This window comes from Mus caroli, unplaced genomic scaffold, assembly GCF_978045245.1.
Source record: "Mus caroli unplaced genomic scaffold, Mus_caroli_1 scaffold_20, whole genome shotgun sequence".
Taxonomy (NCBI): Eukaryota; Metazoa; Chordata; class Mammalia; order Rodentia; family Muridae; genus Mus; species Mus caroli.
The window spans coordinates 47,961,657-48,033,745 of record NW_028227275.1 but is presented as its reverse complement, the minus strand read 5'-3'; the positions used below and the strand labels follow the sequence as shown (position 1 = coordinate 48,033,745).

The 72,089-nt window shown below is 36.7% G+C and overlaps 2 protein-coding genes and 1 pseudogene across 2 annotated transcripts; 1 reads left to right on the top strand and 2 right to left on the bottom strand.

The window, feature by feature from the left end:
• Positions 1-22,621: 22,621 nt before the first annotated feature.
• Positions 22,622-23,548, bottom strand: LOC110288041 (olfactory receptor 5B3-like). Its single transcript, XM_021154498.1, has one exon. It carries the CDS (start codon positions 23,543-23,545, stop codon positions 22,622-22,624), a length of 924 nt encoding a protein of 307 aa, XP_021010157.1. The 5' UTR covers positions 23,546-23,548.
• Positions 23,549-55,194: 31,646 nt separating this feature from the next.
• Positions 55,195-56,127, top strand: LOC110285694 (olfactory receptor 5B2-like). Its single transcript, XM_021152032.1, has one exon. It carries the CDS (start codon positions 55,195-55,197, stop codon positions 56,125-56,127), a length of 933 nt encoding a protein of 310 aa, XP_021007691.1.
• Positions 56,128-65,244: 9,117 nt separating this feature from the next.
• LOC110285672 (olfactory receptor 5B3-like) lies at positions 65,245-66,172 on the bottom strand (annotated as a pseudogene).
• Positions 66,173-72,089: the final 5,917 nt, after the last annotated feature.

Sequence of the window (72,089 nt, the reverse complement as noted above, 5' to 3'; positions counted from 1 at the left end):
ATTAGGAAATACACTATATAAACAAATGGATAAAAAACACACAACAATGTCATTACGTGCTCAAAGGGCCTTTGTGAAAATCCAACCATTTTTCTTGATACAATTCTTGGAAATATTAGGAATAAAATGACATATTTCAACAGAATAAAGACAGTTTAGAGCAGGCCAATAGCCTACATCAATGCATATGAAGAGAAATTCAAATTGATTCCAGTAGAAGCTTGGAAATAAGACAAGGTTATTAACTTTTTGGGTATACACACACACACACACACACACACACATACACACACACACACACACACACACACACACACATATATATATATATATAGAGAGAGAGAGAGAGAGAGAGAGATTCAGTACCATAATTAAATTTTCAGTTAAGATTAAAAAATTGAAGCAGATAAAAGGGATAAAATTTGGAAAGAAAGAAGTCAACATTTCTTTGCTTGCAGAATTGATAGTATATTTATGCAACACTAACAGAATACCTACAGGTGGTAAACACAAAAATTAACTTTCAAAAATCAATAGCCTTCCCATATAGAAACATCAAATGGGGTAAGAAATAAATAAGGAACTCAATACCTTTCACAATAGCCTCAAATACTATAAAAAATATCCTTGGTTAATATTGAAAAAGCCAGTCAAATCCTTCTATGATAAAAACTCCCATCTTTAAAAGTAGAAATTACAGAAGGTATCATGAAGACCTTCCATGCTCATAAGTTGGTAGGGTTAACTTCTAAAAAGGCCCATCATACCAAAAGCAATTTCCAGATATAATGCAATAATCACCAACACTCCAAAACAATTCCTTATATTTCTTGTAAGGAAAATTGTTATCTTCATATGGGAATATTCCAGGATAGCTAAAACATTCATGAGTAGTGAAATAACTTATAAACATTTCACTCTTCATGTTTGTATGCTGTAATAATGAAGTATAATGATAAAACTGTATGATATTGGCACAAATACTGACACATGAACAATGGAATCAAATTGAAGACCCAAACTTTAATTTTCATATATAATGGCATCTGATTTTCTATAGAGTGCAGAAAACACAATTGAAAAATCATAGCATTTTCAGCAAGCAGGGCTAGTTAAACTTGATATGTGCATATGGAAGAATGAAATATATATCCATACAAAGACAGCACAAAAGAAGATACACTGAACAAAATAGAAAAGAAAGTGGAGAATATTCTTGATTCATTGGAACAGGAGAATATTCATAAATACACCACTGATAATCCAAGCACAAAGATGAACAATTAGTAAATGGGACCTTGTGAACTCATCATTACAACAAAGTAGCAGTACACAGAATAGCAAGAGATTTTTCCTAAATTGACATCCAGTAGAGGAGTACTATCTCAAATATATGAAGAGCTCAAAATACAAATAATCTAATTAAAAATGGGATACAGATCTAAGTAGAGAATTCTCAATAGAAAGACCCTAATGGGTGAGAAACACTTTTTTTTTTAAATAAAGTTTAATATCCTTACCATCAAAGAACTGTACACCAAAACTATTTTGATATTCAATCTTGCACATTTCAGAATAACTAACATATATACCACAAATGACAGCTTATGCCATTGATAATGTTGAATAAGACTAGCCCATCCATTCCTGGTTGTAGTGTAAGTTTGTACAGCTACAGTGAAAACAAGTCTGCAAAATGATGGAATTGCTCTACATCATGACCTAAATATAACAGCCTTGGGCATATACTCAAAGGAGGCTCCATCCTAAAATAAGAACACTTTATCAACCATATTCAATGATGCTTTATTCATAATAGCCAAACATGGGAAACACCATTGAAATTCATAGAGAGAAGAATGGATAAAGAAAATGTGCTACATTTACCCCATAAGGTATGAGCCAACTGTTTAAAAAAATGACATGACAAATTTTTCAGGCAAATGGATGAACTAGAAAAAACATAATCCTGAGTCAAGTAACCCATATCTATAATGATAAATATGCTAAGCATTTGCTTCTGTGTGGTTATTACTTGGTAAAAAAAACTGATAGATAACCTATTATCTATTAAATATTAACAGAAGAAATAGTGTTCATTTAATTTTATGAGGCCACAGATTCCCTGATACCAAAAATATATAAAGACTCAATGAAAAAGAGATTTAGAATCAATTTCCCTTAGGAATATATATTGAAACATACTGTATTTAATAGTAGCAAACAAATTCAAGGAACACAGCAAAATGATGAGTCACTACCATCATGACAAATAAATAACTTTGTGCAGTTATTAGTTGGGAAGAAAATGATAGACAAGCTATAAGCCTTAGACCCAAAAGGTTAGTTGTATAAAAAGTTTCTGGTGATGGGGTACATATGTACTTCCCGGGAAGGGGGTAAAGAAATACATTTTAAGGGTGATATGGGGTTAATTGCGAACAAAAACTTGAGAATCAAGTCCAGAAAGGAAGAAAAATGGGGTAGATGGAAACAATGCAAGGATCGAAAGCTATAATTGAGGAGTATTTGAAGTATATGGAAACTAGTGCTCTGGAAACGTCCTAAAACTTATAATGATGATCTTAATGAGGTTTCCTAATAATGGGGTATAGAATCTTAACCGGCTATATCTTGTCAGTTAACAAGAGTCCTATTAGCAAAACTAGGTTGAACTCAATTGACTTGTTGACTAAGGTGGTCACATGGTTCCCTCCCTGATGCCCTAGGGGGGAAATCTCCAGCTGTTGACAAGACAATGTGTTGCTCTCTGCAATTTGACAATAGAGCTCCATTGCTGAGAACAACACCCACATAACTCAATGACACTGGAGTAGTTGAGCTGATGTCTATGTGGAGTCTTCATTCACACATCCTAGTCTTATTATTGAGAGAAGTTATTCTATTGACTACTACAGAAAATGGTAAAGAACCCAGACACCAAAACATTGATATACAGTCGTTCCTGCCTGTAAAGTGTGCTAGGTCAATGATAGCACTGAACTGGAACAAGTAGTCAACTTATGTCTGTTTTTATTGAAGGTACTCTCCACTAGATGAAACCCATATCCTATCCTGTTCAGGCAATCAAAATCAAGAGACTAGATAGACAATAAAACTAAGGTAAAATCAAATACTACTGGTATTGAGAAAAGAAAGTAGCAATAAAATGACTCCAAATGATAATCTCCCATACTCATATATATTAGTCATTTTCAGTAATCATCAGGAAAGCTTCTTCCAATAGAAGATGGGAAAAGATAGAGACCCAGAGCCATATAGTATACAGAGAAGCATAACCTAATTGCAATTTTTCAACAAATTCCTTCTCTCAGATTTCAGAAATAACCTCAAATAGGAGAGAAAATGGTGAAGAAGTCAAAGGAAATGGAGGACATTGGAAGAACCAAAAAAATCTCAAACTACTATGCAAGGTTTATGAGAACTCAGAGACTGGAGCAGAGATCATAAGTCTATTACAGGGTTTCACCTGGTCCTACTGACACATGATCAATGGAATCAAATTGAAGACCCAAACTTTAATTTTCATATATAATGGCATCTGATTTTCTATAGAGTGCAGAAAACACAATTGAAAAATCATAGCATTTTCAGCAAGCAGGGCTAGTTAAACTTGATATGTGCATATGGAAGAATGAAATATATATCCATACAAAGACAGCACATACATAAACACAAACACACACACACACACACACACACACACACACGAGTCTTTTAGATTTGTGTTCCAATGGTATGTCCAGATTCTGAGAACTAGTGAATCTCTGATCCTTGTGTCCATACTTGGTACTCTTCCTTTCATTAGTTTGCCTTCTCCAAGTTCACTATGATAAGTTTTGTGTTATCTTGCTACATTTTATTTTCCATGTTATCTCTTACTATCCTGTTCATTACTAATGGGAGATAGTAAGGGAGTAGATTTGGAGGAGAGGCAAGCTGGAGAGGATCAGTAAGGAGTATAGAGGTAAAACTATAATCAGGACATATTTCAAAATGATCAGTGCATTTTGATTTAGGTAGTTAAGGACCTCCAAAATCATGATTGTAGGCTTACTCTGACCAGCCTATATATGTAGGCCACATTTTGTTGTTGGCAACCTGTGAATTTGAATTGATTGTCAGAGCTTCAGCTCAACCAGGCCACAGTACACCAATATCTCTTTTTTGTGACACACATGAGTCTTATGTAATGGTTACTTCTGAGACACTGAAACAAGAATCAAAGCTGTCATAAAAACAAAAAAAAATTATCATCCCTATAGAATAACAAAGACACCAAACATACAAACAAACAAAGTTGAAACAGGATTTGTGCAACCAGGTTGTTGTTGTTCTTCTTCTCTGCCTGATAATGCACTCAGGTTAAGGACTGTGGCATGGTTTACTGGCTAGAAGATGTACAATGATGAGTCATCCCTCTTAACTTTAAAAGTCATGAGGCAACTGAAGGGCTTTCAGGCAGGCCCAGGCATTGCACATAGGTCTTTCACGTCTCTCTTCTCTAATTTTTGTTAATCCATTTGAATGTAGGCATAATGTTTTTGTCCATTGTGCAACTATTATCGTTGTATTATTTATACAATGATTTCTCTGCTGCCATATCTTGCTGCAATCAGGATATGCCATTGTAAGGCTTACTCCAAGTATCTCTTTTTTCAAGTTTCTGTAAGCATTGTTTTCCATTTTGTCCTCTGACATGTCAATAAAAACTATTCATACAATGTCTGGGCAGAAGACAGAATAGGGTGTAACTCCAATTACACTGACTAAGGAGAGAGAGAGAGAGACAGAGAGAGACAGAGAGAGACAGAGACAGAGAGACAGAGACAGAGAGACAGAGACAGAGAGACAGAGACAGAGAGAGAGAGAAGGAGAGAGGGGATTTCCAGCAAGAAAGGGGTCCAGAAAGACATCATGGAAGAACATCTGAAGTCAAGAGAGCTAGGCCTATTGAAAAATTCAAGTATCTCATGCACTGTTCCTCAGAGGTAACCAGATTAACTTAGAGGATAAGAATAGAGCAATGACTACCCAATTATTACATTGTAAGCTAATTAAACCTTAATCTCATTCATTTGGGAGTTAGGTGTGAACAAAGAAATACTGCCACTTTTAAAACTACTTTAAATTTGATTACATTGTTAAAGCTAGGCACCATTGTCTCTTCTCTTCTTTGGCCACTGACTCATTCCTGAAATTAAATACCAGTGTCCTATCCTTCTATCCCTTCAACATTCCCCACCTACCAACACTCAAAACCAACCTGGACTACAGGTTCAATGGCCCCACTGCACAACTCCATGAACTTTCTCTGTCCCATTCCAGTGGTTTTCTCTTCCCAAGCTCTTGTTCTGAAGCCAGATTCTGGGCCTTTGTGCTTTGCAATAAACACTCACTCCATACCCATCCTCTCCTTCCCTGTTCAACACTTTACAGGCTTATCCCTTTCCTTTCTTAGGAAGATACTCCATAAGATCTACCAACAATTCTGGGCAAACGTTCCCTTGTCTGCCAGATATCACTTTCATTTACCCTGCTGGTTGTGGTTACCAATTTACTACAACAGCTTTCTCTTCCTTTGAAGATGCCTGCCCTGTTTAGATCTCTGATTATATTGACTGACCTACCTAAGGTCACACCAGTCCCACACCCCACTCATTTACACCCTCACCCATCGTCAGAACACATGACCAGTCCTTATGACCCCTTCAAATTCCACCCTTAACTTGCTCCTTCCATTATTTTTCCTTTTCCCATCTTTCTACTCATGCAATTATTACACTCTTTTCTAATTATAAAGAAATATCATTTTCAAAACTAACATGCACTTTTCTTCTACATAGTCAACCGGTTGCATGACACTCCTACATACTTTCGTGTCCTTCATCCCCCTATGTTCGAGTACTCACTCACTATCTAAAGTTATTGAACCTTTTATGTCCTGCTTTCATCAACCCCATATTATGGGATATTACCTCTCATTCCCTTCCTACATCACATAAAACTCTATTATACACAAAATTCCCTCTTCCTACATCTCAAAGCCCATATAAACCCTTCCCTTAATCAGCTCAAATGTCTTAACCCATCTTTCAAACTCTTTCACCTAAACTGATTATATACTGCATGTCTTTTCAATAAAATATTCATCTTGTCAGTGAAAACCTAACTGGACTTTCCCCTAGTCCTACATATTTGTGACATTAACACTTTCTTTTCCCTCTCCAGCCTAGGGCCCAACTCTTATACTCTTCTTTTAACTATCCTTGACAACAATACTCCTAAATACCTCTAGAGTATCATTCTCAACATCTTATTGTTTTACTTGGACAAATCCTGATACTCACCAATCATGACAACAAACCTGAACTCCATTTTTTCCAGAGATTAAACGTAGCCCCCATCATTCTAGCTAATGAACTTCTCCAATTTTCATCCTTCATCCCTATGTAGATGATTTTCTCCTTATAGTTCTTGCCTTTCCAATAGCCAATCTGACACTTTACTCACTCCTCAATTTCTGCAGGCCCAGGGTTGCTGTTTTTACCTTCCAATGGTCAACTCTCCTCTCCATAAGTCACCTGGAACTCTCTCTCATCCCAAACCAGCAATACATCACTTTAAACACCTTGCCTGTCTTTGTGCCTTATTCTCTCTCTCTCTCTCTTGCACAAAAAAAGTGCTTTCCTTTTCAGTGATATCCAATTTTCTCCACACATGGTTCCTGTGTAGTCCCATCAAGGATGTTCTCTATGCGAAGTAGTTTCTGCATCTTCTTATGTGCTTCCTGTTCCCAATGAAAAATATTGATCTGCACGTGAAGATTGTTCTTCTTTCATCTCCAGCATTCTCTCTCCCAGATCTTGGCAGAGTTTCACATCTTTACACTTGCAGAAACAAGATTATGTCCTTTGAGTCCTGGAAAATTTTTAGGAACAACATTTCTCCCTATTTCTAACCTTACCAAAACTCTTGACAGTACCATCAATGGACGGCTTCTCTGTCTTGCTCTTTTGCCACAACCTCTCTGATTATCCCTAATTCTATCAATTTAGCTCTGAGATTACAGATCATAATCTATTTCCACTATTCTTAATTCTTATTATCTGTCTCTCTGTCTCTCTGTCTCTCTCTGTCTCTCTCTGACTAACTTAAAACTGTTTTCAACTTCAAAAACAATCTCAGATTCTATCACTCTAAACTTCTCTTATAAAAGCATAACTTAGGCTACTTCCCTTTATCAGACCTGATTAACCAGAACAATTCAGGTTAGATCCCCTCCCTGCACACTTGCTCTGTTCCCCAACACCAAAGCTAGCTGCCCATAGTTGTCTTCTATTTCCTGGAAGTCTGTGGTCCAGAAATATATTCCCCAACCTTCATGAGACCTGTAGATGTATAACCATAGTGTTTAGATTCACTCCCTCTACACTGCCCAATAATACCTCTTGAGAATGTACAGCTATACAGAAGAGGGTACTGACCTCTATAAGTCCATTATAATGAACTCCCTAATATACTGCCTCATATTCCAACACACTGTGTACTTAGTGGCATACCAAACTGCTAGTAGATTTGCCCTGCCACCTGAGTTCAATTTTCCAAATAGAGATTACCTAACAGAGGGATGCAAAACAGGATCATAAAGGATAGGCCCCACACCCAATACATATTGTTTGTAAGTACAAGAACATCCAAGGAAAACACATTCTATAGGCCAGCATATAAACACAATCATCAAAACCCAGAGCAATATCATAACTTCAGAGCACAGGTATCCTACTGTAACAAGCTGCAGATATTTCAACAAAACTAAAGGAAGCAAATGACCTGAAAATAGACCCATGAATTTTGTCAGATCACCACAGAGTATGGCTGGACTTGGTGGTACATTTACACAATGGAGTACTACTCAGGTATTAAAAACAATTTCTTCGGGAATTCACAAGCAAATGTGTGGAACTAGAAAATTTTATCATTAATGAGATAACAAAGAAACAGAATAACTCACATACATGTTATGTACTTACTAATAAGTTGATATTAGCTCCAAAGCTCTGAATACCCATGATACAACTCACAAACCATAAGGAGCTTATGAAGAAGGAAGACTAAAGTGTAGATGTTTCAATCTTACATGGAAGAGGGAACAAAATAATCCCAGGAGATAGAGGGAGGGAGGAGTCTGGGAGTGAGTGAGTAGGAGGAAGAAAAAAAGTTCGGGCAATATCAAGTATTGGTAAGGACAGAAGAGAAGTACAGAGGTCAGGTAAATGAATAGAAATATGTAACACTGCGCAATGGGAATGAGAGAAGCCACCAGAATATCCTGGATGCCAGGGAAACAAGAGGCTCTCAGAACACAATACCATTGCCTTCACCCACAATACCCAACAAAGGGGAGATAGAACCTGCAGTGAACACCTCCAGTAAGTAGGTAAACCCTACTTTGAGTCAAGGAGCCAACCAAACATCTCAAAATTTCTATTCTGTAAATGTTCCTCTTCAGAGGGAAGACAGGGAGAAAAATTGGAACAGAGACTGAAGGAAAGGCCAACCAGAGACCACCCATCTTGAGATAAATCCTATCTGTAGACATAATACACCACCACTATTGCCAATGCCATAAAGAGCTTGCTCACAGGAGCCTGGTATGACTGTTCCCTGGGAGGTTTACTATCACCAGACCAATACAGAGGCAGATATAACCAACCACCAGATTGAGCTCAGGGATCCCACTGGAAGACCTAGGGAAAGTCCTGAAGGAGCTTAAATTGATTCCAACCCTGTAGCAATAACAATATCCACTCATTGATCACCAGAAGGATCCTTGGTCTTAAACTCATGTAGCAGGGGATGGCCTTATCTGACATAAATGGGAGTAGAGGCCCTTGGTCCTGTGAAGGCTTGATTTTTTTCCTTAGGGGATGTCAGAGGAGCAGTGAGGCAGGAATGAGTAGGTGGGTGGAGTAGCAACCTCACAGATGCAAAGTGGAGGGGGAAGAAGGGGCTTGGGTTGGGGGGTTCTTTTGAGGTATACCTGGAAAGGGGATATCATTTGAATGTAAATGCATAAAATAATAAAAAATGCTCATCTTAGTGAAAAATTCTGTAATTACTTCAAGGAAGACCTAATATTAATACTTCTCAACTATAAATAAAAACAGAAGGAATTTAACTTAATTCATTCTATGAAGTCATAGTTTCACAGATACCTAAACCACAAAAGACACATCAAAGAAAGATAACTTAAATCCAATTTCACTTATGAATACAGATGCAAAAATACTCAATAAAATTCTTGCAAATGAGTCTAAAAGATCATTGGACATGAGCAAGCAGGCTTCATCACAGGGATAGAGTGATGATCCAGTATGTGAAAATCCACCAAGTGAATACACTATATAAACAAACTAAGGGAACTGACATGATAATCTCATTAGATGCTAAATAACAACAACCAAAAAAAACCCTTTCAACAAAATACAATTGTACTTTTCGTTTGTATGATCATGAATTCAATACCCCTACCTAAACATAATAAAAACAATATACAGCAAGCTAATAGTCAACATTAAATTAAATGGAAAGAAACTCAAAGCAATCCCACGAAAACCAGGGACAAGAAAGGGATACTCCCTCTTGCCCTTTTTATTCAATATAGTATTCAAAGTTCTAGCTGGAAAATTTAGACAAGAAATGGACTTCAAATGATACAGATTGGAAAGGAAGAAGTCAAAATTTCACTTTTTTTCGGATGATATGACAGAATCAATATGAAGATTTCCACCACAGAACTCCTATACCTGATAAACAAGATCATCAATTTAGCAGGATATAAAGTAACTCAATCTGATCAGTAGCTTTTCTCTACACAAAGGATAAATAGGCTGAGAAAGAAATTAAGCAAACCACAGACATCACAATATTCCCAAAGAGTAAATAGTATCTTCGTGGAGATCTAACAAAGAAAGTGAAAGATATGTATGACAAGAACTTCATGGTTCTTTTTTTTTCTTTTTTTATTGGATATTTTATGCATTTACATTTCAAGTGTTATCCCCTTTTCTGGTTTCCTCTCTGGAACCCACCTCTCCCATTCCCCATCCCCCTGCTTCTCTGAGGATGCTCTTCCTCCAACCAACCCACTCCTACCTTGGAGCCCTGGAAATCCCCTACAATGGGGAATTGAGCCTTCATAGGGCAAAGGGATTTTCTTCCTATTGATGCCAGACAATACCATCCTCTGCTACATAAGCGTTTTGATCTTTGGGTACCTCCATGTGTACTCTTTGGTTGGTGGTTTAATCTTGGGGAACTCTGGGGGTTCTGGTTGGTTGATATTGTTGTTCTTCCTATTAAGTTGCAAACTCTTTCAGCTCCTTCAGTCCATTCTCTAATTCCTCCATTTGGGACCCTGTTCTAATTCCAATTGTTGGCTACAAGTATCTACCTCTATATTTGTCATGTTGTGGCAGAAACTGTTAGAGTCTCCTGTATGCAAGTACTATTATCCTTTAAAGTGGTGGATTTGTGGAAAGATGTGTAAATTTGGTTTTGTCATGGAATATGTTGTTTTCTTCATCTATGGTAATTGAGAGTTTTGATGGGTATAATAGCCTGGGCTGGCTTTGGTATTCTCTTTATACCTGTAGGACATCTGTCCAGGATATTCTGGCTTTCAAAGTCTCTGGCAAGAAGTCTGGTGTAATTCTGGTAGGTCTGCCTTTATATGTTTCTTGACTTTTTACCTTTCTACTTTTAATATTCTTTCTTTGTTTTGTGAATTTGCTGTTGTGATTATTATATGATAGGAGGGATATCTTTTTTGGTTTAATCTATTTGGATTTCTGTAGGTTTCTTGTATGTTCATGGACATCTCTTTCTTTAGGTTAGGATAGTTTTCTTCTATAATGTTATTGAAAATATTTACTGGTCCTTTAAGATGGGAATCTTCACTCTCTGCTATACCTATTATCCTTACATTTTGTATTCTCATTGTGTCCTGCATTTCCTAGTTGTTTTGTATTAGGAGCTTTTTGCATTTTGCATTTCCTTTGCTGTGTCAATATTTTCTATGGTATCTTCTGCATCTGATCTTCTCTTTTCTATGTATTGTATTCTGTTGGTGATGCTCACAGTTATGACTCCTGATCTCTTTCTTAGGTTTTCTACCTCCAGAGTTGTCTCCCTTTGTGATCTTTTTACAGTTTCTATTTCCATTTTTAGATCCTGGAAGTTTTCTTTCTTTCTTTCTTTTTTTTTTTTTTTTCCCAATTCCTTTACTTGTTTGGTTGTGTTTCCTATAATTGTTTAAGGTTTTTTTTTTTTTTATTTCCTCTTTAAAGTCTTCTATCTGTTTACCTGTGTTCTCCTGTATTTCTTTAAGAGACTTATTTATGTCCTTCTTAAAATCCTCTATCAGAATCTTGTGATGTGACTTTAATCCAAATATTGTTTTTCTAGTGTGTTTAGCTATCCAGGACTTGCTGTTGTGGGAGCATTGAGTTGTGATGATTCCATGTAGCCAGGTTCCTGATGGTCAGGTTCTTGCACTTGGCTTTTGTCATCTGGTTAGTGATGTGTTAGTTAGTTTTTATGTCTCTGACTTGAGATTGTACCTTCTGCATGTCTGTATTTCTGTGTCAGCTCTTCTGGGATACCCGTTCTCCCCTGGCATTACCTGTGCAGAAAGCACTGTGGAACAACCCCAGCTGGTAGGTACAGCTTGTCATTGGGAGGACCCTATTTTAGCTGCTCCACTGCTACTGTGCCCTGTGAACTACTTGCTGGCCTTGCCTTAGACAGCCACTGGTGAGAAAAATGTCATTGGTGTTCTGTTCAGGCAAATTGTCTCTGTGTCTAGGTCTTGGAAGCTTTTACCACTTTCTCCACTATTTGTTTCAGTGTGTCTGGTTTTATCTGGAGATCCTTGATCCACTTAGACTTGAACTTTGAACAAGGATACAGGAATGGGTCAATATGCATTCTTCTCCAGGTATTTTATATTATTTTTGACTATTTTGAAGTGTTTCTTTTCCCTAATTCTTTCTCAGACCATTAATGCTTTGAGTAGAGGAAGGGTACTGATTTGTTTGAGTTAATTTTATATCCCACTACTTTGCTGAAGTTATCAGCTGTAGAAATTCTGTGTTGGAACTTTTGGGGTCAGTTAAGTATACTATACCATTGACAATTAGTGTTATCTTAACTTCTCTTTTTGTATTAATATCCCTTTGACTTCTTTTTTTTCTAATAGAACTTCTAGTAATATATTGAAGGCAAATGGAGAGAGTGGGTAGCATTCTCTAGTCCCTGATTTATGTGGGATTACTTCAATTTTCTCTCCATTTAGCTTGACGTTGGCTATTGCTTTGCTGTATATTGTTTTTATTATGTTTAGGTATGGGTCTTGAATTCTTGATATTTTCATGACTCTCAACATGAATTGGTATTGTATTTTGTCAAAGGTTTTTAGCACCTAATGAGATAATCATGTGTTTTCCCCCTTTGGGTTTGTTTATATAGTGGATTATGATGATGGATTTCCATATACAGAACCATCCCTGGATCCCTTCGTTGAAGTTTACTCTATTATGTTGAATGATGGTTTTGGTGTGTTCTTTGATTAGGTTTGCAAGAATTTTCTTGAGTATTTTTGCAGAAATATTATTAAGGGATATTGGTCTGAAATTCTCTTTTTTTGTTGGGTACTCACTTACAATTGGTCATTAGCCATTCTGCAATCCACAAACTTAAGAAACAGGATAATAAGGAAGTCCCAAGTGTAGCCTCCCCCAGCCTGGAAGCAGGCTGATCCAGACTTTGACCTTGCTGCCACTAAGAAGGAGTGGTGGAGCCTTCCTGATTAGATGGCTCTATTGTTCAGCCACTGCCACTGTTCTTCAAGTCGTTGCTACCTCCTGAGAGGCTCCTGAGATATTCTTATCTTAGAAAGTAGAATTAAAGATAAGATTTAAAACAATGTATTTTTAATGGAGCATTAAAATTTGCACTGTCATACATTCATAGGTTTAAATTGGCAGCCAAATTTTGCAACATGATAATGAAGTTTTGATGTTGATTCTAAGGTGATAAATCGCTTTGAAATTGTGTTTTGCTTTCCCAAAGTTGTAGTTATAGTCTAATATTGCAAAAGAAACTTAAAAATTCTAAACTCTGTCCTCATGTCAAGAGGAACAAAGCTCAGAGCAGCCTCAGCAAGGCTTATGTGACTTTCTTTTGTCTTGCAAATGGTTCCTAAGCAAGCTCTTGAAACTTGCCTCTCCTTGCCTTCAGGGAAAAGTCTTTTTAGCTAAAGGAACACTGTTGCAGATCTATCCAGATGTTGTTCTAAATAAAGTTTAAATTCAAAGTTTGTAAAAGGTCAATCAGGCTGTAGAATTTATCAGGACATTGCAAATTGACTTACCTACTTCCTGTAAAGTTATTATAAATTCAAGAGTTTGTTTTTTCCTTTGCATCTGGAAAATTGTAGAGTTTGCTTCTAGTGAGCTTGTAATCATTGGAAAATTTTGCCTCTAGGTATGGCTCATATAGCTTTACCTCATGTATCAAAAATTCTTATTGTCTTTGCTTTAATACAAGAAGGTAAGAGTTTGAATCTTTCAGTATATATTGTTTCCTAAGTTAAAGGTATTTTATTAGCTAATGCCTCTAAGGGGAAGTTTACTTTAAATCTTTGCTCTCACACAAGGAGCTTTTAAGTTCTGGGGAGTAGCTGTTGCTCCAGAAAAGATTCAGAGGCAATATTTTTTTAATACTTAGGGTTTTAGCTATACTAGAGAATTGTGGTACAGAAAATCTAAGAAGGAAACATTTATTTGCTTCAAAACTTTATTTTCAAAAGCTTCCAGGAGATGTTAATTGACTAAGTCCTCACCTTAAACTCACCACAGAACTTAAGCCCTTGTTAGGTGCTATTAAGTGAGATGCATATTTAATGGCAAAGAACAAAAGGCTTTGTAGAAAATAAAGAATCTTTTATAATTGTTATCAATAATAATCAATGGTAATTAAATATTAGCTGTCTCTTTTAGTTATGGTCATTAAATGTGCCCACAGCAATTCTTTGGCATTGATGTAAAATCATCCTTCTTCACCTCAAAGTAAAGTTTTAACATCCTATTAAGGCTGCTGTGGTGCTAATAAGGAATTGTAAGATAAATTCATATATTTTAGAAAAACTATAACAAAAAATGTGTCTTAAGAACCTGACAAAGTGTCTGTTCCTTGTTCCAAACAGCAATTAATTTGGTTATTGCAGAATATTGATATTTGATCTATTGCATACCATCATTTTAAAGTGGATAATTACTATCCTAAAGATAAATTAAAATTGTTTTTATGCATGCTTTTGTACCTTCTATAAATTCATGCATGCATCTCAATTACTGTGTTTAAAAACAACCTTTTTATGGGAGAAAAGTATATGTGAATTGGATCACATGTTTATTCTTTTGAGTTTCCTCCTGTTTCAGCACAGATAATTAAATTATGTGTTGTGGATGGTGTTTTAAATTTGTTGAATAATCAAACTTTAATTTGTATACTAATAGTCAACATTATCTCAGATCTCACAATTGCTTAAAATTGTTCATCCCTCAGATGCTATTAATTCTCAAGTTTGCAATTGCTTATGCTACTCATAAAACAAAATGCTGTTCTTTTAAGAAGACTGATTTTGGACATTTAATAAATTGTTCTGGATTGCCTGGACAAGACCTCTTAAGACAATGCTATGCTGGATTTATATCTCAGGCAGACTAAGATCTCACATAAGAAAGATTTGCTATATAATCTCATTCTTTATATATTTTTATTCAAAACAGTAATGGTTTAAGATAATATTTTGGTATTTTTAGAGAATGTGCATGTCAAATTGTAAAAAACATTGCTCTTTGTGTCCTCAGTTTCTACCTGTTTCCACATAATGGTGTTAATTCGTGAGGACCTATACTTTATCAATAGCTGTAAATGAATGCTTTTATTTCTGATTAATAAATAAATTATGCACATGTGACTATTAATAACTTTTCAAACTTTCTAGTTACAATTGCTCTTCAAGAGAAACAATTGAAAGTGTAATTAGTCACTGCCTTGTTATATTAAAAATGACTATAACAGTCTAGTATTTGAGATGTTTTATCAGCAATTTTATAATTCTCAAAGACAAGGTATTGTGGAATTTTAAAAACTCTGTCTTCTTAAAAAACAAAGAAAGGGGGAAATTATATTCCCGTGCACATTATTTAAATCATACTTTTATTTTAAGAATTTTGAAATTTGGATGTCAAAGAACTTAATAAATGCCTTATAGTATCTTAAAGCCAGACATAATCATGTCTAGGTGAGATGAAAAGGATCTATTTATTGGCATAAGGCTTGATCCTGAACAGCTACTTTATTGGGAAAGAAAAAAGCATAGGTTCTCTTCACAGAACGCTGCAGAAGCATGATGGCTCATTTGTGTGACAAGGTAACAGGTGAGTTCGCTGAGTGCCCTGACTGTAGTGACAAGAAAGCTGAATTTGGTATATGTTTTTGACCCACCTTTGCTTGCCATTTTCCCAGTTTGGACAAGCTAAGCTGCCTTGCTTCAAGTTTTCTAAATCTTATGGGACATAGAACGTTAGAGACCATGTAATCTGACTTAGAAAGATCAGTCACAGAAGGAGTTATAATGATTCTTCTTCCCTCAATGTGACCAGTTATTCTAACTCAATCTTGGACTGGTCTAGCAATACTTCCAGAGTTAGAGATTCCTATTGAAGGTAGCTAAAATCTTAATTACCTAGCAAAGTTAATTTGGAACACAGCCTCCACTCCCAGAGAAGTTACAGCCTTTCTGCAATTCTCAAAGCCACCTCCCCCACACCAGGAGCGCATAGTCTAAACTTGATCACTGCTAATTTGCAATTGAATGGAGTACATAGACTTCTTCGAAGAAGCTTCTTGTACTATTGCTTTTTACTGTCTCAACTTTGTTTTTCAAGCAGGTTAGTCAATGCCCTTCAGCCTGACTGCAGCAGGTGACTCCAACAGAGCAGGTGGCAGTTATTAATCTATAAGAAGAAGCATTTTAAGTACAGAGTGTGGCTTTGGTCTGAATTGGGAATAAGGTGTGCTATGAGGGCCAGACAGTCAAAGAAAGGCACCTATATCTTGGAACCATACCAATCTAAGACAGAGGTACATGCCAAGAGGCTGTGGTTGTTAATAATATACCACAGAGCCATGTTTTGTGTAAAATAAACACAAACAAGCTGCACGTACCATCTATGTTAGAATTTGGATAGTTCGGGAAGATCTAAGATTTCCTAAGTCATGTGGGACCACCAGCCACCATAACTCCCAGGCAGGGCTATGGAGCATAAATTTTATGCCTCAGTCCAGCTATTTTTAATATTATAAACAGGGGTGAAATTGTAGCCTCACCCAGCCTCAAAGCAGGCTGATCCATACTTTGACCTTGCTGCCACTAAGAAGGAGATTACCTGGGGTGGAGCTGTCCGGCCTAGATGGCTCTATAGTTCACCCACTGTCACTGTTCTCCTTCAAGACATTGCTACCTGCTGAGAGGACCCTGAGATATTCCTGAGTCTACACCCTATCCTGCACATCTGTCAACTGCAGCTGGTTCTAGGCTCCAAGAATGGATTAGTGGGGGATGGGCCTCCCCACCTTTATAAGCACAGTTTTCCATTAAACATTTGAGCCTTGATCAGGAACCTTGACTTGGCATCAATTTTTCTCTCGACTGCCTAGTTCCCCTCTCTTTTCAGACCCAGTTTGTCTCCCAGGAGTAACCCCGGTCCATGTGAGCTGCGGGCCAGCTCCCATCACCTAAGGGAGAATGTACAAATCTCACTCAGAAGAGGAAACTAGACAGTAATTGGAGGTAGATGGAGAAATATATCATATTTGGAGAGGAAGTGAGGAAGTAAATCAGGATGGTGATCAGGTCTGGGGATAAGTGGGTATTGCCTGTGAAAATGGAAATCAGCACACTGGCATCTCTGGTGACTAGATGTAGGCCTGGGATGAAAGAGGATACAGGACATCTTTTGGGAGGGGGTAGATGAAATTTCTATCAGAGGAGGGTATCAAGAGTGAAGGAGCCATGTTGTGGGGCAAAGCAAGATTTCCAGTGGAGAGATGGAGGGCCACAAACTACTCACAATACCTTTAACTCAAAACTTGTCTTGCCTACAAAATATGAAGGAATAAAGATGAGAAACTGAGGGAACCTCCAAATGAGGACAGTCACAACTTGCATCTATTCCATGTGAGCCAAGCAATCATACTATAGCAGACTGACACTTTTCTATGATTATGGACAGGAACCTAGTATAACTGTTATCTGAGCAGCTTCACTCAGTAGTGTATGAATCAATCCAACAATCAACCCACAGTCAAACATCAGGAGGAACCAGAGTAGTCTTGTTGAAGAGTAAAGAATGGATTGGATGGAGTCAGATGTGACAATGTCACTAAAATCAGACTCACAGAGTCAATTAACTTATGAGCATGAGGGCCCACAGGTATTGAGTCATCAAACAGAGAGCATTAAGTAGATGGACCTAGAATCTGCACATCTGTGTAGCAAATGTGCAGTTTGTTCTTCATGTGGTTCCCTAACAATTAGAACAGGGTCTCTCAGTCTCTGTTTCTTGCCACTGAATTCCCTTTCCCTTACCTATACTGCCTGGTAGGACATTAGTGGGAAAGGATTTGCCTAGACTTTTAGGATGAGATACCACAGCATGGAGTGGTACCCAAGTTTTCTCTCCTTCTGTAAGGAGAGAGATGTGTCTAATGGGGGAGGGAATGGTAAAGGTTGTACTGGGAAGAGGGGGGGAAGACTATGATGTGATATGAAGTGAATTAGCAAAATTAAACATAATAGAGAAAACAAATAATACACTTGAATTTCTTAACTTTCATCCCATTAATCCATTTACCCTTACTCCTTTACCTCTAAATTCCACATATCCTTTTCACTCCTGCCCAAAATTTTTGAAGGCCTCTTCCTCATTGATCTTACATATAAGCGACTCCTCTAGATATGTTTGCACACATAGTAGAATATAGATGGTAGATTCTTCATGTCGTGTGACTACCATATTGAGGTATATGTAATGTTCTCAGACAATGCTACAATCAAGGTGGCCTTCCTACCTCCACCCACTACAGGCAGAATTAATGACCCTAAGCAGAGTTGTCTAAATTCCCAACAATATATCATTAAAGCTGTACATAGACTCCAAATATGCTTTCAATATTTTGATAACAGATCTGGCCACCTTAAAGAAACAAAGATTGCTATACAGAAAAGGAAACGAATTTCCTAAATCTTGATATATCCTTATCCACCTCAATGCCTCTCTATTACCTTCTCATACTGTCTTAGTTAATTGAAAGGCACATCACAGTGACCTCTCAATTATCAGTAATAATTGTAACATGATTATGACTATCAAGCTACATTTTCATACACTTCAAATTATCCTATGTCCCTCTAAGATACACTTCTACATAGCTTAGATAACAACATTCTTAATCTTCCTCCAACACAGGACATTATTCACTACTTACATCACAATTTCCTTCTTTTTGTTCTTTTTGTTGTTGTTGTTTTGTTTTGTTTTCTTTGTTTTTGGTTTTAAGAGACAGGATTTCTCTGTATAGCCCTGGCTGTCCTGGAACTCATTCTGTAGACCATGCTGACTTTAAACTTGGAAATTGACCTGTCTCTGCCTCCCAAGTATTAAAGACATGTGCCACCACTTCCCTTCCAAATATTTCAGTCTTTATTTATTTGCTGAAGAAAGGTTTACTTTCTTAGTTATTTTTTAATTTTAAACAAGTTTTATTAGATATTTTCTTCATTTACCTTTCAAATGTCATCCTGAATGTCCCCTATACCCTCCCCTCACCATAATTCCCAACCCACCCACTCCCATTTTCTGGCCCTGGCATTCCCAGGTACTGGGGCATATAATCTTTGCAAAACCAAGAGCCTTTCATCCCAATAACGGCTGACTAGACCATCTTCTGCTACATATGCAGCTAGAGACATGAGCTCTGTGGGTACTGGTTAGTTCTTATTGTTGTTCCTTCTATAAGGTTGCAGACACCTTCAGCTCCTTGGGTAATTTCTCTAGCTCCTCCATTGGGGGCCCTGTGTTCCAACCAATACATGGCTATGAACATCCACTTCTGTATTTGCCAGACACTGGTATAGCCTCACAAGAGACAGCTATTTCAGGGCTCTGTCGGCAAAATCTTGTTGGCATATACAGTAGTGTCTGTATTTGGTGGCTGATTATGGGATGGATCCCTGTGTGGGTCAGTCTCTGGATGGTTTTTCCTTTCGTCTCAATTCCTAACTTTGTCCCTGTAACTCCTTCCATGGGTATTTTGTTCCCTATTCTAAGGAGCAATGAATTATCCACCCTTTGGCCTTTTTTCTTCTTGACTTTAATGTGGTTTGCAAATTGTATCTTGGGTATTCTAAGTTTCTGGGCTAATATCCACATATCAGTGAGTGCATATCATATGTGTTCTTTTGTGATTGGGTTACCTCACTCAGGATGATATCCTCCACCTCCATTCATTTGCCTAAGAATTTCATAATCATTGTTTTTAATAGCTGAGTAGTACTCCATTGTGTAAATGTACCACATGGCACAATGCAAATATTTCATTCTAATACTGAATACTTTTTATCCTTTCTACAAATTCACCTGACTCTCACCCGAGAAGACAATATATGATAGAAAGTTAACTCCACTTTCACTATACAACCTGTTCCATTCCTACTCACTAAAAGGTCTTTAATCGTTAAGAGTCTAAGTAATTAGCTTAAAGGATATAAATAAAAATTGTAAATGTCTAAGGATGCAAAATCTAAGTGACAAAAAATTGTTAAATACAAGTTATAAATGTCTAATGAAGTATTTTAAGGTCAGTGTATCTAGAAGCCTATAAGTATAATTAAATTCTGAGGGTGTGAGATACTTATTTATGGTTTATGTCTGTGAATGTGATCTAACATATATGAAAAGTTGTTTCAGATTTCTTCCCTTCTTTGTTTATTATTTGGTTTCTCAAAATATCACTAAGACTCAAAGACAAATCTACTCCCCTTTCTAGAATATAAATTTTAATACACACTACAAACTATGATCTCTACTGGGCATATACCCAAATGTTGTCCTAATATATAACAAGACACATGCTCCACTATTTTCATTGCAACCTCATGTGTAATAGCCTGAAGAAGGAAGCAGGCCAAATGTCCCACAGTAGAAGAATGGATATAGAAAACCTTGGTTCATTTACACAATGGAATAATAATCAGCTTTAAAAAATAAGGATTTGTGAATTTTTCAGGCAAATGGATGGAACTAGCAAGTAAGTGACATAATACAAACCAAAAGGATATACATGATATGTATTCACCGATGCGAGGATATTAGACAAAAAATATTGAATAAAAAAGATACAATCCACAGACCATAAGAACTTCAACAAGAAGTAAGGTCCAAATGTTCATGTTTCAATCCCAAATAGAAGGGGGAAGAAAACAACCACAGGAGACAGAGGGAGGGAGGAACCTGTGTGGGAGAGAGGATTGGAGGAGTGGGACAAGACCAGGTATTGGTAGAGAAAGGAGAGAAGCTCAGAGGGTTAGTACAATGAATGGAAATATTCACCTGATGGAGGTGAGGGCAGGGGGGGGTTTGAATCTGTAGAAAGTCCTAGAGAACTGGAATGTGAAAGGATACCAGGAATCAATGAAAATGACATTAGTGCAAATATCCAACAGTGGGGGGAAGTATTCTGAAGAGATCACCTCAAGTACATAGACAGGGCCCCAAGTGGAGAAATAGGGTCACCAAACTATCTATAAAAATTTTAACCCAGAATTGTTCCTAAGAGAAACAAAGGACAAAAATGGAGCAGAGATTGAAGGAAAGTCCATCTAGTGACCAGCCCAACTTGGAATTTTTTCAAAGGATGCTTACCAAATCCTGACACTGTTGCTGATGCCATGTTTTACCTGCAAGCCTGGCTGTCCTTAGAGAAACTCTATCAACAACTGACTGAGATAGATGCAAATACCTACGGCCAAATATTAGATTGAGGTCAGAGACCACTATGGGATAGTTAGGGGATGTATTGAAGGGGATGGAAACTCCATAGGAATACCAGCAGTGTCAAGTAACCTGGAACATTCAGAGTACCCATAGACTTAACCACAAGCTTAAGAGCATATGTCAGCTGGTCTGTAGCTCCTGGTACCTATGCTGCAAAGGCTGCCTTCTCTGGCCTCAGTGGCAGAGCATACACCTAATACTGTAGAGATTTGATGGCCCTGGATAGGGAATTGTAGGAAGGGGTTAGCTAGAGAGTGGGTGAGGGTGTGAAGGAGATTGGTAATTGGGCCATGGGATAGGGAACATTCTCTCAGAGGAAAAGGGGAGGGGAAATGCGGTGAAGAACTCTTGGAGGAGGGACAAGAAAGGGCGAACATTTGGTATGTAACTAAATGAAACTAGTTCAAGAACGAAAAGTAAATGAATAAACATTAAGGAAATTATTAAGTGTTAGAAAATCAACTTAAACCCACCTCTTACAGGTCCACTGAACAGCACATAATCACTCTGGTCAATGAATATTATATAATTCCCAACTAGTTTCTTCCTGAGGGTGAGATCTCTCCGATTTTCTTGGTCCTCTCCCCTTTATCTGCTCATGGAATTCCCCTTGTCCAAATTCAAGAACCAGAACCACAAAATTTCAAATGTACACCAAAATTAAATTATTTACACCTAACTTTATAACTTTATGTTTGTTCCTAGTCTGTTTATCCCAGCAGAAATTCCAGGTTATATAGTCTAGATAATTTATATCACATAACTTAAAGATTAAACCCTGAATCATCACATTCTAGTAAACAGAGTCTGTTTGCAGGGTAAGAATTAATTGAAAAGTGCCTGGTTTCAATGCATAAGAGGCAGATTATATTACTCTGATCTAAACACTCATAAAAAAAAAAAAAAACATGTAAAAGCCCAGCATTTTTTTATGAGCTATGCTACAGTGTTTTATAACAAAGGCACTAGTTGAATACTCATATCCTTTATTAGGAAAAGCAAGCTCTACAACTTATCACAGAACAATCAATGCAATAGTATAAACATTATTCAAACAGGACAAAATGGTCAGAATGTGTCAGCATAACAAGTAAAACTTCTTTGGAGTAGTCCATTAGTATTAAATATATAGACACATGCTCAGTTTTGAAGATCCTTTTCTCATTTTCTTGACTGTATGTAGATATTTAACAAATCATCCACTAAAACAATATACACATATTTATTAACAGGAGTATTTTCAAAAAGGGATTTTTTTTTTCATAAGCTCCTGAATTCAGTATTATTCTTTTTCTAAACCTTCATGCCATTGACATTCAGAAAATGGAAATCCCTTCTGGAATTTAACTGGTTGTGGCAGAAAAAATGATAAGTATTATCAACCCTTCAACATTAAAAATAAATTATTAAGGCTATTTTGCCATGTGCATAATTTTTCTGAATGCACTCTTGACTTCCTTGTTCCTCATGCTGTAGACCAGAGGATTCAGCATAGGGATGATCATGGTGTAGAACACAGATGCGATTTGGTCAGTGTCCATAGAGTGACTAGAGCTGGGCTGCAAATACATGAATATAACAGTCCCATAGAAAATAGACACTGCAGTGAAGTGTGAGGAACAAGTAGATATAGCCTTTCCATATCCAGCATTTGACTGCATTTTAAAGATTGTGGTAAAAATAAATATGTAGGATATCCAGATAACTAAGACAGCAAAAAAAATATTGAAGCTCCCTATGTAAACAAGAACCAGCTCACTAACATATCTATCAGAGCAAGAGAGAATCATGACTGCTGGAATATCACAAAAGAAGTGATGGACCACATTAGACCTACAGAAAGAAAGACTGAAAGTGTCCCCAATGTGGATAGAGGCATTCAGGAAACCACAGGTATAGGAACCTATAGAAAGACAGACACACACACCTGAAGTCATAGTGGTGGCATAGTGCAAGGGCTTACACACTGCCGCATAACGATCATAGGCCATTGAGGCCAACAGAAAATTTTCCACTGTAGCAAAGGCTACAAAAAAGAACATCTGAGCAGCACAACCATTATAGGAAATGACCTTGTCTCCTATTAGGAGCCCAGTCATGACTCTGGGGGTGACAGCTGAAGAGTAACAGAAATCCACCAGAGAAAGATTACCAAGGAAAATGTACATGGGGGTGTGGAGCCGAGAGTCCAGGATAATTAGCACGATCATCCCCACATTTCCTACCAGGGTAATGGTGTAGATGATTAGAAATATCATGAAGAGGGGAAGCTGTAGTTCTGGGTCAGCCGTGAGTCCAAGCAGGAGAAAGTGTGTCACTTCCGTATTGTTCCCCATTACTGTCAATTTAAAACTTTCAATTGTTCATAGACATTGGAAAAAAGAAACATGATGATAAAGAAGTTGAATGAAAATAGGAAAGTATATGTTCAAACTTAAGACTTGGTTGAGCAAAAAATTGTACTTTGCAATTGTCTAGAATAGTTCTTTCCCCAAATCAAATTCGATGTAGTAATTATACAGAGTATACATGTGCTAGATTATTAATAGATTACTTACATTATTTTAACATTTATATTCTCTCTCTCTCTCTCTCTCTCTCTCTCTCTATATATATATATATATATATATATATGTATATTTAACAACTTGATAAAAGTGATGTGTGGATGGTTTCCCTATTGATTTCTGATCTCAGCAAAAGCTCACACCCTCTGCTGCTTATTTCCAAAGACTCTTTTATGAACTTTATATGTAATTCTATGTATACTACTATTTATATTAGAATTTTTTATTGTTTTCATTTAAGTTATGGAGCAGAAGATATTGAGATATTTATTCACATTTTTAAGTATAAAATCAAGTCCTTGCTTTGGGTTCTTGAATTTTTTTAACCTCTGTTGATTCTCAAGTATGAGACTCTAAGCAGAATTTTAATTAATTTGGAGAGAAGATAAATTATAACTACACAGGTAATTTGGCAGGAACTTAGTACTACTTTAATTCCAGCGATTTATTTCTGTTTCTAAGTATATGTTCCTTGTTCAGTCTTTTTTTTTGAAAAGAAGACTCTGGAAGAGGGTGTCCCCTAAAGTAAGTACTGTGGCTTGGAAATAACCATATTTTCCCTTTATTTGTATCTATATTTTGGATAATTGTCTAAGCAGACATTATCAGAATCTCTGGGATTTCTCATTTTTTTTTTCTGAATCCCTCTACCTTTTCCTCCAGGCTATCAACCATTTGTGCTTAATGTAGCAGAGTTTTTTTGGATATAACTCAAAAATTATATCTTTCTCTCTTCTCTCCATCTCCTATAAAGAGTTTCTAGAATGATAGTTTGACCATGTTTTTGTATTTCTCTCAAGTTCTAACTTGTCTTCAAACTTTATTCAGAGTTTATCTCTAAAGTACTTTATTAATCTGAGTAAGATGAAGAGGAAATATTGAATACTGAGGTGACAGGTATTGCATAGGCTGCAGTGGATGTAGTGGGATAACTGGGTAATGTTAATATTTTCAACCTGATGCAGTTATGAAAGGTGCAGGCAGATAATCATAATCTATAGCACACAAAGAGTTTTTGTCTATTTACTATTTAGGATTCACTGATCCAGTGCTATCTTCCCTGACCATCATAAACCAGGGAATAAGTCCAAATTGAGGTATTATTGCAAGTAGACTACAAAATCCTATATTAGACAGAACAATGTTATTGTAAGATATCCAGTAAGTGTTACCATTCATGTTATATTTTAATGGGAGAGTGGTCTGTTTTCGGTTCTGATGTAATTAGTGGTGGCTATGTACAAGTCCTTTGGCTACAGGATATCCTCATCCTTTCTTCCTTATTTTGCCTTATCTTCCTCAATTATATCACTGAGTGATTATGCTGTCCAGCATGCCCTTATTTTTCTGAACACAGTGATTGTCATCCTTCAATTCCCTATGATCCAGTCTTCCTCGTCTTCTTACATTAAACCCATATTTTTATTTTGCTAGAGCCCACTTCCAATAAATTATTCTTTCCTTCATACTGTCACACCATAGCAAAATCACTAATAAGACCAAAATAAAATTGAACATTTGTAGGGTTGTAATTATATCACAGACCTCTGACCCATGTGAAAATATTTGGCATTATATGCTCCTCAAACAACAACAATATTCGGTCTTTGCATTGATTTTGTTTTCTTGAGAATAGAGACCATCACTTAGGCTAGTCATTAAATCCTAGATCGGAGCTCTCTTCCTGTGACCTCTGTCAGAATGGCTGCAACATGAAATACCTTTTTGCTTGTGTTGAAGATTTTGAATGGTATTTACCTTGAAAAGGATTATTCCCTACCACAAGTCTCCTGAAAGTCTAGAAATATTAGGTTATGAACTGTTATTTTAGAGACTACTTTCAGATACTATAATCCACAATCAACAAGGAATTTACACAAGAATGTATAAATTTCTTTTATTTTTCATTAATTTATTTCATTTTATGTTCAAAGAAACTGGGAAACTAAAAAGTTACCAATATCACAAAGTTATTTATTTGTCATGAAAAACATTCAGAGTATTTTAATCCTAATACCTATTTACCCTTATCATTTTCAAAATATGTAATGATCATCTCTCTGTAACTATTGCAAACATATTAAAATCAATATGTGGTCATGAATTTTACTCTTCTTGTTTTTACTATGCTCCTTCATAACCAATAATAGGAATAGAAAAAAAATCACAGAAATTCAGAATATCTTGTGATTTGTTTGTTTTTTTTTCTGTTTTTGTTTGTTTGTTTGTTTTGTTTTGTTTTGTTCTTTTTTGTTGGTGGTGTTTTTTTGTAAACTACTGTGTTAAGAGAACACCTAAACTTCCTAAAATAGAACTTTTTACCTTTGTATCATAAACTTCTCCCAGTCTTCGTAAGAGGAAATAATTTCCATGATTCCCCTTTCCGTTAACATATATAAAAATAGGCACTTCTACACCACTCACTTTCTTACTGAGAATGTTTATTTAATATACATAAAGAGCCACTAATTCTTTGGAAGAAGAGAGTAAAACCAATAGTGTGAATATGACATAATCAAATAAACCTCAGAATGCTGGTTACACAGTTCTTCCTCAGGGAGGGCACTAACACTTTTATGTACCTTGAAATACGAAAAACAGAGGAAATAGACATAAAAAGCTTTTACTTCTGAACCTCTATCAATTCTTCCTCACTCAAGGATGGGTAGCACATTTGCCTTACCTACAAAAAAAAATGAGAAGACTGAATATCTCACAAATATTATCCCTTGTGCCTTAAGAAAAAAAGCAAAATGTCTACATGACATCACACAATTAAAATATGTCAATAAAGCATTTACCTTCAAATGATTTTTCTTAAACATTCATGAAGATTAACAGAAGATCTTCAGTCAAATTGTGTTCATGAAAGTGATAGCAGCAAATGCCATTCAAATGCATGGATATACTCTCTGAAACAGAACTCAAAGCATAATACTATTTAAGTAGCTTATGCAAGAGGAACCAGAAAAATCTAGGAAGACTTATACACCTCTGGAGATTTCTCTCACAGTAATTCTTCTAGCTCCTATTCTCCTTTCTAGGGAGGAAGCAATTAAAACTTCAGGCAATCATTTGCCTATGGGAAGTTTTAATTGAACTCACATTGTTATTAATAATTGTGGGATAAGTAGCTCATGAAGTTGGGAGACAAGATGAGAGGCACTGGAGGAGTTAGAAAGTTGAGGTGAGGTGTTGGTAGATGGATATGCTCAATATACGTTATATCCATATATACATATACATATATATATTATATTTTTTATAATATCTGAAATTGTATATATATATACAATTATACAATATATATACAATATATATATATATATATACAATACATATATATATACAATTTCAGATATTATAAAAACATATCTTATTCATAAATGAACACACAACTCATAAATATACAAAACTTATGGCTGAATTTTCTTAAGTTCCAAGAGATGAAACTCATACTCTACACTGATTTTATCAAAAAAAACAGAGAATAGATATCCCAGTGACATATATATATATATGTCATATGTATATATATATGTATATAATATATATGTATATAATATATATGTATATAATATATATGTATATAATATATATGTATATAATATACATGTATATAATATATATGTATATAATATATATGTATATATATGTATATGTATATAAATAATTATATACATATATACACATATATGTATATAATTATATATATATATATATATATAAATTAGATATCATTGGAGAAGCTTTGTACTGCGGCAGTTGGGTATAATACACAGGCACATAAACATATATTACATACAAAAAGGGACTTTCGAACCTATGTCTCTGAATGAGATGTGTCTATTTAGTTCCTTCACTAAGAGCTTAGCAAACTCCTTGGATAGATATGCAGAAGGAGTTGGAGAAACAGAGATGAGCTACAATACCAAAATGATGCCCTCAATAAGTAAAGCAGGATTTCATTAAATCACAGAGAATGAAGCAGCAATCACAGACTATACTATGTCCTCTGCATAGATAATATAGTTTTCAATTTTAATACCTTTATGGAAATTCTTAATATATGATGATTGGATGCTTTATTATTGTTCCTACTTTTGGGAATCTTTTACTTTCCTGTTTTATTGTCTTTTTCCAACTTGGAATCGATTACTTCTGTTTGTTTCTATTATGTGTTATTTTGTTGTGTTTTGTCCTTATCTATTAGAAACCTCTTCTTTTCAAGTGAGAGCCAGGAAGAGTGTGGATCCGGATGGAAGAGAAGCTAGAAAGGTACTGGAAGAAGTGAAGGGATGGGGTTTGTAAACAGAGTGTATAATATGAGTAAAGCATGTATATTTAATAAAATTGGGAAAAGAAAATTTCCTATTTAGCTATTAAAATAAGACAACAAACAGGCAATTTAAATAAACCTATAATACCTAGAGAAGGAGAAGCAAACATTATAGGTTGCACAACTGTAAAAAGCAAAGGGTTAGATGATTTTAGCACACAAATCTATCAAAAATATATAGAAAAACTAACAACAGTATTATTTTCATCATTTCACAAAATATATACAGAAAAAACAGTGTGTAATTAATTTTATGATTCCAGAGTTTCCCTGATACCAAAAATATATAAAGACTCAGTGAAAAAGAGATTTAGAATCAATTTCCCTTTTAAATATATTTTCAAACACACTCTATTTAATATTAGCAAACAAAATCAAGAACATAGCAAAAAGATGGCCCAGTATCATCAAGTAGGCTTCATTCCAGAGTTGCCTGGTTGGTTCAATATTAAAAAAAAATTAGTAAATACACCATATAAAATAAAATACAAACAATAATGTCATTCTATGATCAAAGGGTTTTGACAAAATCCAACACTGTTTCTTGATAAAAGTCCTGGAGATAATAAGAATAAAATGACATATTTTAACATCATAAAGACAGTTTATAGCAGGCCAATAGCCTACGTCAATGTGTATGGAGAAAAATTCAAATTGATTACATTAAAAACTGGAAAAATATTTGGTTATTAGCTCTTTGTATATATATTCAGTATAGTACTTGAAATCTTAGCTAATAAAAAAATATTGAAGGAGATAAAAAAATGGAATTTGGAAAGGAAAAATTCAACATGTCTTGCAGATTTGATAGTATATTTATGCGACCCTAACAAAATAACTACAGCTGATAAAAACAAAATTTACTCACAAAAATCAATAGCCTTCCCATATAGAAATATCTAAATGGATTGAGAAATATATAAGGAAGACAATACCTTTCACAGTAGGCTCAAGTACTATAAAATATCCTTGCTTAATATTTACAAAGCAATTCAAAGACTTCTATGATTAGAAACTTCAATCTTTGAGGTAGAAATTACAGATGCTGTCATGAAGAGCTTCCATACTAATAATTTGGTAGGATTAACATTAAAAATGGCCTTCATCCAGACAAATCCATTTGTCCAAGAATTTCATAAATCCATTGTATTTAATTGCTGAGTAGTACTCCATTGTGTAAATGTACCACATTTTCTGTACCAATTCTTCTGTTGAGGGACATCTGGGTTCTTTCCAGTTTCTGGCTATTATAAATAAGGCTGCTATGAACATAGTAGAGCAGGTGTTCTTATTACCAGTTGGAACTTCTCGGTATATTCCCAGAAGTATTGCTGGATCTTCCAGGAGTATTATGTCCAATTTTCTGAGGAAACTCCAGACTGACTTTCATAGTGGATGTACAAGCTTGCAATCCCACCAGCAGTGGAGGAGTGTTCCTCTTTCTCCACATCCTCACCAACATCTGCCTTCACCTGAACTTTTGATCTTAGCCATTCTGACTGGTGTGAGGTGGAATCTCAGGGTTGTTTTGATTTGCATTTCCTTGATGATTAAGAGTGTTGAAATTTTTTTCAGGTGCTTCTCAGCCATTCCATATTCCTCAGTTGAGAATTCTTTGTTGAGCTCTGTACCCCATTTTTAATGGGGTTATTTGAATTCCTGGTGTCCAGCTTCTTGAGCTCTTTGTATATATTGGATATTAGTCCCCGGAGGATATCATCCTTAGTGAGGTAACCGAATCACAAAAGAAGTCATTAGATATGCACTCACTGATAAGGGGATATTAGTCCAAAAACATAGAACAACCAAGATACGATTTTCAAAACACAAGAAAATCAAGAAGAGGGAAGGCCAATGGGTGGATACTTCATTCCTCCTTAGAATAGGGAACAAAATACCCATGTAAGGAGTTACAGAAACAAAGTTTGGAGCTAAGATGAAAGGATGGACTATCCAGAGACAACTCTACCCTGGAATCCATCACGTAATCAGCCACCAAACCCAGACACTATTGCATAATGCCAGAAAGATTTTGCTGAAGGGACCCTGTTATAGCTGTCTCATAGGAGGCTATGCCAGTGCCTGGCAAATACAGAAGTGGATGCTCACAGTTATCTATAAGATGGAACACAGGGCCCCCAATGAAGAAGCTAGAGAAAGCACCCAAGGAGCTGAAGGGGTATGTAAACCTATAGGTGGAACAACAATATGAACTAACCAGTGATCCCAGAGCTCATATCTCTACTTGCATATGTAGCAGAAGATGGCTTAGTAGGCCATCACTGGGAAGAGAGGCCCCTTGGTATTGCAAACTTTATATGTCCCAATACAGGGGAATGCCAGGGCCAAGAAGCAGGAATGGGTGGGTAGGGGAGTAGGGCAGAGGGAGGGTATGGAGAACTTTCAGAATAGCATTTGAAATGTATATAAAGAAAATATCTAATAAAAATAAATTTAAAAAATGGCCATCATATCAAAATCAATTTACAGATTTAATGCAATAGTCATCAGAACTCCAAAACAATTGCTCATCTTTCTTGTAAGGAAAATTATCATCTTCATATGGAAAATTCCCAGGATAGCTAAAACATTCATGAGTAATAAAAGAACTTATGAAGTTTTCACTTTTCATGTTTGTGCTTTGTACTAATGAAGTATAAAGATGAATAAGTGCATGATATTGGCATAAATACTGACACATGACTAGTGGAATCAAATTGAAGACCCAAACTTTAATTTGTATATATATGGACATCTGATTTTCATAAAAGTGTGGAAACATGGCAGCATTTCAACAAGCAGCTCTAGTTAAACTTGATCTATGCATATGGAAGAATGAAAATACATCCATACAAAGACCTCAGCAAAAATAAGACATGGTGAACACAATAGAAGAATGAAATGGAGAATGTTCTTGATGCATCGACACAGGAGAATATTCATAAATATAACACCGATATTCCTAGTAGTAAGATGAACAATTGGTAAATGGGGCCTTGTGAAGCCATCATTTGAACAAAGTGGCAGCATAAAGAATAGCAACAGATTTTTCCTAAATTGACATCCAGTAGAGGAGTACTATCTCAAATATATAAAGAACTCAAACCATTAGATATCAAAAATCAAATAATTGAATTAAAAATGTGTTACAGATATAAGTAGAGAATTCTCAATAGACAGACCCCAATGGTGAGAAATACTTTTTTTTTTTAAGTTGAATACTCTGGTTTTTTTTTTTTGTTTGTTTGTTTGTTTTGGTTTGGTTTGGTTTTTTTTTTGTTTTTGTTTTTGGTTTTTTTGGTTTTTGTTTGTTTGTTTGTTTGTTTTTTGGTTGTTGTTGTTCTTCGAATATTCTTAGCCATCATTGAACTATAGACCAAAGCTATTTTGATATTCTATCTTACATATGTCAGAATGACAAACATACAAAACACAAATGCCATTGATGATATGGATTAAGAGGAATAGCCCATCCATTCCTGGTTGTATTGTAAATTTGTACCACTACAGTGAAAACAAGTCTGCAGCATGGTGGAATTGCTTTACATCATGATCTAAATATAACAGCCTTGGGCATATACCCAAAGGAGGCCCCATCCTAAAATAAGGACACTTTCTTAATCATATTCAATGATACTTTATTCATAATAGTCAAACATGGGAAACAACATAGAAATTCTGAAAGAGAAGAATTGATAAAGAAAATGCAGTACATTTACAAAATAGGTTATTACTCATCTGTTTAAAAAATGACATAACAAAATTTTCAGGCAAGTGGATGAACTAGAAAAAAACATCATCCTGAGTCAATTAACCCATATCTATCATTATAAATATGCTATGCATTTGCTTCTATGCAGTTATTAGTTGCTAAGAAACTGATAGACAAGCTATAAGCCATAGACCCGAAGGGTTAGACGTATAAAAAGTTTCCGGTGATGGTGGGCATATGTATCCCCCTGTCAGGGGGAAAAGAAAGAGATTTTAAGGGGGGTATGGGGTTAAGTGGAAACAGAAGAGTGAGAATCAAGTCCAGAAAGGAGGAGAAGTAGGGTGGATGGAAACAATGCCAGAATAAAAAGCTATAATTGAGGAGTATGTGAGGATATGGAAACTAGTTCAGTGGAAACGTCCTAAAACTTATAATGATGATCTTAATGAGGTTTCCTAATAATGGGGTATAGAATCTTTTTTTAATTAGGTATTTTCCTCATTTACATTGCCAATGCTATCCCAAAAGTCCCCCATACCCATCCACGCCCACTCCCCTACCTACCCACTCCCCCTTTTTGGCCCTGGCGTTCCCCTGTACTGGGGCATATAAAGTTTGCAAGTCCAAAGGGCCTCTCTTTCCAGTTGATACATATGCAGCTAGAGACAAGAGCTCCGGGGTATTGGTTAGTTCATATTGTTATTCCACCTATAGGGTTGCAGTTCCCTTTAGCTCCTTGGGTACTTTCTCTAGCTCCTCCATTGGAGGCACTGTGATTCATCCAATAGCTGACTGTGAGCATCTACTTCTGTGTTTGCTAGGCGCCGGCATAGTCTCATGAGAGACAGCTATATTTGGGTCCTTTCAGCAAAATCTTGCTAGTGTATGCAATGGTGTCAGCGTTGTCAGCTGATTATGTGATGGATCCCCGGATATGGCAATCACTAGATGGTCCATCCTTTCGTCACAGCTCCAAATTTTGTCTCTGTTACTCCTACCATGGGTGTTTGACCACACTTTGGTCTTCCTGGTTCTTGAGTTTCATGCTTTTAACAAATTGTATCTTATATCTTGGGTATCCTAAGTTTCTGGGCTAATATCCACTCATCAGTGAGTACATATTGTGTGAGTTCCTTTGTGATTGGATTACTTCACTCAGGATGATGCCCTCCAGGTCCATTCATTTGCCTAGGAATTTCATAAATTCATTCTTTTTAGTAGCTGAGTAGTACTCCAATGTGTAAATGAACCACATTTTCTGTATGGTCTATTCTCTTACTTGGCCACTGACTCATTCCTAAAATTAAATACCAGGATCCAGCAATCAAAATTCATTATTTGGTTACACCTGTTAACATGGCCAATCAAGACTTACCAATTCACCTAAGCACAGACTCACCCTTCTTCTCTTTAAATTCCTACTCTTGTAGAAATACCTGCTCATTGTTGCTGTCTGCCTTTTTCTAATCCATAAGTAGTCTCTCCAGACTTGCTCCTCCACGGTGATATATCTCCTTTGTACTGAGACATTTTGGGAGTGTGTGCCTTGTATTCACTCTTAGGGAGTTGCCCCTGAGCACTTGCATGGTGGAATCATGAATGAGATCATGACTCTGATCACTATACAGGACCTATCAATGCACTTTTCAAATGTTCTGGATACCCCAGTACCTACTCACATCATTCAACAGTGAATAATTGGTCAGTTTTCCCTTATAAGCCATCCTAAATAATTCCCTAGTTCACTAGATGGTAACATATGTATCCCAACATCTCAGATCTCCTCTTTGGGTGTCAAGAATGCACCCAATCACAGACTTCAGTGGCATTGGTGGATTCATGTAGATGGCCAGTAGGTTCGTTTTGTTCAGTTGAGCTCAGTTGGCAGTTTTCTTTTACTTTTGTTGGCCTCTCCAATGGAATGCATTGCTCACTGTCTGGAAATCCTGTCAACAGGTCCTGGATTTCACCTTGGACTATTGTCTCCCCCTCTTGGTGATTAGTTTGAGTTATGACCCCTCATTTCAAGATAACTTTTTATCAGACACTTAAATCACTATTGGACTTTTATGGCTCTTAACTTTGGCTCTTTGTTTCCACTATCAAAATAGATCTGTTCTTTCCCTCCTGAATGAAAAGTAAAACACATACCTAACATTATTAGTTCATTGCAGCACTCAAAAATATCCCTTAAATTCTCTAGTTATCAAACAAAATGATAATTTTATACTCTTGTGGGTACATAGACCCAACAAAGGATATAAATCTCCCTTTCTATCTCCCCTCTCTAAAGATATGCTAATTTCTCCCAGTCCTTGTTTCTCTGCCATTCCAAGATTTTCTCTTGCACTTTCTGTTGTGCTTTAGCCATCAAATCACTCACTGCAAACTCTCTGGGATGCTGTGTCTGACTGATGCTATGAATGCTGTGCAGTCCCAGAGCTATGTGCTTTTCCCATTGATCTATTGTAACCCCTTCAAAATTCCCTCACCATCACCACCACTCAAAACCACCTTGGACTACAGTTCCAAACGGCCCCATTGCACAACTTTATGAACTTTCTCTGTCCCACTTCAGTGGTTAGCAGCTGTCACTTCTCCAGCTCTTGTCCTGAAGCCAAATTCTGGGCCTTATGCTCTTCAAGAAACACCCACCCCATACCCATCCTCTCCCTTGTTAGACACTTCCCAGGCTTAACCCTTTTCTTTCCTGGGAAGACACTCCCTAGGATCTACCAACAATTTTGGGCAAACATATTTTCTTTTCTGTCAGATATCACCTTCAGCTTGCCCTGCAAATTTGGATTCCCAGTTTACTACAACAGTTTTGTCATTCTATGGAGATGCCTGACCTATTTAGATCTCTGATTATATTGGCTTACCAACCTAAGCTCACACAAGTCCCATATCCCACTAATTTGCACCTTCACCCACAGTCATAACACATGACCAGTCCACGAGACCCCTTCAAATTCTGCTCTTAACTTGCTGCTTCAATGTCTTCTCCTTTTCCCATCCTTTCTTCTCATACCATTATGCACTATTATCTTATTATAAAGACATATCATCTTCAAAGGTAACATGAACTTTTTTCTACCTAGTCAACATGTTGCAAGATACTCCTACATACTTTCTTGTCCTTCATCAGTCTCTGGTAGTGCACTCACTCACTATCTAAAATTTTTTTAACATCTTATGTACTTCCTTCATCAACCCCATTGTATGGGATATTAACTCTCATTCCCTTTTTACATCTCATAGAACTCTATAATACTCAAAATCCCCTCTTCCTATATCTCAAAGCCCATATAAACCCTTCCGTTAATCAGCTGAAATGTCTTAACTCATCTTGCAAACTCTTTCATCTAAACTGTCCATATATCCCCTGTTTTATCTTTAAAATACTCATATTGTCAATAAAAGCCTAACTGGACTTTCTGCCTAGTCCTACATCTTTGTGCCATTAACACTGCCTTTTTTCCCTCTCTACCCTAGGGTCCAACCATTATACTACTCTTTCAACTATTTTTGAAAACAATACTCCTAAATATCCCTACATGTTCATTCTCAAAACCTTTTTGTCTTCACTTGGACAGACTCTGATACTCACCAATCCTGACAAATAATCTGAATTGTTTTTCCCAAGGGATTAAAGATAGCCCCCATCATTCTGCCTAATTACCTTCTCTCGTTTTCAACATTCATCACTATGTAGATGATTTTCTCCTTATAGTTCTTCCCTTTCCAATAGCCAATCTAACACTTTACTCACTCTTCAAATTCCTCAGGTCCACCGTGACTGTCTTTCAGCTTCTAATGGTAAACTCTTCCCTCCAGAAGTCACCTGGAAATCTCTCTCATCCCAAACCACAAATGCATTATTTTAAACCACCTTGCCTATCTTTGCCCCTTATTCCTTTCGTCAAAAAAAAAAAAAAAGTCTAAACAGTTTTCCTTTTCAGGGATATTCAATTTTCTTCACTCATGGTTCCTGGGTAGTCCCACCAAGGATATCATATATGCCAAGTTGCTTCTATGTCGTTCTATGAGCTTCCTCCTCCCAGTGACAAACTTTGCCCTGCAAGTAAAAAAAAAAAATTTCTTCTTTCATCCCCAGCTTCCTGTCTCCCAAATCTTGGGAGACTTTCCTATCTTTTCACGTACAGAAAACAAGATTATGACCTTGCAGTAATGGAAAACTTTTTAGAAAAAACAATTCATATATATATATATATATATATATATATATATATTAGGTATTTTCCTCATTTACATTTCCAGTGCTATCCCAAAAGTTCCCCATGCCCTCCTTCCCACTCCCCTATCCACCCACTCCCACTTTTTGGCCCTGTCGTTCCCCTGTACTGGGGCATATAAAGTTTGTATGACCAATGGGCCTCTCTTTCCAGTGATGGCTGACTAGGCCATCTTTTGATACATATGCAGCTAGAGACAAGAGCTCTGTGGTACTGTTTAGTTCATATTGTTGTTCCACCTATAAGGTTGCAGTTCCCTTTAGCTCCTTGGGTACTTTCTCTAGCTCCTCCATTGGGGGCCCTGTGATCCATCCAATAGCTGACTGTGAGCATCCACTTCTGTGTTTGCTAGGCCTAAGATTAGCCTCACAAGAGACAGCTATATCAGGGTCCTTTTAGCAAAATCTTGCTAGTGTATGCAATGGTGTCAGCTTTGGAGGCTGATTATGTGACGGATCCCTGGATACGGCAGTCTCTAGATGGTCCATCCTTTTTGTGTCATCCTGAGTGAGGTAACCCAATCACAAAAGAACTCAAATGATATGTACTCAATGATACGTGGATATTAGCCCAGAAACATAGAATACCCAAGATATATGATACAATTTGTGAAACACATGAAACTCAAGAAGAACGACGACCAAAGTGTGCACACTTTGCCCCTTCTTAGAATTGGGAACAAAACACCCATGGACGGAGTTACAGAGACAAAGTTTGGAGCTGAGAAAAAAGAATGGACCATCTAGAGACTGCCATATCCAGGAATCCATCCCATAATCAGCCTCCAAACGCTGACACCATTACATACAATTCCCCCGTTTCAGCAAAATATTTTACAGCACCATCAATGGATGACTTTCCTATCTATGCTCTTTTGCCACAGCCTCTCTGATCATCCCTAATTTTAACCACTTAACTCTGAGATTACACATCATAATCTATTTCCACAATTCTTAATTGTTATTCTCTCTCTCTCTCCTTTCTCTCTCTCTCTCTCTCTCGCTTTCTCCCTATAACTAACTTAAAAGGTTTTCGCTTTCCTCTACAATCTCAGAATCTATCATTCTAAACTTCCCTTTTAAAAACATAACTCAGGATACTTTTCCATATGCATTCATCAGACCTGTTTATTCAGAAAAATTCTGGTTAGATTCCTTTCTTGCACCCTTGCTCTGCTCATCAAGACCAAACCTAGCTGTCCATAGTTGTCTGGTTATTCCCTGAAAGTCTATTTTCCAGGCACCTATACCCCTATCTTCATGAGACCTGGGGATGTGTAACCATACAGTTTAGATTCCCTATCTGTACCCTGCCCTACAATACCTCTGGAGAATGTACAGCTATACAGAGGAGGGTATTGTCTTCTATAAGTCCATTATGATGACCTTCCCACCAGACCACCTCATTTTCTAACACACTGTGTATTCAGTGACATACCAAGCTGCTGGTAGATTTGCATTGACAGCTGAGTTCAATCATCCAACTGGAGATTACCTAATAGATGGCTGGCATACCAGGATCATCTAGGATAGGCCCCATCCCCAATAAGTGTTGGATATTATTACAACAAGTACATCCAGGGAAACCCCACTCTATAGCCCAGTATAAAAGAACACAATCATAAAAACCAAGAGCAATATGACAACTTCAGAGCACAACTATCCTATTAAAACAAGCCTCGGATATCTCACCACTGAATAAACCAAGAAAAATACCTTGAAATAGTCCTATGCATTTTGTCAGATCACCACAGACAACGACTGGACTTAAATAACAACTAAAACAACAGAAATCCCACATAATCATGAAAACTGATCAATTCTCTACTCAATGATAACTTGGTCAGGGAAGAAATAATGAAAGAAATTAAAAATTTTCTAGAATTAAATCAAAAGGGAAGCATAGTACACCCAATCATATGGGACACAATGGAAGCAGAGTTAAGGGTAAACTTTAAAGCACTAAGTTCTTTCATAAAGAAACTAGAGAAATCCTATATTAGCAACTTAACACCACACTTGAAAGCTCTAGAAAAGAAAGAAGCAAACACACACAAGGGGAGTAGAGTGTAAGAAATAATCAAGTTCAGAGTTGCAGTCAATCAATTAGAAAGAATGAGAACAATACGAAGAATCAATGAAACCAAGAGCTGGTTTTCTGAGAAAATAAAAAAGATAGGTAAATCCTTAGCCAAACTAACAAAAAGAATGAGAGACAATATTCAAATAAGCAAAATCAGAAAGGAAATGAAGCATAACAACACACAGTGAGGATATTGAAACAGTCATTACTTCTTACTTCAAAAAAACTGTTTATAGCAGTCTTATTTATAATACCCAGAGGGAGAAACAACCCAGATGTCTCACAATGGAAGAATAGAAACAGAAATTTTGGTACATTTACATAATGGAATACTACTCAGGTATTAAAAACAATGTCTTCATGAATTTACAAGCAAATGGGTGGAACTAACTCATTATCCTGAGTGAGGTAACACAGAAACAGAACAACACACATACATGGTATGTACTCACTGAAAAGTGAATATTAGCTCCAAAGCAAAGAATACCCATGATACAACGCACAAACCATGTAGAGCTTAAGATGAAGGAAGTCTAAAGTATAGATGGTTCAATCCTACATAGAAAGTGGAACAAAATAATCACAGGAGATAGTGGGAGAGAAGGATCTGAGAGGGAGAGAGGAGGGGAAAGGAAAAAAGGTTGGGCAGGATCAGGTATTGGAAAAGACAGAAGAGAAGTACAGAGGTCAGGTAATTGAATAGAAATATGTAGCATTGGGTGATGGGGAATTGGGTGTCATCACGAGAACATCCCAGGTGCCAGGGAAATGAGAGGCTATCAAGAACCAATGGCAATGTCTTTACCCAAAACACCTAACAAAGTGGAGATAGAACATCTAGAGAACACCTCCAATAGGTAGGTAAGGCCCTATGTTGAGTCATGGGGCCACCTACCCATCTCAAAATTATTAATTCAGAAATGTTCCTCTTCAAAGAAAAGACAGGGAGAAAAACTGGAACAGAGACTGAAGGAAAGGCCAACAGAGAATGCCATCTAGAGATACATCCCATCTGCAGACACCAAACACCAGCACTATTGCTGATGCTGAGAAGTGCTTGCTCACAGGAGCCTGGTATGGGTGTTCCCTGAGAGTTTCTACCAGCACCTGACCAATGCAGATGAAGATATAGTCAACCATTAGACTGAGGCCAGTGATCCCAGTGGAAGAGCTAGGGGAAGGCCTGATGGATCTTAATGGGACTCCAACCCTATAGGAAGAAAAATATCTACTAACTTGTCCACCCAGAAGGATCACTGGTTCCAAACACATATGTAGCAGGGGATGGTCTCATGTGACATAAATGGGAGGAGAAGTCCTTGGTCCTGTGGAGGCTTATTTTTCCCACTTAGGGGATGTTACATCAATGAGGCAGGAATGAGTGAATGTGTTTGGAGCAGTAACCACATAGAGGCAAAGGGGAGGGGGAAGAAGGGGCTTGGGATGGGGAGGTCTGTTCAGGTATAACTAGAAAGGGGATATCATTTGAATGTAAATGCATAAAATAGTAAAAATTGCCCATTGTCTTAGGGAAGAATTCTAGTAGTCTTTCAAAGAAGATCTAATACTAATACTTCTCAAACTATTTCATAAATAGAACCAGAAGGAATTTTACTTATTCATTCTATGAAGCCACAGTTTCACAGATATCTAAGCCACAAAAAGACACAAGAAAGAAAGAGAACTTCAGACCAATTTCACTTTTGAATATAGATACAAAAATACTAAATAAATTACTTACAAAACAAATCCAAAAGATCATTGAAGCAAGTAGGCTTCATTCCAGGGATAGAGAGTTGATTCAGTATGTGAAAATCCACCAACTTAATTCACTATAAAAACAAATTGGGGAAGAATCACATGATAATTTCACTAGATGAAAAAAAAACCAAACCAAAACAAACCAAAACAAACCAAACCAAAAAAAAAAAAAAACCAAAAAACCAAAAACTAAAAAAACAAAAAACAAAAAACAAAAAACAAAAACAAAAACAAAAAAACACAAACCTTCAACAAAATGCTATTGTACTTTCTGTCAGAAAGATCAAGAATTCAAGACCCCTCCTGAAACATAATAAAAACAGTATACAGCAGTGTAGTAGCCAACATTAAATTAAATGGAGAGAAACTTAAAGCAATCTAACTAAAATCAGGGTAAAGAAAAGGATACTCACTCTTGCTATATTTACTCTATATAGTTTTCAAAGTTCTAGCTAGAGAAGTTAGACAAGAAATGGAGGTCAAAGGGATACAAATTGGAAAGGAAGAAGTCAAGATATCATTTTTTGTGGATGATAAGATAGTGTGCATAATCAACTCAAAGATTTCCACTAGAGAACTCCTACACCTGATAAATAAGTTCATCAATATAGCTGGATATAGAAGTAACTCAAACTAATTAGTTGCTTTTCTCTACACATAGGATAAACAGGCTGAGAAACAAATTAAGGAAACAACAGACTTCACAATAGTCCTAAATAATAAACAGAATCTTTGTATAAATATATTCAAGCAAGTTAAAGACATCTATGACAAGAACCTCATGATTCTTTTTTTTCTTCTTTTCTTGGATATTTTATGTTTTTACGTTTCAAATGTTATCCCCTTTCCTGGTTTCCCCTGTAGAACCCACCTCTCCTATCACCTATCTTCCTGCTTCTATGAGGATGCTCTTCCTCCAATCAACCAACTCCCAACTTGGAACCCTGGCAATCCCCTACAATGGGGAATTGAGCCTTCACAGGACCTATCATCCTCTGCTACATAAGTAGTTGGAGCCATGTGTCCCTCCATGTGTACTCTTTAGTTGGCAGTTTAATCCTTGGGAGCTCTGGGGGTTCTGGTTGGATGATATTGTTGTTCTTCCTATGGAGTGTCAAGCCCTTTCAGCTCCTTTCTCTAAATATTCCAATGGGGACCCTGTGATAATTCCAATGGTTGGCTGCAAGCATCTACCTCTGTATTTATCAGGTTATGGAAAAGCCTGTTAGGAGATTCCTGTAAGCAACCACCTCTTAGCATCTACATTAATGCCTGCATTTGGTGTCTGTATATGGGTTGGATCCCGAGGTGGATTAGTCCTTGTATGGCCTTTCCTTCAATTTCTACTCTCCACTTTTTCTCCTTCCATGAGTATTGTTTTCCCCCCTCCAAGAAGGACTGAAGCCTCCACATTTTGTCCTGCCTACTTCTTCAGCTTCATACGGTCTGTGAATTGTAGGGTATTATGATCTCTTTGGGCTAATATCCACTGTGGTATCTAGTGAGTGCATACCATGTGTGCTCTTTTGTGACTGGATTACCTCACTCAGGATGATATTTTCTAGTTTCATCCATTGGCCTAAGAATTTCATGAAGTATTTGGTTTCAATAGCTAAGTTGTAATCCATTGTGTAAATGTATTACATTTTCTGTATACATTATTCTTTTGAAGGGCATATGGGTTCTTTCCAACTTCTGGCTATTATAAATAAGGCTGCTATGAACAAAGTGGAACATGTGTCCTTGTTATTACATTGGAGCATCTTTTGAGTATAGGGCCAGGAATGTTATAGCTGGGTCCTCAGGTAGTACTATGTCTAATTTTGTGAGGAAAAGCCAGACTGATTTCCAGAGGGGATGTACCAGCTTGCAATCCCACCAACAGTGGAGGAATTTTCCTCTTTCTTCACATCCTGGCCAGCATCTGCTGTCACCTGGGGTTTTGATTTTAGCTGTTCTGAGTGGTGTGAAGTGGATTCTCAGGTTTGTGTTGATTTGCATTTCCCTAATGACTAAGGAATGTGAACCTTTCTTTAGGTGCTTCTTGCCCATTCAATATTTCTTAGTTAAAAATTCTTTGTTTGGCTTTGTATGTCATTTTTTTAATAGGGTTATTTGGTTCTCTGGAGTTTAACTTCTTATGTTCTATGTAAGTATTCAAAATTAGCCCTTGATCAGATGTAGGATTGGTAAAAATCTTTTCCCAATTTGTTGGTGGTCATTTTGTCCCATTGACTGTGTCCTTTGCCTTACAGAAGCTTTGCAAATTTATGAGGTCCCATTTGTTGATTATTCATCTTAGGGCATAAGCCATTGTTCTTCTATTCAGAAAAAATTTCCCTGTACCCATGTGTTTGAGGATGTTCCTCACTTTCTCTTTTATTGGTTTCAGTGTATCTGGTTTTAAGTGGAGATCCTTGATTCACTTGCACTGAGCTATGTACAAGGAAATAAGAATGGATTGATGTGCATTCTTCTACATGCTGACCACCAGTTAAACAAGTGTCATTTGCTGAAAATGCTGTTTTTATTCCACTCTATGGTTTTAGCATCTTTAAAAAAGATCAAGTGACCATAGGTGTGTGGGTTCATTTCTGGGTCTTCAGTTCTATTCCATGGATCTACTTGTCTATCACCATACAAATGCCATGCAGTTTTTATCTCTATTTCACTGTGATACAACTTGAGGTCAAGGATGTTGATTTCCCCAATCCTTTTATTGTTAAGAACAGTTTTCACTGTCCTGGGTTTTTTGTTATTCCAAATGCATTTGAGAATTGCTCTTTCTAACTCTACAAAGAATTGAGTTGAAATTTTTTTTAATTGGTTATTTTATTTATTTACATTTCAAATGTTATCCCCTTTCTCGGTTTCCCATCTGGAAATTCACTATCCCATTTTCCCTCCCCCTGCTTCTATGAGGATGCTCCCCACCTTCCTACGCACTCCCACCTCACCACCCTGGTATTCCCCTACACTGGGGCATCGAGCTTCCCTGGACCAAGGGCCTCTCCTCCCATTGATGCCCAACAAGGCTATCCTCTGCTACATGTGCAGCTGGAGCCATGGGTCCCTCCATGTGTACTCTTTGGTTGATGGCTTAGTCCCTGGAAGCTCTTGGGGGTCTGGTTGGTTGATATTGTTGTTTTGGATTCACGAATGAAAGACACACACACAGAACTTATTTTTTAATATGCTAAGCTGCTTCACAGTTGGGACACTCCCAAACTTCCATGTTGTTAACACCTCCCCTCTGATATTCCTGAGTTAATACTTAATAAGATATATATTTCATCTTTGCTACTCCAGACCCAGTTTTGGGCCTTGGGGCCACTCTTCCCTGATTCTTCTGTGGTGTAAGTTTTCTCTCCTGCATCTCTCAGGCCTCTCCGGCAATGGCGATTGTCTTTTTCCCTTGAGTTCCTTGCCCAGGAACCTCAAAGTCCTGCCTCTGTCTCCCTGCCCAGCCATTAGCCACCTGCAATTTTTTTTTCCAATTTATTTTTTTTAATTAGGTATTTTCTTCATTTACATTTCAAATGCTATCCCCAAAGTCCCCCAGACCCCCCTCCCACTCCCCTACCCACCCACTCCCACTTCTTGGTCCTGGCATTCCCCTGGTTCTTTTTTTTTTTTTTTTTAATATTTTTATTACATATTTTCCTCAATTACGTTTCCAATGCTATCCCAAAAGTCCCCCATAGCACCCCGCCACTTCCCTATCCACCCATTCCCATTCTTTTGGCCCTGGCATTCCCCTATATTGGGGCATATAAAGTTTGCAAGTCCAATGGGCCTCTCTTTCCATTGATGGCTGACTAGGCCATCTTTCGATACATATGCAGCTAGAGACAAGAGCTCCGGGGTTCTAGTTAGTACATCATGTTGTTCCAACAATAGGGTTGCAGATCCCTTTAGCTCCTTGGGTACTTACTCTAGCTTCTCCATTGGGAGCCCTGTGATACATCCAATAGCTGACTGTGAACATCCACTCCTGTGTTTGCTAGGCCCCAGCATCGTCTCACAAGAGACAGCTATATTTGGGTCCTTTCAGCAAAATCTTGCTAGTGTATGCAATGGTGTCAGCGTTTAGAAGTTGATTATGGGATGGATCCCTGGATACGGCAGTCTCTAAATGGTCCATCCTTTCATCACCACTACGAACTTTGTCTCTGTAACTCCTTCCCTGGGTGTTTTGTTCCCAATTCTGAGAAGGTGCACAGTGTCCACACTTTGGTCTTCATTCTTCTTGAGTTTCATGCGTTTAGCAAATTGTATCTTAAATCTTGGGTATCCTAAGTTTTGGGCTAATATCCACTTATCAGTGAATACATATTGTGTGAGTTCTTTTGTGATTGTGTTACTTCACTCAAGATTATGCCCTCCAGGTCCATCCATTTGGCTAGGAATTTCATAAATTCATTCTTTTTAATAGCTGAGTAGTACTCCATTGTGTAAATGTACCATAATTTCTGTATCCATTCCTCTGTTGAGGGACATCTGGGTTCTTTCCAGCTTCTGGCTATTATAAATAGGGCTGCTATGAACATAGTGGAACATGTGTCCTTTTTACCGGTTGGGACATCTTCTGGATATATGCCCAGGAGAGGTATTGCTGGATCCTCCGGTAGTACTATGTCCAATTTTCTGAGGAACCGCCAGACTGATTTCCAGAGTGGTTGTACAAGCTTGCAATCCCACCAACAATGGAGGAGTGTTCCTCTTTCTCCACATCCTCGCCAGCAACTGCTGTCACCTGAATTTTTGATCTTAGCCATTCTGACTGGTGTGAGGTGGAATCTCAGGGTTGTTTTGATTTGCATTTCCCTGATGATTAAGGATGTTGAACATTTTTTAGGTGTTTCTCTGCCATTCGGTATTCCTCAGGCGAGAATTCTTTGTTCAGTTCTGAGCCCCATTTTTTAATGGGGTTATTTGACTTTCTGGAGTCCACCTTCTTGAGTTCTTTATGTATGTTGGATATTAGTCCCTTATCTGATTTAGGATAGGTGAAGATCCTTTCCCAATCTGTTGGTGGTTTTTTTGTCTTATTGATGGTGTCTTTAGCCTTGCAGAAGCTTTGTAGTTTCATGAGGTCCCACTTGTCAATTCTCGATCTTACAGCACAAGCCATTACTGTTCTATTCAGGAATTTTTCCCCTGTGCCCATATCTTCAAGGCTTTTCCCCACTTTCTCCTCTATAAGTTTCAGTGTCTCTGGTTTTATGTGAAGTTCCTTGATCCACTTAGACTTGACCTTAGTACAAGGAGATAGGAATGGATCGATTCGCATTCTTCTACATGTTAACAACCAGTTGTGCCAGCACCATTTGTTGAAAATGCTGTCTTTCTTCCACTGGATGTTTTTAGCTCCCTTGTCGAAGATCAAGTGACCATAGGTGTGTGGGTTCATTTCTGGGTCTTCAATTCTATTCCATTGGTCTATTTGTCTGTCACTATACCAGTACCATGCAGTTTTTATCACAATTGCTCTGTAGTAGAGCTTTAGGTCCGGCATGGTGATTCCACCAGAGGTTCTTTTATCCTTGAGAAGAGTTTTTGCTATCCTAGGTTTTTTGTTATTCCAGATGAATTTGCAGATTGCACTTTCTAATTCGTTGAAGAATTGATTTGGAATTTTGATGGGGATTGCATTGAATCTGTAGATTGCTTTTGGCAAGATAGCCATTTTTACAATGTTGATCCTGCCAATCCATGAGCATGGGAGATCTTTCCATCTTCTGAGATCTTCTATAATTTCTTTCTTCAGAGACTTGAAGTTTTTATTATACAGATCTTTCACTTCCTTAGTTAGAGTCACGCCAAGATATTTTATATTATTTGTGACTATTGAGAAGGGTGTTGTTTCCCTAATTTCTTTCTCAGCCTGTTTATTCTTTGTGTAGAGAAAGGCCATTGATTTGTTTGAGTTAATTTTATATCCAGCTACTTCACCGAAGCTGTTTATCAGGCTTAGGAGTTCTCTGGTGGAATTTTTAGGGTCACTTATATATACTATCATATCATCTGCAAAAAGTGATATTTTGACTTCATCTTTTCCAATTTGTATCCCTTTGATCTCCTTTTGTTGTCGAATTGCTCTGGCTAGGACTTCAAGTACAATGTTGAATAGGTATGGAGAAAGTGGACAGCCTTGTCTAGTCCCTGATTTTAGAGGGATTGCTTCAAGCTTCTCACCATTTACTTTGATGTTGGCTACTGGTTTGCTGTAGATTGCTTTTATCATGTTTAGGTATGGGCCTTGAATTCCTGATCTTTCCAAGACTTTTATCATGAATGGGTGTTGGATCTTGTCAAATGCTTTTTCCGCATCTAACGAGATGACCATGTGGTTTTTGTCTTTGAGTTTGTTTATATACTGGATTACGTTGATGGATTTCCGTATATTGAACCATCCCTGCATCCCTGGGATGAAACCTACTTGGTCAGGATGGATGATTGTTTTGATGTGTTCTTGGATTCGGTTAGCAAGAATTTTATTGAGGATTTTTGCATCAATATTCATAAGGGATATTGGTCTGAAGTTTTCTATCTTTGTTGGGTCTTTTTGTGGTTTAGGTATCAGAGTAATTGTGGCTTCATAGAATGAGTTGGGTAGAGTACCTTCTGTTTCTATTTTGTGGAATAGTTTGTGAAGAACTGGGATTAGATCTTCTTTGAAGGTCTGATAGAACTCTGCACTAAACCCATCTGGTCCTGGGCTTTTTTTTGTTGGGAGACTATTAATGACTGCTTCTATTTCTTTGGGGGATATAGGGCTGTTTAGATCATTAACCTGATCTTGATTCAACTTTGGTACCTGGTATCTGTCTAGGAACTTCTCCATTTCATCCAGGTTCTCCAGTTTTGTTGAGTATAGCCTTTGGTAGAAGGATCTGATGGTGTTTTGGATGTCTTCAGGATCTGTTGTTATGTCTCCTTTTTCATTTCTGATTTTGTTAATTAGGATGCTTTCCCTGTGCCCTCTAGTGAGTCTGGCTAAGGGTTTATCTATCTTGTTGATTTTCTCAAAGAACCAGCTCCTTGATTGGTTGATTCTTTGAATAGTTTTTCTTGTTTCCACTTGGTTGATTTCGCCCCTGAGTTTGATTATTTCCTGCTGTCTACTCCTCTTGGGTGAATTTGCTTCCTTTTGTTCTAGTGCTTTTAGGTGTGTTGTCAAGCTGCTAATGTGTGCTCTTTCTAGTTTCCTTTTGGAGGCACTCAGAGCTATGAGTTTTCCTCTTAGAAATGCTTTCATTGCGTCCCATAAGTTTGGGTATGTTGTGGCTTCATTTTCATTGAACTCTAAAAAGTCCTTAATTTCTTTCTTTATTCCTTCCTTGACCAAGGTATCATTGAGAAGAGTGTTGTTCAGTTTCCACGTGAAGGTTGGCTTTCTATTATTTATTTTGTTATTGAAGATCAGCCTTAGTCCATGGTGATCTGATAGGATGCATGGGACAATTTCAATGTTTTTGTATCTGTTGAGTCCTGTTTTGTGCCCAATTACGTGGTCAATTTTGGAGAAGGTACCATGAGGTGCTGAGAAGAAGGTGTATCCTTTTGTTTTAGGGTAAAATGTTCTGTAGATATCTGCCAGATCCATTTGATCCATAACTTCTGTTAGTTTCACTGTGTCCCTGTTTAGTTTCTGTTTCCATGATCTGTCCATTGGTGAAAGTGGTGTGTTGAAGTCTCCCACTATTATTGTATGAGGTGCAATGTGTGCTTTGAGATTTACTAAAGTTTCTTTAATGAATGAGGCTGCCTTTGTATTTGGAGCATAGATATTCAGGATTGATAGTTCCTCTTGGAGGATTTTACCTTTGATGAGTATGAAGTGCCCCTCCCTGACTTTTTTGATGACTTTGGGTTGGAAGTCAATCTTATCTGATATTAGAATGGCTACTCCAGCTTGTTTCTTCAGACCATTTGCTTGGAAAATTGTTTTCCAGCCTTTCATTCTGAGGTAGTGTCTATCTTTTTCTCTGAGATGAGTTTCTTGTAAGCAGCAAAATGTTGGGTCTTGTTTGTGTAGCCAGTTTGTTAGTCTATGTCTTTTTATCGGGGAGTTGAGTCCATTGATATTAAGAGATATTAAGGAAAAGTAATTGTTGTTTCCTGTTATTTTTGTTGTTAAAGTTGGCATTTTGTTCTTGTGGCTGTCTTCTTTTAGGTTTGTTGAGGGATTACCTTCTTGTTGTTTCTAGGGCGTGGTTCCTGTCCTTGTATTGGTTTTTTTCTGTTATTATCCTTTGAAGGGCTGGATTCGTGGAGAGATAATGTGTGAATTTGGCTTTGTCGTGGAATACTTTGGTTTCTCCATCTATGTTAATTGAGAGTTTGGCTGGGTATAGTAGCTTGGGCTGGAATTTGTGTTCTTTTTGTGTCTGTATAACATCTGTCCAGGATCATCTAGCTTTCATAGTCTCTGGTGAAAAATCTGGTGTAATTCTGATAGGCTTGCCTTTATATGTTACTTGGCCTTTTTCTCTTACTGCTTTTAGTATTCTATCTTTATTTAGTGCATTTGTTGTTCTGATTATTATGTGTCGGGAGGTATTTCTTTTCTGGTCCAGCCTATTTGGAGTTCTGTAGGCTTCTTGTATGTTCATGGGCATCTCTTTCTTTAGATTTGGGAAGTTTTCTTCTATAATTTTGTTGAAGATGTTTGCTGGTCCTTTGAGTTGAAAATCTTCATTGTCATCCACTCCTATTATCTGTAGGTTTGGTCTTCTCATTGTGTCCTGTATTTCCTGGATGTTTTGAGTTAGGATCTTTTTGCATTTTCCATTTTCCTTGATTGTTGTGCCCATGTTCTCTATGGAATCTTCTGCACCTGAGATTCTCTCTTCCATCTCTTGTATTCTGTTGCTGATGCTTGCATCTATGGTTCCAGATTTCTTTCCTAGGGTTTCTATCTCCAGTGTTGCCTCATTTTGGGTTTTCTTTATTGTGTCTACTTCCCTTTTTAGGTCTAGTATGGTTTTGTTCATTTCCATCATCTGATTGGATGTGTTTTCCTGTTTCTCTTTAAGGACTTCTACCAGTTTGGTTGTGTTTTCCTGTTTTTCTTTAAGGACTTGTAACTCTTTAGCCATGTTCTCCTGTAGTTCTTTAAAGTCCTTCTTGATGTCCTCTACCATCATCATGAGATATGCTTTTAAATCCAGGTCTAGTTTTTCAGGTGTGTTGGGGTGCCCTGGACTGGGCGAAGTGGGAGTGCTGGGTCCTGATGATGGTGAGTGGTCTTGGTTTCTGTTAGTAAGATTCTTACCTTTACCTCTCGCCATCTGGTAATCTCTGGAGTTGTTATAGTTGTCTCTGTTCAGAGGTTGTTCTTCTGGGGATTCTGAGTATCCTCTGTCAGCAGACCTGTACAGACTAAGTTCGGCGGAGTCCCGGAGCCAAGATGGCGCTCCCTGCAGGGCAGGTCACTGTTCTCCGGCTGGGAGGGTGTCGGATGTCTGCGGCCCCAAAATGGTGCTGCCTCAGCAGTTCTGTGGCTCCCGCCTGTCCCAGAAGCTGTCTGCCTCTGTGGTCCTCACTCTGACCTGTACAGACTAAGTTCGGCGGAGTCCCGGAGCCAAGATGGCGCTCCCTGCAGGGCAGGTCACTGTCCTCCGACTGGGAGGGTGCCGGATGTCTGTGGCCCCTAAAGGGTGCTGCCTCAGCAGCTCTGTGGCTCCCGCCTGTCCCAGAAGCCGTCTGCCCCCGTGGTCCCCACTCTGACCTGTAGAGACTAAGCTCGGCGGAGTCCCGGAGCCAAGATGGCGTTCCCTGCAGGGCAGGTCACTGTCCTCCGACTGGGAGGGTGCCGGATGTCTGCGGCCCCAAAAGGGTGCTGCCTCATCGGCTCTGTGGCTCCCGCCTGTCCCAGAAGCTGTCTGCCTCTGTGGTCCTCACTCTAACCTGTAGACTAAGTTCGGCGGAGTCCCGGAGCCAAGATCGAGTTGAAATTTTGATGGGGATTGCATTGAATATGTAGACTGCTTTCACAAAACTCAAGAAGGTGAACACTCTGAAAGGCCCAAATGAAGATGTTTCATTTCAATGTGGGAGACAGAAGAAACAACCATGGGATGCATAGGGGGAGAGATGACTGAGACAGACACAGATACTTACACCCAATCATTAGACTGAAGTCATTGGCCTCTGTAGTTTAATTACATAAAGACTGGAAGAAGCTATGGAGGAGGGCAAATTTAATTTAATTTTTAATTTGTTTTTTACACTCCATATTCCACTCCCCACTCCCCCATCTACCCTTTGACTGTTCCACATCCTATACCTCCTCTCCATCCCACTCTGTCTCCATGTGGATATCCCCACTCATCACCACCTGACCTCTAAACACCCTGGGGACTTCAGTCTATTGAAGGTTAGGTACATCATATCTGAATGAACACAGACCCAGAAGTCCTCTACTCTATGTGTGTTGGGAGCCTCATATAAATGGTGCATCCTATATGTTTGGTGGTCCAGGGTTTGAGAGATCCCAGGGGTTCAGATTAATTGATATTGCTGGTCCTCCAGCAGCATTGCCCTTCTCCTCAGCTTCTTTCAGCCTTCCCTAGTTCAACAACAGGGGTCAGCTGCTTCTGTCTATTGGTTGGGTGCAAATAAATGCTTCTGACACTTTCAGCTGCTTGTTAGAACATTGGGAGTACAGTTATGATAGATCCCTTTTTGTCAGTGTTCCATAGCCTCAGTAATAATGTCAAACCTTGGGACCTCCTCTTGAGCTGGATCCCACTTTGGTCCTATCACTGGACATTCTTTTCCTCAGGCTCCTCTCTGTTTCCATGACTCTAATTCTTTCAGACACGAACAATTATGGGTCAGAGATGTGACTGTGGGATATACTTTTTAAAGGGATTTATATTTTTCCCTTTAAAGACATTTATCTGTTTTATTATATTTTCCTGTATTTCCTTAAATGATTTTTAAATTTTCTTTTAAAGGCCCATGTCTCCTTTATAAGCCTGGATTTAAGGACCTTTTAGTGAGCTTTCATCGCGTTAGGATATTCAGGGCTTGATATAGTAGGATACCTATGCTCTGAAGATATCATTTTATCTTGGCAATTGTTGATTGTGTTATTTTGAGGGACTTTAGCCATCTGGATGGCTTTGGTCCCTCAATATTCCTGTTGTAGTAAGTAATGGGAGAGGTGTTTACCTTGGTGATGCTGGTGTGGCAGGCATGTTATAGGTATCTTTCTTTAGGCTGTATGGTTCTGGGCCTAAGGGCCTGATGAAGGTGGACAGAGTAGTAGTGTGAGAATGAAGATTTACCCTGGCCAGCAGGCTGCTCAGAACAGCTTGTCTTGCTCCAGAGGATCTAGTAAGCAGGGAAAATGGGTGGGGAAATGAAAGATGCTTTGTATTGTTCAGAATTCACAGCTCTGATGGAGGTGGTCAGCAATGGGTGAGGGGGTTGGGGAGGAATGTAGGTTCCCATGGGATAGTGGCCTGCTCAGGGCAGGTTCATTTTGCTTCAGAGGAATCAGCAAGAAGGGATGCAGCTACCATAGTTCTTGATGAGAAATCCTTTATTATTCTGTCTAAGATCATTTTCTTATAATTGTAACAAGGTGTGTGCTTCTTGATGTTATATGAGCATATATTTGGCATTCAGTGGTGCCATTATAGTGTGTGTTTGTGTGTATTTGTGTTTGTGTTTGTCTGTCTGTACATTTATCCTTATGGGCATGTATATGTTTTTGATTGGGATAGGATTTCTCATTGCACAAATCTCCATTTTAGGATATATTTTAAACTTCCTTGTGATCATGTGTAATTGAAAGCACAAATTTATGTCTTTTTAGCAGAAAATATTCCCAGAATTGAAATGTAATAGTAATACCTGTGGGTATTAAGGGAGAAAACTATTTTCTATGGAAGGAGGATTGTTGGAGGAATGAATGGTGCCAGAATGAAGAGGTGTAAGAGGATAAAATAGTGGACTGAGGGAAGTGAACTAACAAGAAGAAAGGTAAAAATGCCATACCGATGCTCATTACTTTTCCAATATTTTCAAATAAACAAACTACTTTCTAAGTTAATTTCTTGTAATATATTTCAGAATGTCTTCAAATTAAATAAAACTAAAATAATAATTACAAATTTATATTCTAAGTGTAATTAATAAGGTACAATCAAAAAAGCTATGTGCATATTAGAGTAACCAATGAGTTTCCCATGGGTTATTTAATTGGTTCCTCTCACATTGTAGTGATGACACTGCAGATAGATTCCTGGAGGAATTCTCCAGAACGTTTTAGGTCCATATAATTTGCTCCATATTTGCACACCACAGACTCTGAAAAACAAATATAACCCCATAACATAGCTTGGAAGTAATAAACTTCACACCATGCTTCATTCACTAGTTTTTTTATTTCAGAGATAATTATCAACCATAAAGCCTTCCAACCAGAGGATTAGCTAGGAGCCTGAAGCAGGGTGAGAAAATTATTCAAAAATAAACATTACATTGATATACTTTATTGTTAATTTCTTGAAATTTTCAGTAATTTTCCTTTACAGTAATATTCCATTTATAGCTCGAATGTGCAAAATATGTGACAGTTATGAGACTACCTACAAAGCAGAAGATATTTTTGTCAATTTGGTCACTGATCCATGTTAATGATCTTTCCTCACTTTTCTCTGCAAAGACTTAGAGTTATTTGAATACAACTTGAGTGAGTTTCTGTCTGTAATCACACTGATGCCACATTCCATTGCCGTTATATCAGACTGATTGACTTTTTCTTTTCAAGCCAACTCGTAAGAGTCACTGTACAGTAAAAAGTATAATTCATGTCAATCTAGATGAAGATGTATCCACTGTGACTTAATGAACAGTGAAATATTATTTTTAGTAGTATCTCAAAATTAAGTTCTAACTGAGGTGTATACATAGAGACCTTTTCACCTAAGGTATGTAATAAATGGTTCCTATATGACATGTACAGCTAAGAATAAAAACTGGGCAGAGGAACAGTGAAATATTAGTTGATACTATATATTTAAATTTTTTCATCTATCATAGGAGGTTAAAAATAAACAGTTAACATAAAGCATGTTAATGATGAAGACAGGAAAATTATTTTAAATGATAAAATTTCTTAAGTAATTTAACAGCCTCAGACTTTGCCTTATCCTTTTCTTTAAAATCACAGATCTGCCTTGGCTATAAGCATTTTAAAAAAGATGTCATCTTGAGGTTCTTCACTCCTCATTATAATTTGACTATTTTTCTCTGTCATACAGTTTTGCATCTAATTTTTTTTCTTGGGATCTTTTACAAATTTCCTTGCATGCATTGTATCAACAATTACAAATTGTCTGATGGGCAAGAGAACGTTTATAAAACAAGGGTAAAGAGTTGTCCTATAAGTGATCTTGGAAATAATTTGCCTTTATTGCTGAATCAAGACTACCTAGGCAACCTACTTTGGCTACCCTATTCAGTGTTTCAAATGTTGTTCAATAGCGTCTGTTTTTAAATATTACTTTGTATTATATTTGGAATTTTATCTTTGCTTACCATTTACTGAAATCTTGTAACTTGTTTTTCAAGTCTTTATTTTTTTTTGACTGAAGTAAAATTGGCTTTATCTTTGCTCTAATCTTTCTTTTATAATACAAATATAGAGACCATCACTTATTCTTACTTGTGGTAAATAAAGTATTGGACTTTTATTTTATTGTAATTATAATAAAAGTTGTCATTTTCTTGCTGAAAAAAGAAAAGAGAATAAATGCAGTCTGCTTAAATCTTTTCTTGGTAGGCGGCATCTGTGAAAAATCTCTCACTTTATTGAGTTCAGAAATGAGATGGTAGATAAGTTTTTGTGAAATTATTTTCCATTTACTCAAGATTTGGTTAACACATGGAAAAAAACATGTATTAAAATTTTTATACAAAATACTTTGATTGTTTTCTCCCCTCCCCTCTCTTCTCCAATATATTTTCTACACACAGAACTTTTAAGAGTCATCCTTTTCCCCTGACCACACACACACACACACACACACACACACAAACACACACACACACACACACACACACACACACACACACACACACACAGATAAACAACCAACCAAAAATTTTAAAGACAAATAATGCTCCAAATTCAACAACTAAACAAAATGTCTTCTAAAATCATGGCTTTTATTTTATGTAGGCCAGCATCTCATGGGCTTGGGACCTGGGCTGCAATAAGTTTGATATTCCAATGAGTCTGAGAGTGCATAGGAGAAAAGTGCTTCCCCTTTTATCAGAGTATATCTATTGTAGATTACTTCTGGGTTATGTGTATCCACTTCCCTCTCAGTGTTTGGTATCTTTATCTGGCTTGAAGTTCTAGAGCTCTTTTGTATGTTGCTAAGATATCTATAAGTTTATATTTTTATCAGTTTTGTTTCATCAGGAAAACACCGTTTCCTTGGAGTCATTTATCCTTCAGGCTCTTGCAATCTTCCCACATCCTTTTCCACATAGTGCCCTGCAACCTGTGGGGTGATGTGAGATAAAAACTTTCCATTGAGAAGGAGGTGTTTCAAAGTCTCTTAATCTCTGCACACTGATAGACACTACTTTCTATTTTATTAATTGGTTATTTTATTTATATACATTTCAAATGTTGTCCCACTTTCAGGTCTCCTCTCTGCACCCCCCATGTCATTCCCTTCCCTTTGCCTCTAAGAGGCTGTTTCCCCACCTATCCACCCATTCCTGCCTCACCCCTCTAGCATCCTCCCGTACTGGGCAATCTTCATCCACAGGACCAAAGGCCTCCACTCCTGAGAAGTTCCCAGGAATCAAGAGGGTGGCATTAGCAGAAATACCCAGTTGAAGGAAGATAGAAACTGAAGGGATCACCTCCATTAGATAGCATGGCCCCCAGTTGAGGGGTGGGGCCACCCATCCATCTCAAAAATTTTAACCCAGAATTGTTCTGTCTAAAGAAAAAGTAAGAAAAAATTGGAGCAGAGACTGAAGGAAAGGCCATTCAGAGACACTACTGTTAGGTTGCATAATTATTTATCAAATTTTACAGATTTAGAAGCATGTGACCCTATATGTAGCTAGCACATGAAAGTCACAGCAATGTGTAGGATATTGTAGAGAATCTTTTCAATCAAGTTATTCCAGTTGCTATATATTTTGTTTATCCTACTTGACTTCTAGTTTGTTAACATATTATTCATTCCTTTCTCATTACTGCAGAACATTGCCTATTTGTTAGATGACATCATTGAACAACTTGACAGAAGTGACACACTTTCTCCTGCTGGGACTCACTGATGATCCAGGCCTGCAACTTCCCCTTTTCATCATTTTTCTTCTCATCTACATCATTACCCTGGTAGGGAACCTGGGGATGATCTTGCTGATTCTCTTGGACTCTCGGCTCCATATCCCCATGTACTTTTTCCTTGCTAACTTGTCCCTGGTGGATGTTATTTACTCTTCAGCGGTCACACCAAAAGTCATGGCTGGTCTCTTAGTAGGAGATAAAGTCATTTCTTACAATGACTGTGCTGCTCAGATGTTCTTTTTTTCAGCCTTTGCTACTGTTGAAAATTATCTGTTGACTTCAATGGCCTGTGACCGCTATGCAGCAGTGTGTAAACCCCTATACTATGCTACCACCATGACTCCAAGTGTATGTATGTGTTTCATCATGGGCTGTTACACTCTTGGGTTCTTGAATGCCTCAGTTTATCTTGGAAATACATTCAGTCTTTCTTTCTGTAAATCTAATGTGGTCCATCATTTTTTCTGTGATATGCCAGCAATCATGGCTCTCTCTTGCGCTGATAGACATGTTAATGAACTGGTACTTATTTATCAAGCCTGTTTTATTATCTTCTTTGCTCTCATAATAATATTAGTATCATATATTATAATTTTTATCACAATCTTAAAGATGCACTCAGAAGCAGGAGTTCAGAAGGCTCTTTCCACCTGTGCTTCCCACTTTACTGCTGTTTTTATTTTTTATGGAACAACAATCTTCATGTATTTGCAGCCAACTTCTAGGCATGCAATGGACACTGACAAAATTGTGTCTGTCTTCTACACCATGGTCATTCCCATGCTGAATCCTTTAGTTTACAGCCTGAGAAATAAAGAAGTAAAGAGTGCATTCATGAAAGTAGTTCTGAAAGAAAAATAATCATTATGATAATAACTTTGAATATTTGTAGTGAAATATTAAAATTCTTATGACTTCTGCTTATAGATTATATTTAAGCTTATAGTAAGTAGTTCATGAACTGAGTGCTTTTTTTTTTTGCCTATGAATATCATTTTGGCCTGGACATGAAGGAAAAGTATATTTATACACATAATATGGGAATTAGATAATTGTGAGTTCTTGTGTTTGGTTTGTCAATAATGTTTTTACCATTATCGATACACTAAATTATTTTGCTTTTACTTTCTCTTTCTAAGATATTGTAATAGTTAATAATTATTTTCATTTTGAGTACTGGGACTTTTTGTCCACATTGAAATGCACCTCTGTGTTTGTCCATTTTGGTGCATGTATATTTGCTCTGTTTTTATTTTATTAAAAATTAGCTTATTTTTCCTTTATATTCAGGTATTAGTATGGGCTGTGTATTTGGAGAATTTCCATTCAAATTGTCTATCCTCAAAATTATGTTTATTTGCATGTTTTTCATTGCAAGCTTCTCAATTTTTACACTTGTTTTTTTTCTGATATTAATTTTGTCTATGTACATATGCTCAGTTACTTATATTGTTTTCTTTTATCTAATATGCTGCTATAAATTCCGTGTAGTATATTCTACTATAAATCAATCTGTTGTTCTGACCTCTACTCAGAATTAAAATGTGCATATTAGATAAATGGTCTCAGATAATAAATCTAATTGAAGAATTTATTGCCTCGAAAACCCTAAGAAGACAAATATGAGTCATGAAACTTTTGTTTTATAAGAAAGGCTCAATAAATAATTTAACCTTTGTCTTAGATGAACTATGTGCATATGTCCCATACAATTGTGCTTCTAGTAAATACATTTATATTGAAGACTATTTCATTTATCTTGAATTGACTTTCTGCATCTGGTCACTATATTTCTTACTTGTAATTCTACTGAGATTCCTATATTTTGGTCACTAAGTATATTTAGCATAACATCTTGATATAGTGAGACTGTGTATAATCTTAAATGTGGAAAATATTAAGTTCCCTAAAATATAATCGCTCAAGTAGAAAAGCTGATACTGTAGCTAGACAGGACACTGTGGGAGCATTACCAGGAAAATCAAAATAATTTCACTTAGTATTTATTGACAAGGATGGCAAAAATGCTATCAATACATCTGCAAACCCAATACTGAATATTTGTTGATTGCTAGAGCAATGCAACCACAACTCAGAGAGTCGCTATAATTCGAGTCAACAATTGATTAAGTAAACTTAATAATTCTTTTTTAAATTCCAAGAGTCATTGTTTTTCTTCAGAGGCTAAGATTATGATCTAAATCATACTCAGTAAAATCACATACCTATTCTTTTAAGACCTCAATAGGGGCAACAACTTATGCAAACTCCTATCTCTACTGCATTGCCTTTGGCTTAATTTTTTCCAAATAAAGGTAGTTCTGGTAACTTCTTATAAACCTTTAGCACAATATTCAAATGGCTCTTTCAGGGACGTGTGAACATGTTTATTTTTGCCACCTGTTAAGTGTAATCTTTCCAAACATGTATTTTGGAACTTAGAAAGTAAGCATTGGTTGGGGACTGACAGGTTTCAAAAGAATGCAAGCCTAGGACATGTTTTCCTTTGTCTCCTGACCTCTATGAAAGCTTATAATTAACTGGTGAAACACAATGAAAATTTTACTCTAAATTAGTCTCAACTGAAAGAAACTACCAATTGTTTCTCCAAATTCTACATATCTCTTTAATGTATTTATTTAACAATTACACTTTTTAAAATATTTAATCTTTTTTTAACTCTCCAAATTTTATCCCCCTCCAGTCCCTCTCCAACTGTTCCACATCCCATATCTCCATGAGGATGTCCCCATCCCCACACCCCACCCCACCAGACCTCTTCATTCCCTGGGGACTCCAGTCTCTGGTGGGTTTGGTATATCTCCTCTGACTAAACCCACACCTATAAGTCCTTTGCTGTATATGTGTCCTCATATCAGCTGGTGTATGCTGCTTTTTTGGTGGTCCAGTGTCTGAGAGATCTCAGGGTCAAGGTTAATTGAGGCTGCTGTTCCTCCTTCATGGTTGCCCTCCTTCTTTATCTTGGTGTAGCTCTAACCAAACAAGTGAAAGATCTATATGACAGAACCTCTGGTCCTTCAAGAAAGAAATAGAAGATGTCAGAAAGTGGAAAAATCTCCTATGCTTCCTGGTAGGCATAGTAAAAATTGCTATCCTACCAATAGCAATCTACATATTCAATGTAATCCCCATCAAAATTACAACACAATCCTTCAAAGACATTGAAAGAGAAATTCTTAATTTCATATGGAAAAGCAAAGAATTGTGAAAATAATTCTTAACAATAAAAGAACTTCCGGAAGAATCACCATCCTTGACCTCAAGCTATATACTACTGAGCAATAGTGATAAAAACAACATGTATTGGCACAGAGATAGACAGGTTGATGAATGCAACAAAAAGCCTAACTACTTATATCATTTAAACTCTACCCTATTCTGCTCCACCTCTGCTTGTGCCATCCTATTTCATCTTAGATTCATAACCTTTCACTTTTTAATTAGTTTTGTTACAGAAGCACAAGAACACACAAATTCACACACATGCTTATACACACACATAGAAAAGCACACATGAGCACACACATGACAGGATATTGCCACAATTTTTACATACCACCATAACCCACATATGCACATAAATATAAAATATTTTAAATAAAAATAAATCTGTTCATGTTCAGATTACTTTTGACCTTTTACTTACTAAGTCTAATGAAAAAGCAATGCTAATGGGGAAATAGTCTATTCTCATACAATGTAGAAGATAAACCTATCGTTTTTCTGTGGATTATTGCACAGTCTTGAGATGAGGAGCCCTACAGTAGTACATTGAAGGAGTATTGCTGTTTGATATCTGAAAGTGCTTAGCTTTGTGGTCTTCATTTATGTAATGAAAGACTGTTTTGTTTGGGTCTTAAAAAGCTTTATTCATAAACATGTCATGTGTACTAGATTTGTCTTCCTAACTAGAGTTTGTAGTCCTTGATTTGAATGTTGTTTTATGCAGAAGCATCCACCCAAAATATTTATTTATTTATTATTACTTTTTACTAGTATTTCTGAGTTTGATTTTTATTTCTTCTTTGATATAAGATAATTTTTTAAATTATGTTTCTCATTTAGAGTGTTTGGATGTTCTTAGCTTTGTTGTTTTTTGGTTGTGTGTTTCACAACTGAGTCCTACTTAGTTTCATTATGGTCGAAGGGTATTCCCTGTGTCAATGCTCTTCACTGGAAGCACGATGAAAAAATTTTAATTTACTGAGGTGTTTTTGTTTTTCCTCAATTCCTTTCAGAAACTCCCCACCTTCCTCTAAAAATAACTTTATTTTCTTTCTTTTTCTGGAGTTCTTTCTCTCTTCAAATGAAAACACACACACACACACACACACACACACACACACTGAAACCCACAAAAACTAAAATCAAAAAAAAAAAAAAAGAAATTAAAAGTCCTTAAAAATGTCATCTACATTGAGTTCACTTTGTGTTGGTCAATTACTCTTGGGCCTGGGTCCTGCCCTGGATTGGGTTTTATATACCTAGTGAGAGTGCAGTATACTAAATTGATTTTCTCCTTGCAAGCAGCTTCTTACCTAGGAATGAACTGCTTCGCACATTTCCCTATTCCATGTTGGAACCCTGTCTGTCATGATTATGAGCACAATGTCATTAGGAGTCATTTTATTGCTATGTCTATTTAGCAAAGTAATGATATTAAGTTTTTTCCTGGCATTATATATTATGTTGTCTTAGGTTCTTGGCTGCTTTTGAAGTATTTATTTATTTATTTATCTATTTATTTATTTATTTAATATTCTTTTGTGACTTTATGATATTTGCTATGTTTTACACATTCACTTATGTCAACATATAACCTTTGAATTGTAAATATAAAATATTTTAATAAAATAGCAATGAATTTACAACATACTTAAAAAGACTAATATGTAAATTAAAAATATAGTTAGATTTACTGAAAAGGTGCTGAAATAACCATGCTTTTGTTAACTGAAGTATTTATTAATTTTTATTCAATTGTAAATGGTTATCCTACTGCCTTCAGATTGTCATTTGTAAGCACTATGACTGCATATAGATGAATGCCTATAATTCTTCTGTCTGTCAATCAGCATCTGTGTCTAAATGCAACTACTTGCTTTTTTATTGAATTATTTTATTTATTTACATTCCAAAAGTAGCCTCACTTCTTGGTACCCCTTCCTTAAATTCTTTACCCTACCCTTACCCCTGCCCCTTGAGAGGGTGCTCATCCACCCATCCACCACACCCACCTTATCCCCACCTATATCCTTCTTCCCTAGGGCACCAAGTTTCCACAGAAATGAGTGCATCCTCCCACACTGAGGTCCTACAAGGCAATCCTCTGCAACATATGTGCCCAGGGCTTCAAATCAGCCAATGTATGCTCCTTGGTTTTCAGGTTAGTTTCTGGGAGCTCTGAGGTGTCCAGCTTAATTGCTGTTCCTATGGGGTTGCAATCACCATCAGCTCCTTCAGTCTGTACTCTAACTCTTCCATATGGATTCCTGACCTCAGTGCAATGGTTGACTGTAAGTATCTGCATATGTCTCAGTCATTAGCTGGTAGACCCTCTCAGAGGACAGTCATGCTAGGCTCCTGTCTGCAAGTACATTAAGGCTTCAGTAATAGTGTAGTAGTAGGATTTTAAATTTTAGGGTAGGAAAAACAGTTGAATGCTTTTGCCTTGATGACTGTTCTATTAGTGCTTTTAGTATAAGTGCTTGAGAGAAGGCCATACCAGGCTGGAACTCAAATAGATGATTTTTAGGCTAGGACTAGGTAGGTTATTTTCACTATCCTTTCTGTCTTTCATTACAGTATCTCCAGTGTGCCCAAATAGGATCCTGTTTATGGGAACATCCTTCAATTTCTCAGCTTTTGGGGCACTTATCCTTTTGGTGCAGACCCAGATGAACTCTTTCTCATGCTGGCCTTAAACCCAGTTATCTGACTGCCTCTGCCTCCCTTGGGCTAGTATTGAAGACACGTGCCACCACTTCTCTTCCAAATATTACAGTCTTATATATTTATTTTTTTGGTTTTGAAAAGTTTACTTACTTATTATTTAATTTTAAACAAGTTTCATTAGATATTTTCTTCATTTACATTTCAAATGCTATCCTGAAAGTCCACTATACCCTCCCCTCGCCCTGCTCCCCAACCTACCCAAACCCTTTCCTGCCCCTGCAATTCCCCAGTACTGGGGCATATAATCTTTGCAAGACAAAGAGCTTCTCCTCCCAATGATGACCAACTAGGCCTTGTTCTGCTACATATTCAGCTAGAGACATGAGCTCTTGGGGTACTGGTTACTTCATATTATTGTTCCTCCTATAGGGTTGCATACACCTTCAGCACCTTGGGTACTTTCTCTAGCTCCTCCATTGGGGGCCCTGTGTTCTATCCAATAGATGACTGTGAGCATCTACTTCTGTATTTTCCAGACACTGGTATAGCCTCACAAGAGACAGCTATATCAAGATCCTGTCGACAATAACTTGCTGGCATATAAAATAGTGTCTGTGTTTGGTGTCTGATTATGGGATGGATCCCTGGGTAGGTCAGTCTCTGCACAGTCTTTCCTTTTGCCTCAGCTCTTTGTCTCTGTAACTCCTTCCATGGGTAATTTATTCCCCATTCTAAGGAGGAATGAAATATCCACACTTTGGTCTTTCTTCTTCTTGAATTTCATGTGTTTTGCAAATTGTATATTGGGTATTCTAAGTTTCTGGGCTAATATACCCTTATCAGTAAGTGCATATCATGTGATTTCTTTTGTGATTGGGTTGATATCTCACTCAGGATGATATCCTCCACCTCCATCCATTTGCCTAGGAATTTCATCAATTCATTGTGTTTAATAGCTGAGTAGTACTTCATTGTGTAAATGTACCACATGGCACAATGCAGATATTTCATTCTAATACTGAATATTTTTTTCCTTTCTCCAAATTCACCTGACTCTCATCCTAGAAGACAATATATGACAGAAAGTTAACCTCACCTTCTCTATACAACCCCTCCCATTTCTACTCACTAAGCTATATAGGTTTTTAATCATAAGAGTCTAAGTAATTAGCTTAAAGTATATAAATAAAAGTTATAAATGTCTGAGGATATAAAAGCTAAGTGACAAAAATTGTTAAATACAAGTTATAAATGTCTAAGGAAATATTTCAAGGTCAGTATATATATAGAAACTTATAACTATAAGTAAATTCTGAGGGTATGAGATACTTATTTAAGGTATGTGTCTGTGTATGTGATCTAACATATATGAAAAGTTGTTTCAGATTTCTTCCCTTCTCTGTTTATTATTTGGATCTCAAAATTGCAATAAGGCTCAAAGACAAATCTACTCACCTTTCTAGAATACAAATTTTAATACACACTACAAACAATGATATCTATTGGGCATATACCCATGTTGTTCTAATATATAACAAGGCACATGCTCCACTATTTTCATTCCAACCTTATGTGTAATAGCCAGAAGAAGGAAGCAAGCCAAATGTCCCACAAAAGAGGAATGGATATAGAAAACGTGGTTCATTTCCACAATGGAATAGTAATCAGCTATTAAAACTGAGGATATTGTGAAATTTCTAGGCAAATAGATGCAACTGGCAAATAAGTGAGATAACCCAAACCAAAAGGACATACATGGTATGTATTCACTAATGGGAGTGCATTAGTGAAAAAAAATACTTAATACAAAAGATACAATCCACAGACCATAAGATCTTCAACAAGAAGTAAGGCCCAAATGTTCATGTTTCAATCCCAAATAGAAGGGGCAAGAAAATAACCACAGGAGACAGAGGGAGGGAGGGACCTGTGTGGGAGAGAGGAGTGTAGGAGTGGGACAAGACCAGGTATGGGTAGAGATAGGAGAGTTGTTCAAAGGGTTAGTACAATGGATGTAAATATTCACCTGGTGGGAGTAAGGACAGTGGGGTGGGAGCTCTAGAAAGTCCCAGAGAACTGGAATATGAGAGGATCACAGGAACCAATGAAAATTACATTAGTGTAAATGCTCAACAGTGTGGAGATGAAACCTGAAGAGACAACTTCCAGTACACAGACTGGAAGGGCCTCAAATGGAGAAATAGGTTTACCAAACTACTTTCAAAAATTTTAACCCAGAATTGTTCCTAAGAGAAATAAAGGACAATAATGGAGCAGAGATTGAAGATCAGGCCATCCAGTGACCAGCCCAAACTGAATTTTTGTTTGTTTGTTTGTTTGTTTTTTGGCACTTAGACTGCCAGCAAGCTTTTATATTTTAACCCTCTAAAACTCTTTAAAGAATTGCATCTAGGATGCTTATCACAAAAAAGATAATGGTGCTCTAATTGTTACTGACAGGAGAGAATATAGTTATGGGACTCATGCAATGACAATAAATCATGATAATAATCTGTGTGGTCAAACCTGAAATTTAATCAAAGGGTGGTTACCAAACCGTGACAAGATTACCAATGCCATGTTTTGATTGCAGGCATAGCTGTCCTATGAGAAACTCTACCAGAAACTGACTGAGACAGATGCAAATACCTACAGGCAAATATTGGACTGGGGTTAGGAACCAAGGTAGGAGTTAGGGGAAGGACTGAAGGGGATGGAAACCCTATAGGAATACCAGCAGTATTAACTAACCTGGAACCCTCAGAGTACCCATAGACTAAACCACCAACATACAAGCAAACATCAGCTAGTCTGTGGCCACTGGCACATAAGTAGCAAAGGTTGCCTTGTCTGGCCTCAGTGGCATAGAATACACCTAATACTGTAGAGATTTGAAGCCCCTGGGAAGGGCGGTGTAGGAAGGGCTGAGCTGAGGAGTGGGTGAGTGGATGTGTGTTGGGTAAGTAGGCCATGAGGTGGGGAACACCCTCTCAAAGGAATGGGGGAATTCAGTGAGGAACTCTTGGAGGAGGGACAAGGAAGGGGAAACATTTGGTCTGTAACTAAATGAAACAATTTCACCAAAGATAACTAAATGAATAAACATTAAGAACATTATAAGCTTTAGGAAATCAAAATAAATCCACCTCTCACAGGTCAACTGAATAACATATAAGTACTCTGGTCAATGAATATTATATACTTCCCCAACTATTTTTTCCCGAGGATGTGATATCTCCCACATTTTTGATCATATCCCATTTCTGTGGCCTTGGGATTCCCCTTGTCCAACCAGAAAGTTTCAAATGTATTTCAAAATTAATTTTTTTGCCTAAACTTCATAACTTTATCTTTTGTTCCTATTCTGTCCATCCTACAGAAATTTCATCTCATATAGTGTCCAGATAATTTATTTCACATAACTTAAAAATTAAACTCAAAGTCATCCCATTCTAGTATAAACGTTCTGTTTGCAGGGTAAGAATTTATTGAAAAGTGCCTAATTTCAATGCATAAAAAGCAGATTGTATCATTGTAAACTAATCACTCATAAAAAACTTCATGTAAAATCCCAGCATTCTTTTATGAACTGTGCCTCAATGTCTTATAACAAAGTAATAGTTGACTAGTCATATCCTATATTAGGAAAAGCAAGCTCTACAATTTATCACTGAACAATCAATGCAATAATAGAAACATTCAAAAAAGATGAAAATGGTCAGAATATGTCAGCATAACAATTAAAATTTCTTTGGACCTGTCCATTAATATCAAATATATAGACACATGCTCAGTTTTAAAATCCTTTTCTATATTTTCTTGACTATATGAAGACATTTAACAAATCATCCCCTAAAACAATATACACATAATTTTCACAGAAGTATTTTTAAAAGGCAAAAACATTTCTCATAAGCTCCTGAATTCATTATAATCCTTTTTCTATACTTTTGTGCTATAGACATGCAGTAATATGAGAATCCATTCTGGAACTTAATGGCAAGTGGCAGAAAAAATGACGAGTCTTATTAACTCTACAACATTAAAAATAAGTCATGAAGGCTATTTTGGTATGTGAAAAAAGTTTCTGAATGAACGCTTGACTTCCTTGTTCCTCATGCTGTAGACCAGTGGATTCAGCATAGGGATGATCATGGTGTAGAACACAGATGCGATTTTGTCAGTGTCCATGGAGTGACTGGAGCTGGGCTGCAAATACATGAATATAACAGTCCCATAGAAAATAGACACTGCAGTGAAGTGTGAGGCACAAGTGGATACAGCCTTTCCACATCCAGCATTTGAGTGCATTTTAAAGATTGTGATAAAAATGAATATGTAGGATATACAAATAACTAAGACAGCAAAAAAATATACCGAAGCTCCCTACATAAAAGAGAACCAGCTCACTAACATGTCTATCAGAGCAAGAGAGAATCATGACTGCTGGGATATCACAAAAGAAGTGATGGACCACATTAGACCTACAGAAAGAAAGACTGAAGGTGTCCCCAATGTGGATGGAGGCAATCAGGAAACCACAGGTATAGGAACCTATAGAAAGACAGACACACACACCTGAAGTCATAGTGGTGGCATAGTGCAAGGGCTTACACACTGCTGCATAACGATCATAGGCCATTGAGGCCAACAGGAAATTTTCCACAGTAGCAAAGGCTACAAAAAAGAACATCTGAGCAGCACACCCATTATAGGAAATTACCTTGTCTCCTATTAGGAGCCCAGTCATGACTCTGGGTGTGACATCTGAGGAGTAACAAAAATCAACCAAGGACAGATTACCTAGAAAAATGTACATGGGAGTGTGGAGAGAAGAGTCCAGGAAAATCAGCAGAATTATCCCCAGATTTCCTACCAGGGTAATGGTGTAGATGATTAGAAATATCATGAAGAGGGGAAGCTGTAATTCTGGGTCATTTGTGAGTCCAAGCAGGAGAAAGTGTGTCACTTCTGTATTGTTCTCCATCACTGTCACATTTAAAACTTTCGATTGTTCATAGACATTGGAAAAAAGAAACATGATGATACAGAAGGTTAATGAAAATAGAAACGAATATGTGCAAACATATGACTTGGTTGAGCCAAAATCTGTACTTTGCAATTATCTATAAATCTTTCCCCAAATCAAATTTGTGTAGTAAACATACACAAGGTACATCTGCTATAATTTAAAGATCATTAATAAATTACCTATATTATTTTAACATTTATTATCCATATATATATATATGAGAATATTTAACAACTTGACAAAAGTGATGTTTGATGACTTCCCAATTCACTTCTGAGCTCAACAAAAGCTCACATTCGTTGTTGCCAATTTCCAAAGGCTCTTCTAGAAAAGAATATTATATGTAATTTCATGAATACTATTAAATATATCAGAGATGGCTCAGCGGGTAAGAGCACTGACTGGTCTTCCAAAGGTCATGAGTTCAAATCCCAGCAACCACATGGTGGCTCACAACCATCCTTAATAAGATCTGATGCCCTCTTCTGGTGTGTCTGAAGACAGCTACAGTGTACTTACATATAATAATAAAATAAATCTTTTAAAAAAAAAGAATTTGGTGATTGTTTTTATTTAAGTTATGGAGGATAAGAGATTGAGAAATTTATTCACATTTTAAGTATAAAATCAAGTCATTGCCTTCTGGTTTTTGATTTTATTTATCCTGTGTTGATTCTCAAATATGAGAGTCTAAGCAGAATTTCAATTACATTGGAGATAAGATCCATTATAATTACATAAACTCAGCATTAGTTTAATTCCAGTGATTTATTTCTGTTTCTAAGCATACGATCCTTGTTTATTTGTTTTTTTTCTTGAAAAGAAGATTCTGGAAGAGGATGCCCTATAAAATAAGTACTATGGCTTGGAAATAACTACATTTCCCCTTTATTTGTATCTATATTTTGGATACTTCTCTAAGCAGACATTATCAGAAACTGTGGGATTTATCACTTTTTTTCCTGAATCCCTCCACGTTATCCTTCAACCTAACGAATATTTGTGCTTAATGTAGAAGATTTTTTTTTTTTTTGGATATAACTCAAAAAGTATGACTTTCTCTCTTTTCTCCATCACCTATCAAGTGCTACTAGAATGATAGTTTGACTCTGTTTTTGTTTTTCTCTAAAATTCTAACTTGTCTTTAAACTTCCTTCTGAGTTTACCTCTAAAGTATTTTATTAATGTAAGTAAGAGATGAACAGGAAATATTGTATACCGAGGTAACAGGTATAGCATATGCTGCAGTTGATGTAGTGGGATAACTGGGTAATGTCAATATCTTCAATCAGATTTAGTTATGAAAGTTGCAGGCAGATAATCATAATCTCTAGCACATACCATGTTTTGGTCTACTCACTATTTAGGATTCACTGATCCAGAGCTATCTTCCCTGACATCAGAAACATAAACCAGGGAAGAAGTCCATTTTGAGGTATTATTGCTAGTAGATTACAAGATCCTTAAAAAGGCAATACAATGTTATTGTAAGAAATCCAGTGAGTGTTACCATTCATGTTATATTTTAATTGGAGTGTCGTCAGTTTTCTGTTCTGATATAATTTAGTGGTGGCTAGGTACAGGTCCTTCAGCTACAGGCAATCCTCATCCTTTCTTTCTTATTTTGCCTTACCTTCCTCAATTATGTCACTGAGTGATTATGCAGTCCAGCATGTCCCTATTTTTCTGAACACAGTGATTGTTGTCCTTCAATTCCCTTTGATCTAGTCTCCCTCATCTTCTTACATCAAACCCATATTTTTATTTTGCTAGAGCCCATTTCCATTAAATTATTCTTTCCTTCAATACTGTCACACCATGGCAAAATCACTAATAAGACCATATGAAATTAGACATTTATAGGGTTGTATTCATCTCACAGATCTCTTACCCATGTGAAAATATTTGGCATTTTATGGCTCTCAAACAACAATAATATTCGATCTTTGCATTGGTTTTGTTTTCTTGAATACAGAAACCATCACTTAGTCTAGTCATTAAATCCTAGGTTGAAGCTATCTTCCTGCGAATGCTTTCAGAATGGCTGCAACATGAAACATGTTTTTGTTTGCATTGAAGCTTTTGATATAATATTTCCCTTAAAAATGATTATTACCTACCCCGTCTCTTGATAGCCTAGAAATATTAGGTTACAAACTATTATTTTAGAGACTATTTTCAGAAAATTTTATCCACAATTAACAAGGAATTTACACGTGATGAATAATTTCCTGTTATTTTTAGTAATACTTGTTATGTTATCATTGATGAAACTTGGAAATTAAAACGTTACCACATAGTATAAAGTTATTTTTTGTCATGAAAACCATTCAGAGCATTTTAAAACTCATACCAATATTAAACTCATCATTTTCAAAATATATAATGATCATCTCTCTATAATTATAGTAAAAAATGTTAAAATAGATATATGATCATGAATTTTACTGTTCTTGTTTTCTCTATGTTCCTTCATAACCAATAATAAGATTACAAAAGTATACACAGTGATTCATAATATCTTGGTTTTTGGGGGTTTTGTTTTGTTTTGTTTTGTTTTTTGTTGTTGTTGTTTTGTTAACTACTGTGTTAAGAGAACACCTAAGCTTCCTAAAATAGAACTTTTTGCATTTGTATCATAAACTTCCACCCGTCTTTGTTTTATAAAACAAATTTCCATGATTCCCTTTTCCCTTAACATATATCACAATAGGCACTTCTACCCCACTCACTTTCTCACTATGAATGTTTATTTAATATACATGAAGAGCCACCAATTCTTTGGAAGAAGAGGGTATAACCAATAGTGTGAATATGACATAATCAAGTAAACCTCAGAATGCTGGTTACACAGTTCTTCCTCAGGGAGGGCACTAACACTTTCATGTTCTCTAAAGCATGAAAATCTGAGGAAATAGAGATAATAAGCTTTGGCTTTTGAACCTAAATTCTTCCTCTCTCAAGGATGGGTTACACATTTGCCTTACCTACAAAAAGAAAAATGAGAAAATTGAATATCTTATAAATTTTATCCCTTGTGCCTTAAAAAAACAATGTCTACATGACGTCATACAAATAAATATGTCGATATAGCATTTACCTTCAAATGATTTTTCTTAAACATTCATGAAGATTAGCAGAAGATCTTTAGTTCAATTGTGTTCACGAAAGTGATAACAGCAAATGTCATTCAAATACATGGATATACTCTTGTGAAACAGGACTCAAACCATTGTACTATTTAACTAGCTTATGCATGAGGGACCAGAAAATGTAGGAAGACTTATACACCTCTGGAGATTTCTTTCACAGTAATACCTCTAGCTACTATTCTTCTTTCTAGGGAGGAAGCAATTAAAACTGCAGGCAATCCTTTGCCTATGGGAATTTTTAATTGAATGCAAAGGGTTATTAATGATTGTGGAATAAGTAGTTCATGAATTTGGGAGACAAGATGAGAGGCACTGGGAGGAGTTGGATGTTTGAGGTGAGGTATTGATATATATATGCTCAATATAAAATATATCCATATATATACTTTCAGATATTATATAAAACATATCTTATCCATACACAAACAACTCATAAATATATACAACTTATGGCTGAATTATCTTAAGTTCCAAGAAATGGAACCCATACTTGACACTGATTCTATCCAAAAATCAGAGAATAGATATCCCAACGACCTTAGGTAAAGCATATACTACTCTTGTAAATAATTAAAACCTTTATAATAACAAAACTCTTAATAATATTATCAATTAATCACACACACACACACACACACACACACACACACACACACACACACACATGCTTTATTTAGCTACCACTGGAGAAGCTTTGTACTGTAGCAATTGGGGACAATACATAGGCACATAGACATATATTACACACAAAAATAGACTTTGGATTCCATGTCTCTGAATGATATGTGTCTATTTATTTCCTTCACTTAGAGCTCAGGGAACTCCTTGAAACGATATAAAGAAGGAGTTGGAGTGAGAGAGGTGAACCAAATGATGCCCTCTAAACCCACTGAGTCAAACAAGCTTTTATGAAATCACTGAGACTGAAGCAGCAATCACAGAGATTATACTATGTCCTCTGTATATATATAATATAGTTTTCAATTTTAATACCTCTATGGCAATTCTTAATATGTGAAGAGTGGATGTTCTTGTTCTTCTTCCTGCTTTGGGGAATCTTTTATTTTTCTGTTAGCTTTTCTTTTTCCAACTTATATACAATTACTTCTGGTTGTCTCTATTATGTTTTACTTTGCTGTGTTTTGTCATTATCTATTAGAAATCTCTTCTTTTCAAATGAGAGCCAGGAGCAGAGTGGATCCAAATGGAAGCGAAGGTAGGAAGGTACTGGGAATAGTGGAGGAATAGAGATATGTATAGTATATGAGAAAATAATTTATATTTAATAAAATTGGGAAAAGAAAATTTCTTATTTAGCTACTAAAATAAGACAACAAACAGGCAATTTAAACAAACCTATAACACCTAGAGAAACAGAAGCAAACATTATAGGTTCCAAAAGTACAAAAACCAAGAGTCAGATGATTTTAGCCCAGAAATCTATTAAAAATATGAAGAAAAACTAACAAAAATATTCTTTTCATTATTTCACAAAATATAAACAGAAGAAATAGTGTCCAATTAATTGTAATCGACCACAGTTTTCCTGATACCCAAAATATATAAAGACTCAATGAAAAATAAATTTAGAATGATTATCCCTTATGAATATATATATATATATATTCAGTATCATACTTATATTCTCAGTTAAGATTAAAAAAATTGAAGGAGATAAAGGATAAAATTTGGAAAGGAAGAAGTTAACATGTCTTTGCCTGCAGAATTGATATGCGACACTAACATAATACCTACAGCTGATAAACACAAAATTAACTTTAAAAAAATCAATAACCTTCCCATATGGAAACATCAAATGGGTTGAGAAATAAATAAGGAACTCAATACCTTTCACAATAGCCTCATATAGTATAAAAATATCCTTGCTTAATATTTACAAAGCGAGTCAAATACTTCTATGATAAAAACTTCAATCTTTAAAAGTAGAAATTACAGAAGGTATCATGAAGACCTTCCATGCTCATAAGTTGGTATGATTAACTTCTAAAAAGGCCCATCCTTCCAAAAGCAATTTCCAGATATAATGCAATAATCACCAACATTGCAAAACAATTCCTTATATTTCTTGTAAGGATAATTATTATCTTCATATGGCAATGTTCCAGGATAGCTAAAAACATTCATAAGTAGTGAAATAACTTATAAACATTTCACTCTTCATGTTTGTATGCTGTATAATGAAGTATAATGATAAAACTGCATGGTATTGGCATAAATACTGACACATGATCAAAGGAATCAGATTGAAGACCCAAACTTTAATTTTCATATATATGGGCATCTGATTTGCTATAGAGTGCAGAAAACACAATGAAAAATCGCAGCATTTTCAGCAAGCAGGGCTAGTTAAACTTGATATATGCATATGGAAAAATGAAAATGTATCCATACAAAGACAGCACAAAAGAAAATACACTGAACAAAACAGAAACGAAAGTAGAGAATATTCTTGATTTATTGGCACAGGAGAATATTCATAAATATACCACTGATAATCCAAGCACAAAGATGAACAATTAGTAAATGGGACCTTGTGAACCCATCATTAGAACAAAGTGGTAGTACACAGAATAGCAAGAAATTTTTTTCCTAAATTGACATCCAATAGAGGAGTACTATCTCAAATATATGAAGAGCTCAAAACACAAATAATCTAAGTAAAAATGGGATACAGATCTAAGTAGAGAATTCTCAATAGAAAG

Bases quoted from the DNA above. Each gene is read 5' to 3' on its own strand.
- LOC110285694 (XM_021152032.1), top strand. From the start codon at position 55,195: ATGACATCATTGAACAACTTGACAGAAGTGACACACTTTCTCCTGCTG.
- LOC110288041 (XM_021154498.1), bottom strand. From the start codon at position 23,545: ATGGGGAACAATACGGAAGTGACACACTTTCTCCTGCTTGGACTCACG.